The sequence below is a fragment of the Argentina silus genome (genome assembly GCF_951799395.1).
Source record: "Argentina silus genome assembly, chromosome: 18".
Taxonomy (NCBI): Eukaryota; Metazoa; Chordata; class Actinopteri; order Argentiniformes; family Argentinidae; genus Argentina; species Argentina silus.
Genome location: NC_139672.1, coordinates 11063271 through 11123270, shown reverse-complemented (window position 1 = coordinate 11123270; position 60000 = coordinate 11063271). Strand labels below are relative to the sequence as shown.

At 44.4% G+C, this 60000-nt stretch overlaps 2 protein-coding genes, 1 long non-coding RNA gene and 1 pseudogene across 4 annotated transcripts in view; 1 reads left to right on the top strand and 3 right to left on the bottom strand.

The window, feature by feature from the left end:
• The window catches only part of phlpp1 (PH domain and leucine rich repeat protein phosphatase 1), a 58292-nt gene extending 54561 nt beyond the window's left edge, over positions 1-3731 (bottom strand). Inside the window, exon 1 of the mRNA XM_083689535.1 lies at positions 1813-3731. Within this exon, the coding sequence (XP_083545661.1) occupies positions 1813-3469 (1657 nt within the window). The 5' untranslated portion in view covers positions 3470-3731. The remainder of the gene's footprint in view (positions 1-1812) is intronic.
• Positions 3732-9483: 5752 nt separating this feature from the next.
• On the bottom strand, positions 9484-39147 carry LOC310818580 (phosphatase and actin regulator 1-like; the record flags this gene model as incomplete). Its single annotated transcript, XM_083689570.1, has 11 exons — positions 9484-9560; positions 11244-11388; positions 12410-12471; positions 14656-14720; positions 19215-19371; positions 19639-19832; positions 21408-21801; positions 23274-23471; positions 26549-26629; positions 33776-33940; positions 38859-39147. 11 exons carry the CDS (start codon positions 39145-39147, stop codon positions 9484-9486), a joined length of 1827 nt encoding a protein of 608 aa, XP_083545696.1.
• A 4707-nt stretch (positions 39148-43854) lies between these two features.
• On the bottom strand, positions 43855-45404 carry LOC310819283 (putative nuclease HARBI1; annotated as a pseudogene). The gene is made up of 2 exons: positions 44371-45404; positions 43855-43890 (listed from the first exon to the last, which is right to left on the bottom strand). The product of its transcript is annotated as a putative nuclease HARBI1 (transcript).
• Positions 45405-46730: 1326 nt separating this feature from the next.
• LOC310819075 lies at positions 46731-47362 on the top strand. Its single transcript, XR_014554753.1, has 3 exons — positions 46731-46902; positions 47049-47150; positions 47281-47362. It is a non-coding gene; the product is annotated as an uncharacterized lncRNA (long non-coding RNA).
• The last annotated feature ends 12638 nt before the right edge of the window (positions 47363-60000 follow it).

Genomic DNA, 60000 nt, shown 5'->3' with positions numbered 1-60000 from the left:
TCTCACAGACAGCCAGACAGACAGACAGCCAGACAGACAGCCAGACACCCAGACACACAGACAGCCAGACAGACAGAGGCTAAGCTCTGATATCTACAGTAATGTACCATGCCATTTAGAAGGCATGGCCCAGGCCAACACATTCACATGGGTCCGCTCAACAAGTGTGTGTGTGTGTGTGTGTGTGTGTGTCTATTCATATTGACGCCGGTCGATTGAAACAGACCCAATTTGTGTTTTTGGCTCATCATCGTTTTTGGCCCCCCCCCGCCCCCCCCTGTGATAATAACACACCACCTCAGTTGTCAGCGGCAGAGGTGGCAGGCGATGATGATGGCGGCGGCGGTGAGGGGCCGAATGAATGAAATCTAAAAAGAGCTTCCTGGCGCTGTGACGGGGCAGGGCAGAACCAGGCTTGGCAGGCGGTCCGGGTCGCGTGACAGCCAGGTTGGCCAGTGCCAACCAACGAAGAGAGGAGGGGGCGGAGGGGGGGTGCTGCATCTCAATGACCAGAGTTGACTCACCCTCTACATAACTGGGGGGGTTTATACTCCCCGCCCCCTAAAACAACAACCAACAACACCCCCCCCCCCCGTCCTCCATGTCCCCCTCCCATCCTCTCAGCTCCCCCCCACTTCCATCCGCCCACACAAGCATTCGGGGGGGGGGGGGGGGGGGCTTTTCATTTGGATGATAATGAAGCCGGAACAAGGCCCGTGTGTGTGTGTGTGGGGGGGGGGGGGGCGCCATAAGTTGCGGCCATTGGCTTTGTGGCGATGTCATGCATGTCCATGGGAGCCCAGTGTGCTGCCACGGCTCGACAAAAGACGGTTGGAGGGAGGGAGGGAAGGAGGGAGGGAGGGAGAGGGGGTGGAGGGAGGAGACAAAAACAAACAACTATGCTCAAAATCTAAATTATGTCCCTTCTAGCAAGTTGCCCAAGTTAAAACCCCGCCCCCCCCCCTCCCTCCCTCCCCTCCGCCCCCTCCATCCAACCCCGCCCGTCCTTGTCCTACCCATGCTAGTACACACACAGTCAGAGAGCGAGGCCTGGTCTGCAAGCCTGTACACGACAGATAGGCTTTGTAACAGTTGGGTGAGCGTAAGTATTCCTGTCTTTCACAATTACCTTGCCAAAACTTGTCTATCCTTAGTCACATGCCTGGAGTCTGGTCTGCTACACTCACTCACCTCACCTACTGTACCTGTCAAAGGTCAACGTTGACAACTGGAAGAGGATGTGGGTGTGGGGCTGCTCTATTCCAACTTCAGGGCATTATTTGAACCTGCGGGTGTTAGACTTTGCTTTCATGCTGCAGAATAAGAAGATGTAGGGCTATTGTACACATCTGTTTTCAGATGTACACATCTGAAAACAAAACAAAACGACTGGTTAAGTGGCTTGACAAGTATGCAAATTAAAAGCGTTGGGTATGTTTTCTTGCATGAAACAGGAGCTGTCCTACTGCAGTGTTATTACAATGCAGTGTGAATGTGATGCCAGAGGCAAATAATAAAAAAAGATGAAGCAACAGTTACCAACACCAGTTTCCAAACATCATAGGAGGACATCTGTCAAATATACGTCGGCCTCTTATTCGAATCACGGAATACCAACGCACTTTCACGCACCACAAAGTTAATTGCGCAGAGGGATAAAGCACTCATACATGACTCATGCTTGAAAGGTCACGCTTGAGCAGAGGGCCCTTCAGCTTGCCCTGTGAAAGCATGTTAACCAAAGTCTGGTATTACAAACAATAAAAAATAAATCACCATCTCATGAAAGCAATTCAACTAGTGACGTTTTACCTGCGTAAAAACGTAGCAGGGAGCCAATTTCGGTGTTCATCCCTTCCTCTTGCACGCGCCAAGGGTCCTTAAATCCAAGTTTGAAGAGAAAGTCATTTTGTATCTGGAGAGGCCTCTCATCTTGCCCGAGCCTCCTGACTGCCTCGCCGTGCAGCTGAACGTAAAGTGTGGGACTGGAATCATACAGGTCTCCATCCTGGTCGCCCGCCGACCCTGCTCTCGAAGCACCTTGACAGTTGTCAGTGTCTTGAGTGTCGGGTGTATTACCTGTCGAACAGGCTCTGGACAATGAACTTCCACTGCTGCTGGGTGGCAGACTGCCCAGACTAAGAGGTTCGAGTCTGTTCGAGCCTGCCCCCGTATCGTCTGTCATGTCGTTTAAATGCCCACCGTTGCAAAGCTTGTAGTTGGCAGAGACAGTGGAGATGCCATTGGGAATATGTTTGGGAACGGGGTCAATGCTTGTGGTTGACGTGGGACAGTCGAGCTCCAGCTCGTCTGAGGAGCTGCCATAAGTGTCGTGGCCCTCCGTCGCGCTGTCAAATGTGGGGCTCAGGATGGACGCGTCTGTGCCCAGGATCATGTCATCGCTGAGGGAGTCCCGGTGCTCACTGAGCCGGGCCCCCGAGGAGCTGAGATCATCGAACGCGCTGCTTTCCACATCCGAACCTGAATTTAGCCCATAACTGTCCACTCCGTTCAGCCTGTTATGTTCTGAATCGTCATCATTCGCCGTATCCAGGTTTGAAATACAATTTAAATCCGACAGTGAGCGGGTTATATTGTCTTGTGACTCTGAGTCCGGAGTAAAAAGTTTTGCATCCAATTCCTGTTGCTTTTGCCTCTCATCGGCGTTCTCCATGAGCAGTAACCTCAACCTGTCACTCGGCTGGTCCGGTAGGCCGCCTCTGAATTCTGTAGGTCCCAGGGAGCTCATATGGTTGCATTTGATACTACCATTTTCATCCAGCTTGCACTGATTATCATTGTATGCATACTTCACATTACAGTTGCCGTTTTGATCCGTCTTTAGGTTATCTTTACAAAATATGCGCAACACAGAGCCAGACTTACTGCAGAGTTTGCTCAGACGGAGCGCCATCTCGCCGGCAGTGGTATCCATCGTGCACAGCACTGGCCTAGGATATGAATGCGTGAGTCTGTCGTGGACATGTACGGATCCCCTGTGCAGATCCCCTCGCACCCACTCTCGGTCTGAAGGCTGCAGTTGCATGTTCTGTCGATGCCTCAGCAATGTCTTCCTATCCAGACTCCGAGTATGCAAAGACGCAGAAGAGAGGGCCGAGTTCATTTTGGCGCTGCAGGCGGAGGTGACAGCTGAAGTGGCAGTGGTTGCAGCTGCGGTGGAGAGGTTTCTCTTCAGCCGCCTCCGTCTCAACAGGAGCGGGTTGGAGTTGCTGGATGCGCTCCGGCCATTGGTAACTGTGGTCCCAAGACTTTTCTTCGCAGCGCTCGATCCCACTGTAGCCTGAGTTAGGTTATTCCCATTTCGAACATCTACACGAGAGCCTGCCAAATGTCCACCGCCATCATCCAGTGCCGTCCCCTGGGCGACAGACAGTCCGCTAGGCTTCTTAAACTTAGTCGTACTTCCATCTGCCAGTCCGTCGTCAACGACAGCCCGCGCACTTTCCATCTTGGCAAATGAAAAGTACCCTAGATCACAGTGCGTACTCGGTTTAACATCTACCCCTCTACATTAAAAAAAAGCGCGATTATACGAACACAATACAGTAAATGTCCGCCGGTTGGGCGGTGTACTTGTGCCGCTACTCATCCACTTCTTTGCCTTCTTGTTCCAGTTGGAATCTCCTACGCCTTTCCCGAAACCATTTTAACCGAGGAAATCCGCTAAAAAAAGAGGTCGGACTCGAAGTGAGAGATCGGTACAAGGGCGGAGACGCGCCTGTGTGTCTCATTTAGACCAAAATACTATGGTAGAATAAGAAATGAACGTCGGCCGACCTCTTACGCAAATACAGAGCGATATATATTCATGAGGTGACACAAGATGGGGCGCTCACAACAACGTATAGCCTTGTGGGAAATGTAGTTGAATTACAAGGCCTTTTACATTGATATACGGAGGTAAAACAACTACATTTCCCGAAGAAGAGTGCTATTAACATCCGACAGAGGGGGCAAGGTTCAAAAATGTGTAAATAGATTTATAAAGTGTAGAAATTACAACTCCCTGTAATTTCGATGAGTTCTAGACAGTTTGCAACATTTCTATGTGCATGAAGCTGAAGGTTCCGCCCCTACTGAATATGCCATTTAGCAGGCGCTTTTATCCCAAGCGACAGGAGCCTAAGAGTGAATGCATATATTTTTATATATATATATATATATATATATGGTCCCACGCGGAATCGAACCCACACCCTAAGCATCCCCAACACCACGCTTTACCAACTGAATCACGCAGGGCCTCATGAGTTGTTTTGATATGTCGAATGGACAATTCATGTTTTTTTTTTTTTATTATCACAAGTTACGTGAAAATGATATTGTCAGGTGAAAGCATGAACATGAGCAGACATTCTGATGGGTACGCAGAGAGCACCATTGAAGACACACAGTTTGTATTGTTTCAAAATGCAAAATGATTGAATTACACATGTTTTTTGTAGCCTACTATTTATACTACTATACTATTTTTTGCCAATTTCTTTGTTCATTTATTGTTTTACAACTTGTATTTGCATAAGTTAGCTTCGGAATGTTACATGAGAGTCCCCTTGGACTAGTGGTGACGAGGCAAATAACTTGAGCACCATCTCATCAGGACGCCATTTCACAAGGCCACGCCGACTGACCGATTTTCTGTGCTGTTCTGTTGTATTGTTATCTGACGCCACCTAGTGGAGCTTCTCCTTAGATGATGATGCCCTCTTTAAGGTATGAGTGTGGACAAAACTTTAGGGTGAAACACCCCTAAACACATCAATTTCACTCTGAAGGCAGGTTATCAAGATATAGCTCAAATGAATAAATAAATACATTTTTCAGCAGGTCCCCCTTGTGAAAGAGGTATTTCAATGGGACTTGCTGTATAAATTAAGGTTCAATGAAATAAACCGTTTTTTTTTAGGCTTCACATGTCCAAAGGCACCAAAAAGCTGTTTAAACGGCCTTTCAACTGTTTCCATCTTCTCCTCCCTTCACGTCTTTTGTGGATATTGTGACAGTGTAAAAATGAAATTTGATTGGTATATAGTGACAAATAATTGACAACAATGACATGTAATTGCTGGAAAAATCCTTTTAATAAGATTTCTTTGACAAACAAATCAGTCTACCCGTTGCATGCAGTGTCCACCTGTGCAATTGAAAGCATGACAGAGGATAGGCTATTGGAAACTCAGTTATGTACATCATTGTTATAATACATTACTCTACTGGAGTAATGTTGGCAACAAGGGACCTTGAAGTAGACTTTACAGGTATTTCGGACTAATATGGAAGTATGAAAACGACAACATTGTCAATATTGTGTCCGGGGCCACCACCACATCCAGATGAAGGGGCTGTGTTATTGATGAAGAGTTTTAATTAGATGAAACATTACCATCCAAATGTAATCTATATGAAAATCCAAAACGTCACCAATCATGGATGAATGAGAGTCGGACTGATTTTGAAGTAGCACATTCCAGATTCTCAATTCTCTTTGATGGCATTGGATACAAGTGTGTGCCAACTTGAATCCATATGAAATCTGAAGGGGGTAACTATATGCCAAAAAGTACAGTCAAAGACGCATTGTAATGTATTCACAGAAAACACCTTGTCTTGGGACTTTCAATCAACGGCTCTGGAGATATGAAGTAGCACTATAGTGCTGTCCTATTGCTCATAAAAGGGGAAACTGACAGTAAAAAGCTGTACTTTGGGTTGCGGCCAATGTGATGCTCCAAACATTCATGAGATGGTTGTTATGAATTGTGGCACAGACAGTGTGTCAGAGCAACAATATTTGCACACACACACAAGCGCACACACACACACACACACACACACACACAGGATGGAGGGATGGGTGAAAAAGCCAAAGTAGTAAGGCAGCAGAAGTCTCCCTTTAAAGGGTTAACAATGTTAGCTACAATTCCTGGGCAACCATACAGTGGTATTATTGCCATGGTTTGAGAAAACATATTTTGTCTAATAAATGATAGTACACAGACTGCAAATATACAATGGAGTTTAATAGAGACAGAGATCCTTATACATGGTCATGGAAAGTAATCTATCATTTTCCAAAGTGGGAAAAAAAGCGTGCTTTCAAACTCATTGATTCTCTCCACGTACATGTGTAATAGCTTATTGCTGAATTCATATTCCTTGATTCCAACAAAATAACAACATCCTCATGTTGGACTGCGGCTTAAAGCATCAACCCCTAATTACAATTTGGTCGACCCACCATCACGGGGTAAACAATGTGGTAAAACATGTTGTTGAGCTTCAGTAAAAAGAAAGTTCAGCGAAGACTGCCTTCTGGAATGAAGTTTTACGGTAAAATGATCCAGGCTTCAGAACTTGTTGTTTATAAACTTCCTCTCTGATCTGGACAGAGAAATATGCATACCACAGGTAACCTCATGCTACCATTTCCCTATAATTTTCACCATAAAACGACACTTTTAAGGGCTGCTGTGTAATTAAACTTTCTCCCTGGTTTCTTACTAAAGCGCAACCCAATGTTTTCTGTGTCATGTACTGTAACATCACGGGTAGCCCAATTCGCAATGACAGATTGTGCCTTTAAGTGGTTTGTAAACAGAATCAAACAGACAGGGAATTGTCATTGGGATACTCAGTCTTGGATCAATGATTTAAAGAATCTGCACAATTCCCTAACCTTATACTGAAATGTATGCACTCACTGCAATGTAAGTCGCTTTGGATAAAAGCGTCAGCTAAATGGCACACATATATATATATATACACATATATATATATATATATATATATATATATACACACACACACATCTTAATTTTTTTTTATATAGATATCTTATATATATATATATATATAAAATGACGTGATTGGCATGATGCTGGAATCATAAGGAAGCTGGTTCAAGCATGAAACATTACCTCATTTCTGGAAGGCTCTACTTTGTATAGGCCTAAAGGTGCCCCATGGAAATTTGGAAATCAAACTGGGTCAAAATGAATTAGACCAACCTGTGCAATAATAAGCAATATGTGGCAAGAAAGTGCTAGTATCTAATATCATGTTCAACTGAAGCAAAAAGTGCATAATTCATAACTAATACGTTCCAGTTTTTCTCAAGTTTCATTGGGGGGCATCTAGTCCATGCTTCTAGAGACCTTCAAAAATAACTGATGCATTCATCTATGCAGACACATGTGTACCGCAAGTGGCCAGCGACCATTCACCATTTATAAATCTACATCATATGAAATACGATGGTTTCATATTGCAACTTCAAAAGATGAATGCAGTACCATTTAAAAAAAAAAAAAAAATAATCGTAAAACTCTAAACAGTGCCATTGTGATTCCAATCCCATATAGTAGGTCCAGTGATGAAATATCCAAACCCAGATTCAACAAACGCACTTAATGATTGGTACTTCACTTTTCATATCAATGGTGGTTGCATTCTCTTGTTTTCATTCCACGGGGAATGACGTCACCTTAAAGCTAATGATGATCGCTAACGTTGACTGAAAAGCATTTGAGCAAAAATTTTTTGAATTTTCCAGGATAGCTTGATAAAGAAAAATGAAGTATATGCCATCCCCACAATAGCCTTCCCTAAAGCAAAAAAAGAATTTATAAAAAAAAAAAAAAAAAAAAAAAAAAATAAACACTGAAAGAACCATTTACAAGCAGAGTAAAAAAAAGTAACAAAAACAGATTTATGTATCTACAGTAGGAAAAGAAAAAGTTCCATGGTTTTCATCAAAGTTTTCCTATTGACAGAAAGAATATTGCTTGTTCTAAAGTATAAAGTGGAAGAGAAAAAACAGTGACAGAAAGAAAGTGCATTGCACTTCTGTTAGCAGAGTGCATTAACCATAGGACCGCAAACAAGAGAAAAATGCTTAATTCAAAAATAAATAACAATATCAAGAAATAGGTATCCCTGGATAGCGAATCTAAACTCTTCATTGAAGGTTCTATCCAGAATGCTGCGACAGCCCCTAAGCCACATCACCAGCAGTTTAAAAACCAAAGTGCCACTTTTAAAAACAAAACAAAAAAAATGATATAAAAAGCTCTTTATCCCTACACATACACAGTGCATATCTGCCAGCTCAGCTGAGCTGCATTTTTTTTCTTAAAGTCCACCTTTCAAGACCCCTACATGAAATGGACAGTATTGAAGCGTTAAAATCTTACCCTCCTACCCTTGTATAAACACAATGTACAATTTGAGAGACCACAAACATTGTCTGTGCTCTTAAAATTCACAGTTAGCAATAGATATCAACATTGTCGGTATTATCTTCTGGGGGTTGGAAATCAAGTTGGGATTTTGCGGTAATGACATAGGGTGAACCCCAGAGGGCGCTATGACCTAAGAAGAAGAGAGCAGAGGGGGGGAAAAATATTGCACATGATTCTTGAGCGTTGAACCTCTCCCACACTCTTGTTCCTCTGAATCATTTTCACAGCCGTTGCTGTGACCACTGCATATGGAGCTCCAGTCCAAACAGCACCGAGCTCATCAGAACAAGCCCAGAACAGGGACTCTCTCTCTCCCCACACGGTGATGTCCATCTCCCCCCTAGGTCTGTGGGAAGGTTAGGATTTAGAGGGGATAAGCTGATCCCAGATCTGTGTGTGTGTGTGTGTGTGTGTGTGTGGGGGGGGGACGGGGGGGGTACAGGTGACATCATGGGCAGGGAGTCTCGGGGAGTAGGTGTCCAGCAGGTAAATTAAGCCCATCGGTGAAAAAAGCTCAGCAATGATGAGGGGGACGCAGGTATTGTGGCAGTCAATGGAGATGGCAGGTGTCCAGTCAAAACCAGCCCCAACCCACAGAACTCTGAGCGCCTACCTGAGAGCTCAGCGCAGGGGAGAGTGGGTAGACCTAGTTATAAATAGTGGTGAGAAGACTCTCTCTCTTTCTGTGTGTGTGTGTATGTATATGTGTGTGTGTGTGTGTGTGTGTGTGTGTGAGAGAGAGAGAGAGAGAGAGAGTTGTGCTACTAAAGCAGTGACTGTCTATATCTCTGGGGTAGGAGTACCGACTCAGTTGCAGGGGTGTTGAAAAGGCATTTCAGAAGACATGGCCTTGTTGTAGAATCGGGCACCGTTTACTGTCCAGCACTTATGGTTCTCAGTGAAGGAATGATGCCAGTCTGGCGTTCCTCTAGACAGTGATGGTCTACGGTCTGTGAAACCTACAGGACAAAATAAATAAATAAATAAATAATAATAATAATAATAAATATATAAATAAAATTAATAATAATTATATATAAGATCACAAAGGTCAGACCTTGCAATTAGCTGGAATTGAAGTTGAGTTTGACAGTGTTCTTGAATTATGTATGGTGCAAGTACTTACATGGTTGGTCAACCATTGATTTTACTTCGTCATTCAGGCATAGATTCATGCATGTTTACACACACCTTCATACAGTCAAAGCTTATGCAGATCTCTTTACCTGGTTAAATGGCGACTTGACTCATGCACTTCCATCTCGTTGCTCTTGAAGTCGTTGAGTTCCTTCCGTATGGCTGCCTGTGGGAGACAAACAGAGCGCCAGAGTGAGATGGGGGAAACAAAAGGGGTTAACTCCCAAACAAACTGCAATCACTCCGTCTCACTCCTTTAGAATGCTTCATGCATCATTTACACATCTTAAGGTCACAAATGATTCGGTCTGTTCTCTTCCTCAAACAGACTCCACTCACTCGCCCGCTCGTCCTTCCTCTCTCTCCCTCCCTCTGGTCTGTGAGACGGAGCAAAAAAACAAAACAAAAGAAAAACCCCGAAACGGCAGTTCTGCTAACGCAACTTGCTAAATAACCAAGATAAGGACTTAAGTGTATTGGCAAATAGAATGAAATGAAGGTATGTTGATGCTCACAGAACTTAGACTTTTAGTGTGAACCCATCCATTTCACAAAGCCATGAAATCTCAACTATTTACCACACCGTTTTTAAAAGACCAATAAGGAAAGCATATCTGTACTTATCTGCATGTGCTTTCCTCTTCTTCAAAATGGTGTTGACACCATACTTCTACTTTCCTTGAAATCAACTTGACACAAGCAGAACTGATGAGACCAAACCACTAAGCTCCACAATGATCTCTTTCGACAAGATGAGTCAAATTTCCAGGAACAGAATCTGTGGCTCAGGCCTTTTTTGATAGGCTATAAGCCCCAGCCGTGCACGACACAGACGGATGATGTCATAGGCATGTCTAATCGACATGACTCAGGGAGCCATCCCATCTATTCTCAGCTCCTGAGAAGGATCAAACGGTACTGGAACAGGAAAACAAAAAACCTGGACCCCTAAATAGCCTTATACGGCAGGAACAAATGTCGCCAGGGCACTGTTGAGGCTGTTGGGGTCCTGAGGCACAGTCTGTCCTCTCATTCTTTTATGCAATGTGGGGGGGGGGGGGGATGGGGGGGTGGGTATTGCATAACACCACGCGGTGCCTCGTGCTTTTCACATGATGAGGTCCTCAGGTGTTGACCCAGTACGATCAGAATCACACTTCTAACACCAACGTCACAGGGATGACGCAGATCCCCCCTCTTGTACCACCCCCCCCAAAAGATTGAGCTCATTAGAAGTCCAGAGCTGTGGCCCCATCGGCCGGCGAACAACAGGAGTGCTTGGGGGGTATTTACTCACCAAGCAGTAAACAAGGCACAGAAAGAAAAAAGAAGACAAAAAAAAAAAAACAACAGCTGAAGTTGAGCTGCCATTAGAGGAGAAAAGAACAAATGGCCTGCATTATTCTCCTGCATGATGTTCTTCTTGACATCACACTGAAGGGTGGAGGAGGTTTGATCCAGAGCAGTCAGCAGAGAGGGACTGGTGCCACGGCAGCAGTTGTTGTTGTTGTTCCGGTGTTGTTGTAGGTACCAAATACGACCCAAGGGGGCTGTGTGTGGATCCACTTCTGGCCGGTGAATGTACCATTTTTTATAATAATAGACAAAAGGAGTACATAATTTAAAAAAGGCCAAATCATTTGAGACCAACCCCAGGACAGCAAATGATTGTAGACTTATGAGGAAGAGGAAGACTTATGATCTTCTTGAAGCGTAGTCAGACTTGAAAGACATGCCATGTAGAGAGACCCTAATCTGCCATTTGACACTGAAATGAGACAGCTCAACTCAGAAGCTGCCAAAGCAAACAACACCCCCCCCACACACACACACTCCTGTCACTACTGGCCTTGTCAGCTGCTGTGAGCCGGGTCCAGGGCTTGTCTGCCCGCCGGTCATAGCCCTCGGCATCAGACACCTCCACATAGTCGCTGAAACGGATGAGGATCTTGGCCTGCCTCAGCTCCTCCACGGTGGGCCTCTGGCTCAGCTGGAACACAAGGAGCAGCGGATTGGAATGGGTATGGATGGACAGAGGAATGGCTGCTTTATTAAAACGGATCATCAAGAGAATCAGCGCTGGACTGAACTACTGGGCTGAGGGTCTCCTCTACATCCACACAGCTAACAAAGCAGACTCAAATATACTCCAATGACTGACCATGTTACTGCAGCTACAAGTAAAAACTATTGTTACTACAGTATCTCCAGCCAATAAGTTAACAACATAACCACAGGACAGGACGGGGAGGGGGCATTGGCGATTATCAACAGTACCAGTCAAAAGTTTGGACACACCTTCTCATTCAATGGTTTTGTAGATTAATATTGAAGACATCAAAACTATGAAGGAACACATATGGAATTATGTAGTAAACAAAAAAGTGTTAAACTAACCAGAATATGTTTTATAATTTTCAATTCTTCAAAGTAGCCACCTTTTGCTTTGATGACAGCTTTGCACACTCTTGGCAAGGTGTGTCCAAACTTTTGACTGGTACTGTATGGTAAGCTCATTTGGACCATGAGCGTAAAAGACAAACAGTGTGTGATGTTTGTGATGACAGGGCACTTACACTACAAAATCCCAAGGTGTTTTGTTTTTCAGCAAGCCAGCAGGTGAGTGGAAAGTGCTGCTATGCAATTTAAGGTGAGAAGAACACGCCCAACACCTCCCTGCCATGGGGTGTAGAGAATCTGGCTCAGGCAAACTCTGTGGGACCAAGGGCACTGAGGACATTACAGTCCCCTGGAGAGACCTGGGAAATGTAGTGCTGTGACTGTCACTGATTTCACTTCGCTCACCCCGGATGAGTCACAGGTTCGAGTGTTTGTTTTGCTGTGAGAATATTTTGTTCATACCAACCTCTTGAAAGATAACAGCGAGCCTTGGCTTACTCTGTGGCCTTGGGGAGTTATATGTTGCATTTTTGCTAGCTATTTTTGTAGTCAAAAAGGATAGAATCGACGGTCGGAAGTTTTTGGGGACCCCTCCTCTTCTCCAGTCTTACCTTTCGTGATAGTCTTCGTTTTATCTCCCTCTTCTCCTCCAACTCCTCTTGCTCGTTCCGTGCTGTGGGAAACACAAAGGGTCAAGGGTCAGCCGAGTGTCTCAGGGCACACATGGCGTGTGTGGGCTGCTTAGGAAATGTTTGAACGCTACTGGAAAGAGAATAAATCACATCATTTGCATAATACAGCTTGTTAACATGCAGCACACACTCCTTAATAATCCACGTTTTGTCATCGTTGCCTGTTTGTCGGGACTGCGTTGCCGAAACAGAGGGTGTGGCTGGCTTTCTCGATCTGTGTTCCCCCCCTGACTCGTGATTCCATGTTCATTCAAGTATCTGTTCATTTTGTATCATTTCATATTTTAAATAGAAGCTTTTTTGTGTGCATTGTTTTGTGTATTTTTCCTCTGGCCACTCATGCCAGGAAGCCAGGTGGCGTGGCCTTTTACAATAGCTGAAGTTGTTTACGTTAGCTAGCTAGCTAATTTAGAGAACCTAGCAAAGTAACCCTACATCTAAATGTATCATGCTAACTAACAAGCTACTTTACCAAGTAAATTTGGAGACGTCTTGAACAAATAAGACACGTTTTATCGAAACAAAGTGTGGAGGTGAGTCACCTTCACTTCAGGACACAGCAATGGGTTTCCAAACCACTCGTTTCAAGTTTGATGCTATATTTTTCGGTTAGCTATTTCTCATATTTATGCTATAGCAACAACTACAAGAAAGGAGCGAGTAAACATGTTTGAAGTATGATTTGTTGGAATATAAGCTCAGTGCACAGATACTCTAACATTGGATTCATTAAAGTTAGATTAAAAGACAAATCACACGCTTCTTAGGGGAAATTGGGTTCAGACCCCCCCCCCCCCATCTCACAATAGAAGTACTCTTATTTAGTCTCACGGATTAATTTCAAGCTAATTATCGCGCAAGAGGCCTCCAGCTTAGAGGAAGTTAAAAGCACAAGGAAGCGAAAGACTGGAAGCATAAAATAGATCAAAACACTACAGTCTGTGTTTAACATACATGCACTCTTTCTACTCTTAGTTTAGAGTTGCAGCCCAAACAGAATAATAAAAAAAAAACACCCAAACAAAACATGCCCATTGTTTATCTTACTTAGGCAGTATATTGTGGAGGTTGGGAGTTGAGATTGACATTCAAGTCCCCCCCCACCGCCCTTCACTCTGCCAATCACTCAGAAGCCTTAGGGAGACTATTGCACTGGTGGTAAATCAGTCTTTGAGGAAAGCAGGCAGAGCCCCAGGCTACCCTGCCTGCCTCTCTCTGATACAGAGTGTGTTTGAGCTACAGTAGGGAACTAGTCTCCCTAGGACAGGTTCCTCAGGGAGCCCCTGCTGCTTTGCTTTATGATGAAGGAGAGCCGAGAAGAAGAGCAAGAAGTATGTATATCAGGGGAGGCTGGTGAAGGCAGAAATCAAAGGATGGGCTCATTGTAATGTATGGAAAGGAATCAGGAATGGTAGGAAACGTGTGTTTGTGATACCATTCCTTATTCCATTCCATGCATTACAATGAGCCCATCCTCCAATTTCTGCCTCCACCAGCCTCCCCTGATGTATATGTATGTGTGCCATTGGCTTAGGGACAAACAGGCTTCTGAAGTAATCAGGTTACTTTTGAGTTTGCTTGCATAAAATACTGATACAAAAATGTAATAATTCTACAATATTATTCTGTATGTGCAATAGGTTTTAATAAAGCGATCAATGGGGTACATTTAATTTATAGTTTACAAGAAATACATTTATAAATCTATAGTCTAAAGTGGCTTCCTCCCCTTTTCTTGTCCTCTCCATCAAAACTGATGTGAAAACACACAGAATGGGCGAAAACAAAACTAGATAATTGCTTTGATGTTGGCAAATCTGATGAAAGAAAAGACAATAACAGGAAGCCATATCAGACTATGGAGTTGCACACCCCATCTGGGGAATTAATGCTGTCCCTTAAAAGGGGCAATCTGGGATTGGCACAAACAATTTTTTTGTAAACAAACACTGTATAGCTTCAAAACATGGTTAAAACTATAATTTTTATCTCATGGATGGTCAGTCATGGCATCCGTATGTATTTAAGAGTGGTAAGATTTCTCCAGCCCCATTCCTCAGCTGTTTACCAAAAAGGTGGCGGGGAGACCGCTTTGTTATTGTTTGAATCCCAGATTGCAGCTTTAAAGTGATGATGTGGTGTGATGCGTTTAGGCTTGTACTCACTGTACGTACGTTTAAGGATATTCCTCTGCTCCAACTCCTCCGCCGTGGGCCTCTGGCTCAACCGCCTGCAGACAAACACAGCCACGGTCAAGTCAACCTCATTGCAAAACACGGTCAAATTTCACAAGAGCAAACAAACGAGGTCAACCCAATAGAAACCAAAAAGCAAAAACAATTGAACTGCAACTAAACTTCATGACCAAACAACCGGACCAAAACGTGATCCTCTACTCAACTGACAGTGATGACCAAAATGTCCGCCGTAGAATTGCTCCAGAACAAAAATCAGTCTAATCAAAGACAAGCACACGTTTCAAGTCCACCCAAACTGTTGAAGGGCTCCAGAGGTAGTTTAACTTCCTCATTTGGCAGGAAAACAATGTTTTCGTGGCTGCTTAAAAAAAAAACTTGACGGGCCTTTAGCACGAAAAGCAAGAGGACGGTGGTCAGTCTCTCTTCCTCCATGTCTAACCAGTGAGTCACTGCTCCTGCTGTCACTTCTCCTTCACAGGGCTTCCGTCTGAGTGACAGCTCCCAAGTGCCAGCGCAAGTGACAGCTACAGCTGAGGCGGCACACGTTGGCACGGGTGGCATAATAAATGTAAAAATTGGCATCTATCAGCAGTCAGATGTGAGTAGAATCTGACTGAATATTTTATTTATATATATATATATATATATTTTTTTTTATTGGAGTTCCAAGTGCTACTCTTTCATATTTTGTGAATATATTTGGCCTTTCATTCAAATAATGGGAAAATGAGGGGGGAAACGATGGCGGGGCGGATTCGAACCCGTGCTGCAGTGTGTGTTTCAGGGGTGGTGTCAGCATGAGTGCCGTTCGGTGTGTGTCACGCTCCGGCACAGACATCATCTGTTCTCGCGCAGCGCGACAGTTGGCGTATTCTAACGCGACGCGAAAAAAACTATAGCGTGCCCGTGCCCCCCCCCCCCCCGCCCCCCCGCGCAATAGAGCTACTATTCAGTTCGGTCAACCGTGATCATCCCTCTTTCATTCAACCGTGATCATCCCTCTTTCTCTCTATCCATCGAGCGACTGACTGCGTCAGAGAGGAGTGAAGCGACAGAAGCGAGCCTGATATTCTCGAACCCTTTGGCTGACCCTGGATCAGGCCGCCGGGAACGCGAAGCCAGCACATGGCTTTCTGGGAACGCTCTGGGTGCCAATCACCCCAGGCAGACAGTCAAGCTAGAGCTGCTAAAATAAACCTCCCACCCAGTCTTCAACATACAGTGAGGAAGGGGGAGGGAGGGAGAGAGAGAGAGAAAGAAAGAGAGAGAGAGAGAGCGAGCGGTGTCAGCTATGAAAAGCTGAGACTGCACTCCTCCTTTCCGTCTCTCTCTATCCTCCGCTCTTTTCGATTGAGTATTATCATCCTTTCACATACAGTAGAGGGAGGGAGGGGAAGAGGAAGAGAGAGAGAGGGAGGGAGGGAGGGAGGGAGGGAGAGAGAAAATTTAAACAGAAACAAAGTGAGAGCAAGTGAGAGAAAGGAGAGTTACGAGACAAAAGAAAGAGAGACAAGGCTTTTCTTCTCCTAATTCACGCCTTTATCTTCCTTTATCGTTTCTCCAAAGCTCTGGAAAAAAATGTTGTATTGTCGCAAATCATCTTCTTTGACACCCTATAGTGCCTAAAGTGACTAGCCCAGTAGCCAAATACAATATGACACACAAAGGGCATGGAAAATGCGTTTTAATTGATTTGAGCTTTTCTTTGTCTTCATATCTAGAAACCCAGCGGGTTAAGTACCGGTACTATAGCATTAAATGACTAAAGGACTGTGTTGATCGTGTGTTCTAGACAGACGTCTAGCTAGCTACTGTACAGTGTCGCCGTCCCGCAGTGACTGAAGTTACAGTCGCTCTGATTCGCTCGTCTCCTCTGGTCTCGTTTTTCGATTGGGTGCACCCGTCCCTGAGAAAAATCTAGAAGGTGAGTTTGCCGGAGGTCGCGGCATCTCAGCAATTCTGTTACGACTCGTCAAACGTCGTCTCATCATTCTGCTGATCCGTGTACACACACACACACACACACACACACACACACACACACACACACACACACACACACCTGGCTGAAGCACGGACCTCAATAGCACCTCAGACAGTCTGACTGACCCCCTTCACTTTTCACAAACCTCATCATCCGGTCTTAGTCATTGTTATTGTCATCCTCCATGCTGCACTTCACGCCAGCCACAGCCATTCATCCCAATGATGGGACATGAGGAATTACACAAGGTCTTATGAAATAACCAATCTTATCCTTCCTTGGTCGTCCTTGGAACAAGAAGGAGAGCAGAGAGAGAGAGAGAGAGAGAGATGCCCCTCAAATTGGATCATCATCATCATCAGTTCTGATTGGCCTGCCATCAAGGCTACGTTACAGAGCACAACGCTCGCGGCAAATAGCATGAAATTGGGAATTACGCTTCGCGTGATGACATTGCGCGAAGGGCAGCGCGCAGGGAGGCGAGGGAGAGAGGGGCGTTTGGGGAACAGGACGCGCCGCGCCTTCTGGGAGAGCACCATGCCACGTGCCAACCACGACGACGGGGAATACCGCCGAGGTACTGAAGCCGCCGCCTTCTTCGGTTTGGGCTCCCTCGCGGCTTACACATCTGTGATACATCCACGCTTTCTTCTCCCCTTTCACTTACCCGTCCCCTTATCCTCCAGTACAGGACATGTTTCCAAAGGGCAGAAACTAACAACATATTTCACTAGCCCATGACGATTATAGGGTTAACGATCTGTTAGTAGAAGCTATGAAGAGTCTAATTATAATGGGTGTGTGTTTTGCTATGTGTACAGACAAGGTGAATGGGACCTGATTTGCTAGCCTCATACGGGTTGGTACTGTTTGTTACTGCTGGGTTAGTCTCACCAAGTCAGACTCTCCATTTAAATGGTGCATCCGACACACAGTGCCGATGGGAGGCTGGTGCATCCGGTGATTTTCACCAGCTACACCCAGATTCGACAGACAAATAGAGAGGAGTGCTTCAAATGGAGGCAGGGATTTCAGCCAGATTTTTCTTCTTTTTTTTTGTTTGAGAAATGTATGATTGAATACACACTGGTCACCTGTGAAATACTGGCATCGAAAATGTATTCGGCTAACTCCGTGTTTTTGTTTCCTGCAATCTGTGCACATGGGTTTGTAAACAATAGCATGGGCGGAGGAGGAGGGTCATGGTGTGGAGTCTACTGCAGAATGTTGGATGTGGACTTGCTTACAACTTCTGACAGCACTTTTTTTTTTTACATCAAGCGCCCCCAGAATCTCAACCGAGAGAAGAGATTCTGGGATGTGAGATTACTGCTGTGTGTGCATGTGATCTCTACAGTAAGTAGGGGCTGGCAAGTGTGTTACCGCAGTGTGTGTGTGTGTGTGTTTTCAGTTAGTATGGGCTGGCGCGAGTGTTACTGCTGTGTGTGTGTGTGTGTGTGTGTGTGTGTGTGTGTGTGTATGTATGTATGTGTGTGTATGTGTGTGTGTGTGTGTGAGAGACTGCTGTGTGGAGGAGTGGGGTGGTAATGCTTTGGCACATATCACCGTGGTGATTCAGAGAGCGAGGGAGGCAGGCATGCAGTGGGAAGAAAGGAGAGGGAAAGAGAGCGAGGGAGGGAGGGAGGGAGGGAGGGAGACGGAGAGAGATGATGCATTGCCGAAATTAGGTCAGCTCCGTTTTTCAGTAGCACTCTTAACGAGACGGAGGGCTAATCTTCAGCTGCCGCCCAAAAAATTAAAAACATAAAATAAATTGATGGAAATGTGTTTTGATGAAAAAGAAAAATTTGAAAAAAAAAAAAAAAGGTTTACGTGTTGCCTTTCAGAACCAGATGGAAAGGAGTTGCTTCGGTGTGAGTCATAGGCAGTTTGTTAGCTAGGATACAAGACCATTTCCAGCAGATAAAGTGCCATATTTGGGCATTGAGAACATTGCTTCCTACATCTGTCTTATACAGAAGCTTACAGTAAACAACCCATTCATAGCACATCATAGCCCGTCTATGGCACCATACAGACCTCTGACAATAGAAATGTAGCTCAAATACAGAGCAGGACACACCTGTCTAAATGACACAGGAATTGAGTTAAGTTTGATTCCCTGACCATCTAACAGCTTTGATAATGCATTGACCAGGAGTCTGGTGTCACTTTTAACCCCGTCAGTCCTGGATGTCAGGGTGGGGCTGTGTGCATCTCTCAGTCAGTCTGTATGAGGGGAGAGAGTGTGTGTGTGTGTGTGTGTGTGTGCATCTGGTGTGAGCATTCATTTGAGAGTGAGTGTGTGAGTGTGTGTCTGTATGCATGCATGCGAGTGTGCATCTGGTGTGAGCATTCATTTGAGAGTGAGTGAGTGAGTGAGTGAGTGAGTGTGTGTGTGTGTGTGTGTATGCATGCATGCATGCGAGCGTGCATCTGGTGTGAGCATTCATTTGAGTGTGAGTGTGAGAGCGTGTGTGAGTGTGAGAGTGTGTGTGTGTGTGTGTGTATGTACCTACAGTACGTATGACGCACATCTCACCTTGTGAGTTTGGTGCCTATCTGCTGCCTGGACTCCACCCTCTCCTCGTCACTCTGCATGGGCAGGATGTTCTTCTCCTCCAGCTCTCTCTTGGACGGACGGTTACTCAGCTTGATGGCCAGAGAGTCTTTCCTCAACACCTTCAGAGCCAGGGTACCTACAGTACAGAGATGCCATCTGTGGTTCAAATAACTGGAGTACTGCATGTGTTTCTGGGTTGACACAGATCTAGGGGGGGGGGGGGGAATGCAATACTGACCTCAGATCAGTGTCTACATGCAATTGTGTGTGTGTGTGTGTGTGTGTGTGTGTGTGAGAAGGTACTTCTCAACAATGACAAAATGACTAGGTGATCCTAGATCATGCAATTTCATGTGTGTGTGAGAAAAGGTACAAAATAGGACTTAAACCCCCCCTCCCTTACTTGTAAAGAGAGAGTCGTCATCATCGTCATCGTCTTCCTCATCCGTCTCCTCATCCTCGTCCTTGTACATGCTGGGCAGATCCTCGTAGTCCGACTCGTTGGGCATGTTCTCCTTGTCGTCCTCGCAGTCGATGATCAGAGACGGGACCTCCCTTCTGTCCAGCAGACTACACTGACCAGAATGCAATGCGGAGCTGAGAGAGAGAGATGGAGACAGAGAGAGAATAAAGTAGATAGTGATAGTGTGTGGGTAAGGACATAGTTCCTCAATAATAACCACCAACCAGGACCTCTCCTTTCAATGGTTGCCATATAATTACCATGGATACAAGTCATGGGATATTTGAACGCTTTTTCATGTTTTGTGACCTGATAAAGGGCAATCAGGGGTGAAGGGGAAAGCCTTGTAGATCAGCTATCTCCCCCTAGAGACTACAATCTTTGTGCGTTGAAGCACTAAGCACAGGGACCGAATTGACAGCCCTGGTTGACATTGTGTTGACTTTCTATTGATGGGACCGAGGTATTTCTAGATATCCTTAAGGCAGAAATGTCCGGTTTACAGCCACCGACACGGACACACGCCACAGGTCATCTTCGGAAGAATTCCATTAAGTCCCTTAAGTAAGATTGGTCCTTCTTACCATTTGATCCAAAGTAGTCAATTAGCTGGATCAAGGGGACTGGGGGTTGCATACTGCAGTGCGTACTGCAGTCGAGAGAGAGTGGGTTTCAAATCCACTCATCAGACCGCCACACGAAAACTCAAGCTGTGACAACCCACAAGCGCCCCCCTGCTGTGAGAGACTACGGGGGGTTGTCGTGCAGCTCACCGTGAGAAACACGCAAAGCTACTACTCTGAGGGACACAGAGTCGTTAGAGGGAATGTGTTAGTGTGTGTGTGTGTGTGTGTAATCGTGTAAGGAGATCACCTGTGGTGAGGCGCCATCACACTCATGCATACACTAGTACAGACTCTAAATAATCGACTCTGCTTTAACCCACTTGGAGCCCAATTTAAAATGTATATCTAAACAACATAATCATATTGGCTCTGTTCTGTTCCAGTTCCTGTCATTGGAATAAGACATACAAATCCTCCACACGAGTGCATTCCAATTCCTGTGCCAACTGACATTTTTGATGAAATTGAGCATGATTGGCTAATCCCTGATATGCCTTCATGGTCTCCATGGCTATGATTACATAACAACCGAACCCCGACATTCCTTGTGCCAGCGTCCATTAGAGGGCAGCTGTGGCATGTGTGCCAGGCTGGTGTCTGGAGGGCGGTCGGTCACAGACACACACAGACACAGAAGTAGGCCATGGTGCCCACTGGGGACGAGGCGAGCTAGGTCAGACCTCTACATCAGAACCACATGGCAGGAGTCTGACCTGACCCCAATAACATCAGGGGGCCAGGTCCTGCTCATCACAGCCTACTGTACGGCAACGGGGCTGTTCAGAGACAGGAGCTGGCATACAGGTGGAACAACAGGTGGTCCCACATATGTTAAAACCTCTGTTTGTTTAACCAACGCACCACAGCCTCATCTAAGGACAACTCCATTTCTATTATTTAGTCTACATCTTTTATACTTTAAAACTTGTATTTATTTTTATTTGTATGTCACACATCTTTGGTAGATGTCTTGAATTTCATTCTTCTATAAAACACCCACGACAAAAATATTGGCGATAGTTCTCCGCATAAACAAAACGAACCCATACAGCTTGCGGCCAAGATGCCAAAGTGGCGTCTCACCTCTCAAACCTCTGCATGCTGAGGGCCAGGGTTTTGTTGAGTTCCTCGATGATGCGGCTCGGGGTGTGCATGCCACCGTACTGCAGCTGGAGCGGGTGGCCGTGGCTCTGGTGGCCCGAATGCCCGTGGTGGCCCGAGTGACCCTGATGACCTTGGTGACCTTGGTGGAGCGCGTTGAGGGCGGCGAGCTGCGAGGGCAGCAGGTGGCCGTGGTGGGGGGGCGCGCCCTGAGGAGGGGGGCACTTCTGGGAGAAGCTGCCGAGAGGCTTGGGGCACTGAGAGGAGGAAGAGGAGTCCAGCCCTCCCTGAGGCACACAGATCATCACCTTCTTGGGAGGTAGAGGAGGAGAGAGCTTGCCTGGCATACATGGCAGCTTCATGGGCTGGCAAGAGTCTGGAGATGGAAGGAGGGAGGGAGGGAGGGAGGGAGGGAGGCAGGGAGGGGAGTGTAGAGATAAATAGAGACATTAAAACCTAAATCCTGACTGCATGTGGTCATTAAAAGATCCCGCGGCACTCATGGTAACAGTAGGGGTGGTAACCCCGGACACCTGGCTACATTCCCAATCTGGCCCTCATACCATCATGGCCACCTAATCATCCCCAGCTTTCAATTGGTTTATTCTTCCCCTCCCCTCTTCCCCTGAAACCCTGAACAAATAAATATGTTCTCTTTATATCTGGCAAATGTATGTGTAAATAAATAAACAAAAAAATTCCCATAAATGTACTGTTGGATTCATGACTTTAAAGCCTTAACAAAGAAATATTATAAGATTTTAGGCCAAATCTTTAGTTAATAAAAATAACGGATGTTCTCTTTTTTGTTCTTTTCATTTCAGGTCAATTAAGATGTGCCGTCATCCTTTTCTGTGATTATTTACATGCTTATGCCTGTCTATTTTGTAATTATGTGCACCCTTATTGTACCCACACCGTCACCTACAGCATAAATATGTCACTGAGATGCAGTGACTACGTCCTGACGAACGCAACTTAGTCGATAGATGTCTACAACAAATTGTTTGTCTAGTTCCGTTATTTTAAAAAATTAGCCCCTGAAGAAATAAACGTTTTTTTGGACATTTCCATCGTTTTTTGTTTACGACTATAAACCTGGGAAACCGAAGAGCACCTTAACCAAACTAACACTCATTAAAATCTGAGAGCGCACAAATGATTATGTTCTATTCCCCAAGCTGGATTGTAAACGAAGTGGACCAGCCGGAGACGTGGCCGAGTGGAGGGGCTCAAACCTGATTGGGTGGTGGGAATTAGAGCAGGGTAATGCCACTTCCCGCTGACTGACAAGAGAGATTGAGGGTGACAGACAGATAAGTCCATCTGACCTGGCCAGAGGGGGACTTAATGAGACTAATCTCTGAGACATCTGCAGGAGGTAGAATTTGACCACACACACCTATGCGCATGTTTGGATTATTCCACTGTAAACTGTCAAAACAAAACTCTTTCATTGTGTGAGTGTGTGTGGATGGATGTTTTGGAGGCCATTTCAGTCAATTCACTAATCAAACATGATTGTTTTATACAAATGTTCTCACTTGTTGACAGGTCTGTTGTATAGAATAAAACCTAGACATGTCCACTAACTGGCAGTGCCTTGATCTTAGCAATACACTTTTGCTTAGTTGAGGGGGGATCAGGATAGCTTTTTTAGGATTGAAAGGTCTTTGGCAAATTCACAATGCCCCTTCTCTAGGTCTAAGCTTAAGGGGACCATCAGCGGTACTAGGGCCTCTACTCATAGTGGTGTGCAAAACAAGTTTAAAAGGAGAATTTAAATTCTATATTATTAGTATATTTCTCATCAGTCTACCGTTGGAGGAGGAGGGGGGGGGGGTTCACCTGTGCTATGGTTGGGCATCCTGGAGAAAGGTTTCGGGGGGAGTGCGGGGGGCTGTTTGTGGTACAGCGGGGGCTTGGCGGGGGTGTCCTGAATGTCGCCGGGGAAGGCGACGGATTTCTTGGAAGGCAGGACCATGGACGACTTCATGTCCTGAGTGCAGACGCCACCATCCATCGAGGACCGGAACTCGACAGTAGCTAAAGAAGAGATATACAAAACACCATTGGACAAAATGTTGGGAGAATATTAGGTTGAACCCCGGATCTGAGAAGTGAAGAGAAATCAGATGCTGCATCATTAGCCATGAGTCCCTCTCTCACACACACACACACACACACACACAGGATGATGACAAAAGGTCTAACTTGACCCAGTGACGCAATTTGTGAAAATTAAATCTAAATCTTGGATAGAAGAGAACAAACCAACCAAACCCCAAACTCAAGAACCTTCGAGTCAGCCGAGCAGGGCGATTAAACTCGGCTTCTGCTTCATTCACTGCAGAGAAAACGCTCTCAAATTGGCCTGCATCAACTGCTACATTCCAAACATGGATTGGAATCATTCGTTGCTTGATCACACAAAACAAATGGAGAGCACAACAAAGACAGTTGTTTTATACACACAAACATTTTAATTTGCCCAATCTGGATGACTGCATGCCTAACCATGCAGTCCATGTTAAACATCCTGTGGCGTTGACTAGGGGGAAGTAATAAACACTGCATCACTACGGCCATGAAGCATATGATTCACACAAACACACACATGCACACTTCCAGGTGTGTTTTGTTCCATCATATTCTGCTGTGCCAACCTTCAACTGAGTTCCTTGTTCAAGACAACAGTGAGACAAGAATGACTCCTTAACCCAAAGGGATGTTCAAAGAAGCCTGGTGCCTGACAGCTGGCTTCCTATTGACCTCTTTCTCACAGAGCATCCAAAATGTGACAAAAAAGGTTGCATAATGATGCCTGTGGGAGCATGGCATCCCTGGAGGTGTAGCTGGAAGACCCTGTGGGAGACCAGACTGATGTCTGTCCTCTCTCTATCTTCTGCTACCATCTGATGTAGGGAAAAGTCCCAATTCATGGCTGCGAGTTGTGAGTCTACCCAAGCTGTACTTTCAATAAGTCTACGTGAAGTTTTTCTTCATGCACACTTTAGTCAAAAAGATTGTCCGATGGACTGCAGTTAGACTATATTAAAACAAATTTAAAAAAAACACTTCTGGAAGGAGATCAGTCAAAAAATATCTTCTCATGGAGTCTGACAAAGACTTGTCTTTGAAGACCCAAGAGTCAGCTAGAGTGGGTCTGAGCTGAGGGCTCCCACTGCTCCAAGGATAGGGTTTGAGAGGGATCAGACAAATCATCCATCTTAGTTTTTCCAAATGCCATCAATGCCAAGGGAGAAACGCAAAAACTATGGTGTGCGGTCCGCTTGTGTACCCCTCACACACAACCCGACATGTGCACTAGTTCACTCCCACTGGATGGATTTAAAAGCACTGGATCGGTGTGAGCATGAGCCTGAGAGAGCTTCCAAAATATACTGTCGGCCTGCCTTACACAACCCTTTTTACACTATTTTACATAATCACTTGTTACGTCCACGGAGATCGAGGGAACGAGTGAACACTTTGGGAAAAAATTGCAGGGAGAACTGCAGCCTGCTCAAGTTTTCTATTTCCATAAACCTACTGTACACAACTACTGTATGTTAGTGACAGCATTTGGAGTGTGGGCACCGCATCAAATCCGGGCACATGCAGCGCCACTCAAGAGTGTCAGCCAGTTAAAGCCGATTACACCCCGGCAGCCAATCAGATGAGAGATTATCACATTTTTTGGGGCCGATGGGATTAATCAATTTTGCATTTTTTTTTCTCTCTCCCCTTCCTAATCTGCTTTTCCTTTCAGATGTCAGCGGAGAATGACTGAGTGACTTTGAACCAGACACAGAGCAGCTAATGACAAGTCTCGTAGGACCTTGTGTGTAAGCAGCAACACAAAGAAGCCCTTCGTTCACTGTTCGACACCTAATCAAGTCATGCATCTCGTATCACCTCAGCTTGTGATCGAGGGTCCGTTCCCTTCTCTTCCTGTCCTACCATACAGGCCACTCGGTGTGTAGCGGAGGTGATTTGGAATCAATGCACTCTTGATGAGGTAGCCCTGCCTGAGACATGTAAACTCAAGTGTCGCCCCTCGGACCTTGAGGATGTCCTCTTGGCCTAATGGTAGACGCTTGTGTCTCTGTGAAAGACCTGGGTTGGAAACCCGCACGTCACACTAGCACCGGCTCTCTGCGTTTGGGGTTTCAGAGAATCACACAACATAATGGAGCGTCAGACGAGGATTTCACTGTTCTCTACCATCACGTCGAGCACCAGTGACACAGACACAACTTAGCTAGTGGAACAAATCACCTCGATGGAGGTTCACCTCGACCCCCTTACCAGCAAGTCATAACAAATCATCCAAGGCAGCATTTATATCACTGACGAGAATGAAACACAGTAATGTCACCCCTGCAAATGAAACTGGAGCATGCAACTCTCCAGAGAACACTGGAGCGGTGATATAAAACAACAGATCCAGCATATGACTTTGAGTCCTTAAAAACAGGCCAATCCTGAGACAGCAGATGTATTGGATATACTGGTAAGTGACAGCACTGTACGTACCCATTAAGGGAACTGGCTGTTCCTCTAAAGCAGTCTGTCCTCAGAGAGGAAGCAGGACATTTTAGATCGCCCATCAGCTCTCCTCTAAATACAGCCCTAAATGCAGCTTCTCTCCAAAACCCTGACAGGAGCCAGCTGACTTGCTCCTTCCTCCACTATGTTGACCGACAAGGGAAGAGCCCCACTGTCTGTCAGCTCCAAGCACGGTTTAGATAAAACACTTGTGTAGCTCTGGATACGTTGTCAGCCAAATGAATAGAAGAATAACCCTAACGAAAACAAATAATCACAATCTGCGAATCTTATATTTTGAGTCCTACCGCTTTCGACTGGATGATATCGATCCACTCAAGATGATTGAGAAGGGGGAGTACATGGATATGTTATCAGGGTGGAATGCATCATGAATGGAAGTCAAATTAGTAATGGGCATTGGGGTTTGAGATGAGCAAAACATCATGACATTCAGATACATCCGTTCATACGTGAAGTCAGTGTACACTTGTACTATTGCATCCAATAAACTGCGTTTAGGAGGATTCTCACTGAAGGCAGCTCCCCATCATTTTTTCTTCTGAACTCACCTTTCTCAAAGATCTCTTTCAGCACGCCTCTCTTGATCAGCTCCTCCCTGCTCTGTCTCACAGACATCTTCCTCTCCAAAGCTGAGGGGAAAACAATTATTTCAATAAACGTTGAGTATTGCCATCACAATCTTTTAACAGTGTTGGTTGTTTGTAGAGCCAATGGGGCGATTAGGAAAACCTGGACAAGGATTATGTGAGGATCATCATCACCCACATAATCAATTAGTTATTATTGGCAGTTTTCCCTCGACTTTGACTGCTATATCTAGTGCTCACTTGGCTCTATACACTACAGTGATTAGCAGGCATTGGGCCAAATACTATAACAATTGGTGCTCTCAGTCATGGGTCCATAGTTAAATATGATTAAGGGCTAGCACTTTCTTCAGTAAAGTGTCCACAAACACCACGCCACCCAGATTTTTCAGCCACAGCCTCCATCAGGGTCCTTGGTATTAAACTGTATTATATCTATTTTTAAACTATACTCAGTGAGTGCTGGCTCTTTTTCCATATGTTACTGTCAGCCTATAATCACAAGAGGCCATGCATCTAGCCAAAACAAATAATGAAGGCCTTGAATGAAAAACTTCATTCCTATATTCTTCTTCAATTCAGTTAAATAAAGGCATTATTGACATTTGTCTGTCCTTTTTGGTATTTGTGCTCATTGTGATGTAATTACTCATTACATCACATAATTGTTGTGCAATTATTTCTTTATAAAAAAATATATATGTTTTTTTTTTTTTTTTTTTTTTAAATGGCATCATTCGCAAAATTCACATCAGAATGAACACATATCTATCAAAAAGGGACCCAACAATAAGGACAATAAAGCGTTTTGAATTAAATCCTGTAGAAGAATTTAGGAATGGGTCAAATGCGCATTGAAATGGCAGAACACTTCAAGGCATCCGGTCATTGTGAAACACCATGATTGACGGAGCATGATCATCATATGTCAAACCAAGGTTGCTCTTCCACACCTGAAGGCAAATGGTTTAAGCATCATCTTTAAGAAGAATCAAAAAGAATAAAGGCAGTGGTAGTGCAATAACACCTCCCAGTGAAATGCATTATGTACGAGCAAGCATGTCCCAGAGCTTCTGCTTCTATTTTTAGAATTCAGCAGTTGAGGGACTTAACATTTTCAATCGCTGGGGCTGAACTGAGGCAGTTTAACGTCACGTTAGTAATTTAAAAATCTACCCCTGCAAAGGAACCAATTAAGAATGTGAAATGAGGATCAGCAAGAACACTTGAACACTCTGCGCAAGAGTCTCCCTGCAGGCCCTAGAGCTCTTGTTAAAAGTGAGATTGTGTGTGTGTGTGTGAGAATGTATGCTCAAGTGAGTGAGCATGTATGTGCATGTGTGTACAAGAGAGGCTGAGTTAGTCCAAGCTCGAACCAAAGGAGGTGGGGTGAGGCAAATGCTAAAACACCTTCACTGGAAATTAAATCAGACTTGAATGCTCTCTCCCCTCCACTCAGTCATAACAGTGGATTAAAAAAAAAAAAAAAAAAAAAAAAACACAGCTTAGACTCCAAAGGCAAAGCACATGAGAGAATTGCTCAAATGTCAGAAACAGTGCACCTCTAGGGGAAGGTATTACAAGTGACTCTGTTTCAGTGTTCCAAAATGTCACAGGAGAAAGTTATGATCAAACATTATGCTCCATTATCAGCTCCACAAGGACATCCATTTATTTATATATATATATATATATATATATATATATATATATATATATATATATATATATATATATATATATATATATATATATATATATATATATATATATATATATATATATATATATATATATATATATATATATATATATTTAGGAACACCTGTACGTCTTCTCATGGCGGAGGTGGTGTAATGGTGTGGCGAATGTTCTCTTGGCACACTTTGGGCCCGTTAATACCAATCAGTCATCGCTGGAATGCCACAGCCTATTTGAGTATTGTTGCTGACCATGTGCATCCCTTCATGGCCACAACTGACCCATCTTCTAAGCTCTTCTAGGCTGTTTTGAGAGCAAAGGAAGGCCTTACCCAGTATTAGTATAGTGTTCCTAATAAAGTGCACTCGTGCTCGTACGAGTGTGTGTGTGTGTCTAATATATATATATATATATATATATATATATCCCCATAACTTCAAAGGCTGCCCCCGAGAAGCTAGTTTCATATGGCCTGGGAGCCATGTGATGGCCGCTGTGGAGTGGAGCTGGTTTGGGGAGTAATCGTCAGCAAAGTAGCCCCGTCCCAACAGAGCCACCTACTGTATGCTGGAGCCAGAGAAGCCAAATTTAGGATGGCGTGCAAAAAATCTAAACCATGCAATTTGCAGAAGCCGCCTGGGCATCTGCACCATCTGAAAATAATATGGGGCTAGGAGCTTGGAAACAGCCTAAAGTATATTGCAAGTAACTTCATACAAGCCCGGAAGTGGAGTAGTGAATTAATTATAAAAGCCTCCCACCTTTGTGCATATACCGGGTGGCCAAGAGCAAGTTCGCGGAGAGACATGGGAAGTGGCCCAGTTTCATGGATGAGAGATCGAGTGGAGGAGTGTGTAGTCGTGTGTGTGTGTGTGTGTACAGTACGTGGAGTAGATCAATAGTTCCTCTCTCTCTCTCTTGGTGTGAAGATGGCCAGGGCTTTGGCAGTGTGTGTCCAAATGGCCTCATTTAATAATGCACCAATCGTGTCCTCTAATTCAGGATGTGTGTCCACTGGTACAGATTAAATGACTGAGACAATGAGAGGGAATGAGGGAGGGAGGGCTACAATGGAGATAATAGGCAGAGGTATTGTTTTATTCTTTCTAATATTCTTTGTACTCTTGGTTTTGTCTTCTAAAATCTCAATTTGTCACCGCAAATTTGCTTTAGGCTTTCCATCTTACTTACTTCAAATCAACAGATACAAATGTTCTCTGATTGATAACAGTGTGCAATATTCCTCCCCCAATATGCCTCCCTAATAATGCCCTTTCTTGGCTTGAAGAACATGGAGGGAAAATCGGGCCAAAGGTTGTTGTGTGTCTGGGAATGTCGTAACATGTTCCGAGATTACATTTAAATTTGACCAAAATGAAAAAAGTAATTACCAAAAGGTTTATGACATAACCCTGCCTGCTACAGCATGGGATATGTACGGTTACGCAATAATGCCACTGGTGAGCGTTAGCCAGCTATGTCTTCAGGTTTGACACAAACAAGCTGTTCAAGAAAACAGGCAGAAAATTGGTATTAGACTTGCAAATTAAGACATGCATTGCCACTTCATTTGTTATGAATTGTTTACTGTCAAAATTGAGGTTTTGGATTGTTGTCGGGAAACAAATGTTTGTTTCAAAGTGATCCATGTAGCCACTGAAAAAAAATATGAATAAAGGAATAGAGATATTTGTTTATATACAAAAGATCATGCAGAGGGCACCACACCAAAACAGTCTGCATGCAAGTCCAAATTAGACTGGGGCTCAGACCAAACACGGTCCTTTGTAGATAACAGCAGACTAGCCTGGTCAGCCGACCAGCCTCGTTTAGCTCCACACTCTCATTAGCAGCCAGTTTCTAACAAGGTCACAGATTCCTGGTGAAGTGAGTGTGTGTGAGTGAGTGATGGGTCAATCAATGTTGCCATCCAGGCCATCAAACAGCCAATCTCTTTGTTAAGAGAGACACACATTTTGAGACCAATAGAATCACGGCACCCCTAGATCTCATTATCCAGTATCCAAAACACTTGGACTTACTATACCTCTTTCTGTCTGAGACACAGGCATGTCTTACAGTCATGCAAGACATAAGCTGACAATTTGGGCCACAACAGGATAGGATTTTGGGTTCTGGTTGGCTTACAGCCAACATCGCCATCATGTTGTAGCCTTAATTCTAGGCTCACATAAATCTGTTATGGCTCGCATAAGGGCTTTACACACTACAGGGCTGACTCGAACCATATTGTGCCTGGATAAATTCCCTTCACATTGTCCTTTACAGCACTGCTTCTGCAACTATAGTGGATGAGTAACCAGGCCAGCCCAGTACAGCCCAGCTCGGCTCTGTCGTGTACTTAGGGTAATACAGCATCAAAGCATTTTTGGTCAGGAGACTGGTGTTTGAACTCAGAAGGCGAATAGATCTATATTACATTCCCACGGTGAGTCTAGATCAGGTCCCTCAAACAATAAGTGACAATACAATATCTGTTTCCCCTGCACTGACCGCTCAAGAGTAAACCCAGCAAATCATGGCCCAGCTATAGTCATGATCTGAACCAAGATGAGAGGATTATAAAATCATCCGAGAGCCTCTTCTCAGAGCATATTAAATGAAACTGGCATCGTCGAATACAGACTGCCTCGACTTGAAAACGCTACGCTTAGTTCTAGAGAAATCTATTCCGCTGTGAAGTGACCCAGATAGAGGGAACGTTCTCTACCAACCCTGAGGCATGGTATCTGCAAAGCGAGGCTTTTAGTGAGGCAATTCGCTCTCCTTTACCCACTCAAAGCCGCGTTAAAACTTAAAAAAAACATTGAGTGGCGCACTACCAATGATACCCAAGGTGACTATGGCTGTGGTGGAATCTCTGGCATCACTAGTTTGAGAACATGCCTTCAAAATAGCCATTCTGATTCAGATGTACAGGCCTTCAAAATAGCCGCTAGATTGTGATATAACTGTTAATCTGATCATCTACCCCAAAAAGCACTTGTGTTTTGTATATTCCATATAAAAAAACAAAGGCTATCCCAGAAGTGGTCAGATTAGCACTAAATACTACAGGCAGAAAGGCTTGATCCATGGATCTTCCACCCATAAGCACCTTGCCAACGGAGGGAGGGTGGTTAGGTAGGCCAGCTGTCAGACGCTCACTCTTGGAACAGAGAGTACGGCATAAGCTCGCCTCCCCCAGAGCTGGCCTTCATCTGCTCGACGACTCCGTCCCATTCTAATCCTCATGTGCTCACATTCTCCAATTACCTGCAACATCTGCATGCCCGGCAGCTGGTCCGCTTCCTGCAGTCGCAGGAAGGAATGGCCACGGTGATAATAATGAACATGAAAAAACAACTACCGCATAGGCAACAAACAAACCAGGCCCAGCCTGGGCTGTGCAAACGGAAGAAATATCACTAACAGAGATGACATGATCTGTACCGATATGTACAGTATCATCTATTTCAATCTGAACGTTCCACAATGTTGTTTCGCCCTACTGAGCGCAGCTACCGGTCTGGACTCCCAACTGTCAGTGATGGCCTTGGCCATCTTTGACCAGTGAAACAAATCGGTGCAATGCTTCAGTTTGACATGAGCTTAATCAATGTTCGGGGCAACAGAGGCCACTGCTATACTATAACTCAGAGGAACCCTTTACCTTGCACAGCTCCAACCCAAAATAATGCAGAACTGTCAACAAATACATAAAAAGTAACCAAATAGCAGCATGTCCTCAGTGTTCTGAACAAATGCATCCCTAGAGCAAAGAGGCAATAATGAGGAGCTCTTACCAGTAACAAAGCCCTTACTGAGGCCAGTCCAAAGGGAAAAGCTTGTAGGTCACTATTGCCATTATGCTGCTATTTGGTTTGTGATGAAACCAATAGCTGAGGAATAATGAGGAAGCCTCTACATTAAACAGACAAAACAAAAATTCGACAAAGTGTTTGTCCATTGGGATTCTCTGTTGATTTACCACCGGTGGCGCAAAACCAAGCTCTCCTTTTGTTCAAATCTGTTTCGTGTCTTTCAAAGGCACAGGAGACGGGGGATGATATTATCAGAGGGGTAAAAAATATAAAGCAGCTTGCGGAGGAGGAGGGAACAGAAATATTAGCTCATAAACATCCAGCTCGACACCATGCATACAAAGTACGAGGAAAAGGAAAGAAATAGTGTAGTTCTAAAGTCGAGGTGTCAGCACTCAGTCAGCGAGCTACTGAAATATCACTTTACTCCACAGGGATAGAAGGCAAGGGACTAGAGTGCATTTCAGGGCAGCAATACAAACTTTCATCGAAAGGGAACTGAGGGGGACGCTACTGCCAATGGAAGTGAAACCTCAACTCAAAAACCACATACATGACCAACTCGATGGAAAGGATAATTCAATGATCAGCCCGAAAAATGTAAACTTGACCCCCAAAGAAAGCACACTTGTATCTAGCATAGCCCAGTGCAAATGCTCAGTAGGGTACTCACTCTGGCTGCGTCCCAATAGTCTTTCCTCTATTCCTCGCATCCTCTCAACTCGCTTCCTTCTCAAGAAGCACTGGAGGAGAATATCAAAGACGAGTCATGGAGGACAGAACACTGGGACGCACGGTCCCTCATCCTCTCAGATGTAATTAGTCATAATTTCTCCTCATTGAAACTGGACCGTGTTGCGTATAGGAGAACCCCCGCCACATACGAACGCACACACATACACACACTTCAGTGAAAAAGCTCTTCAGTAGGGAACATGGGTAACATCTAAATCATTGAGCAGAGCCTGGAAAATAAGCACCATCAGACCAAAAATAACCACAGGTTCGATTCTGAACTTGATTCAATACAGAACAAAGCATCTTTTCATGTCCAGTACTGTAGGTCGTCAGGGTTGAGTTCACTAGATTCAATAGATTGTCTGGGGAGTTCAAACTAAACACACGAGCAAATAAATGCCATACAACTAAATAAGAGTGTGTGCGTTTTTGTGTATGTGTGTGTGTGTGTGTGTGTGCGCGCTTGTGGAATTCTAAGGGATGGTAATGTCCTTGACCTGCCCCTGACCGTTATGGACCGCATGGATCAAAGGAACTGTAAAGATAGCCTCCACCATGAAACCACTGAACTTTGCAGTTTCACTCAATCAATTTGGCCACTACTTCAAACACCCTTGCAGAGCAAATACACCACCTTTCCCCTTGGACAGGGCAGTGGAACTGGAAATTACATTTTTCTACATGCATTTCAGAAACTAATAATAATATCAAATCATTGCAGGGCAGCACATATTTCATGTATACTGTAGCCCTATAAACTGTAGACTGTATTTGGCTGTTTGAGAGGGTATGGAAGTAAAAACTTGAGATACTGTATGCCCAGTAACTGCTCAGGATGTTGAGTGGCACTTTGAAAAAATTCCAGTTTCAAAGTTTTACTGTTGTGTGTGTGTGTGTGTGTGTGTATATATGTCTTGGCACTTACCAGCGGAAGTCTGTTTGAACTTCTCGCTCTTCTTCTTCCTCCACTTCCAGGGCTTGAGGAGGCGGCCCAGGGTGGCAAACTTGCTCCGGCGGCGGATGGGCGGGGTGTGGGTGCCAGGGACTAGGGACTCAGAGCGCATGGCGGCCAGTCTCTCGACCTCCTCTGCTGTGGATAGACAGATAAAAGGGGGGCAGATAAAAGATAGTGGATAAAGAGGTCATATGCTGGGAATTAGCCAAACATGTGACCACAGATCAACAGTGAGCGTCCACGCTTTGACGACATAATAGGGCTAGGCTAGCTGAGGATTAGCATAACAATAGCATTTCAAAGCGGTATTATAGACATTGATGAGTCTTTCCGATATAAGGTATTAGGAACTAGGACAGGTGCCAATGAGCCTCCCAAGTCCCACATTGGATGAGATTTGGAGTGAGTAAACACACCAGTGCATCAACGACCATAATACAGGATATGTTCAGATTCAGAACAGCAGGAAGCTGCATCATGCTGATTAGTTTGCACTCGCTTGGCAAGAAACACTAAACAGAGTGAAACGCTCCTGTTTGCTAGCTTCTCTAGAGCTTATTTCTCCTTTGATGCAGTTTTTGATAAACAAAACACTGGTGAAACACTAAGAAATGTATATTTTTTGACAAACCATCATCACTGGTAATATACATACATAATAACATACACACATAATCAATGGTAATGAATTCACATGGTATATTTTTCATATATAGACTTCTGAACCTCTGCAATATTCTTGTGGGGTATGGACAGTGCTCCCTTCTTCAAACACGTGCACCTTTAAATATTGAGAAGCACTCAGACTTGGCCTTAATAAAACTTATTTGTAATCCTGATACGATTATCATTGTATTGAAAATGGATGTACTGTAAGTGACACTTGCTATGTTAAAAAAAAAAAAAAAAAAGAAAGCTACATAACAGCACAAACTACATAAAGAAAAGAAAAAAATCACCAAAAAACCCCAAAAAAACTGAAAAACCTTCAGAAGTGGGCCATGTTCCCTCCTGCCTCTCAATCTGCCCACTTTAAAAATGGATGACCACAGTCTTTTCAAGTGTCATGCAAAAATTATGTCAGACAACAACAGTGCGGGACCGTGTTTAAACGTGTCCCGGTCTTCACTGTACTGGGCTGCGTTCAGTAAGGCAAAGCGATGTAGAACATCCTACGTAGAAGACATGATGGTTCTCTGACGTATCGGAGAGAGTAAGGTAGGACTCCTGCCGGTTCTTTAAAAGGAATTTATAGCTGCAACGCTACCCTACATGCTACAAAACAGAAAAAAAAAAAAAAAAAAAAAATGTAATCAAGTCTACAAAACACCAAGAGATAGATAAAGGCTTCAACAGCAACAACAAAATTGCAGTATAGACCACCATACTGGGGGCCTGCATTGACGACAGCCGTGAAAACCAGGGGAGGCTGGTGGAGGTATGATTTCTGCCTCCGCCAGCCTCCCCGGGTGCAATCTGCCACCTCTGCTCTCACCACACTCCCACAGACCAACTCGAAAATAGCTTCCTCTTCATTAACCCACAACAGAACAAATCAAACAAAGGAGACAAGGAGAGAGGAGACCACTTCAGACTATCGAGATGTGCCAAGAGTGAGTGACTACTTCTATGTGGCTCAGCGGTGACCTCTGGCACAGGCGGTTGTGACAGTGTGTCGGCTGTCACCCACAGACTGTCAGAACACCTCCGTACCATGCGTGGACCGACAACCACAACAGCATTCCTAATTAAATGACATCACCACATTGACAGTCATGATGGCCGACAACATGGACACGTCACTCAGCGAGGCAGGCGCTACACCAGGGGGAGGTATAGTATCGTATGACAAATGATGTGAACAATGGTGGACATAAATACAGTAAAACCAGTGACACAGACCATTACTCAAATGCACTGCTGCCTCACAGCCATGCCAACCATCTTAAGAATCCTGTCACAGCTCTATAAATAGCGGCAGAGTCGATGCTAATTGAATCCAGTGGTGTTTCAAATGACTTCATCAAATGAAGGCAGAAAAGAGAAAAAAAAAAAAAAGAAAAATGAGCAGAGAAATAAAAAAAATTAAAAAAACCCTGAGCTGAAAAATGTTCAACGAATCTTTGGACTTAAATCTATTGCCAACCGCACATGTGAGGCAACACACTTCCCCCTTAGCAACGTAAAAGTTTCATTGACAAGGATGCAAATGGAAAGTGACATGGTTTATTCTCCCTTTGTCTGGTGAGAAATACTCTCCCCCCCCCCCCCCCCCCTCTCAACTCAACATGTCAGTTAAACAGCTAAATAAATAAAAAGTGCTTTGTAGGTAGCAAAGTCACTCCTCCTCCAAACTTAACCAAACCCCTCAAGGGAGAGCTTCAAAAGGCTATGTAGGCTATATATAAATACATGGCCGTGTTGTATCACTCATACTATAGGCTAAGGATCTGATTCCCATATGGGTCAAACAAAAGTGCTTGCTAGCTGTATAGTGACTTGAATTAAAACATCTTCTCAGTGACTATTGACTGCATTTTCAGGGGTGAGAGTAATGTAGTATTAGAGTGTGGGGCTATGGAGGGGCTCAGACCAATGATCTATATAGGAGATCAAGACTGTACTACTGAAGTGGTTTTAAGACAGGTGTGTTTCTGTGTAAACCAGAACAGTGTGCATTCCCATGACTGACACACACACACACACGTAGAAAAGCACAGCATGTCGCCCGAGAATGACTACTAAGGTACACAGCGGGAGAAGGCTTTGGGATTTTGGGTAGTAGAGTGCAGGGATGGAAGAGACTAGCCTATCAGAAACATTCCTGAGGGTATTATTGGAGCCATGCACATATTTGATGGTATGACCAAAGGTAAAACATCCAGCAAATTTCCATCCATTGAGGAGGATGGATGGGAGAATTGAGCCCCCCTTTCAGGGGTCGGGTTAACCGTGACAGCACATGGGCCTAGAACCAATTCTTAAACACATCAAGAACTCACTCTACAATAATAACATACTGCAAAAATAATAGCTAATAGGCATACTGTACCACGCAAAGTCTACAATTCATTATATACAGTGCTGCTTGAAAGTTTGTGAAACCTACAGGGATGGTCATTATTTTTGTATAAAATCTTAAAATTAACTTATGAAATCTTTATCTGAAGCCCAATTCGTAATAAAGGCATTACAAATAAAGGACAAACTAAAATATGATGCATCTTCATTGTTTATTTAACGATTTAAAAACTCTGATTTCATGTGTGCAGAAATATGTGAACCTCTTCAGTCAATAGCTTGTGGCACCTCCATTAGCAGCGATAACTTGGAATAAACACTCCTCTTTACAGAACTCAGCCAATTGAGTGAGGTTTGAGGGGTGTCTGGTATGAAGTCTCTGCTTCAGGTCCTGCCACAGCATCTCGATTGGATTTAGGTCAGAACTTTGACTTGGCCAATCCAAAACACAAATCTTCTTTCTCCTGAGCCATTCTTTGGTAGATTTGCTTGAATGCTTTGGGTCGTTGTCTTGTTGGAAGACCCGTTTTCAGCCCAGCTTTCGCTCCTCGACTGATGGCTTGATGTTCTGTTCAAGAATCTCCTGGAATTCATGGTTCCCTTAATGATGTGGAATTGTCCAGGTCCAGAGGAGGAAAAGCAGCCCCAGATCTTGACATTCCCACCACCACGCTTGACTGTTGGGATAAGATTAGTTTGGTGGTAGGCAGTTGGGTGGTTTTGATTGTGATCAAAAAGGTCAATTTTGGACTCATCTGTCCAGAGAACGGATTTCCAGAAACCTTCGGGCTTGTCCAGGTGGTCTCTATCAAAGTTAAAAGGGGCAGTTTGGTTCTTTTTTGACAGCAGAGGCTTCTTCCTAGCAACCCTCCCATAAATGCCATTTCGATTCAGTGTTCTTCTTATTGTTGAAGCATGCACAGTTACCTGAGATGCAGCAAGGGAGGTCTGCAAATTTCTAGATGTTATGTTTGGGTTGGCTTTTACCTGATTTATTATTTTTCTAGTGGCTCTTGGGGATATTTTGGAAGGGTGTCCACTTCTAAGCCGAGTTGCTGTCATGTTAAATGCTCTCCATTTGTAAATTATATGCCTCACAGTGGACTGATGGAGCTCAAATCTTGTTGAGATGATTTTATAGCCTTCCCCAGACTGATGTGGTCTCACTACCATCTTCCTGATGTCCTCTGAGATCTCCTTTCCTCTCGGCATGCTGTGTTTTGCATTCACCTGTACGGGTAACACAAAACTGACCAGGTTTCTTACCTCTGTTTATCAGAGTCCCACCCAAATTGTTTCCTAAAGATCTCTCCTTTGATTGGTTCATTTGGTACCCAATTATTTCCCCACCTGATTCTACTTACCTGCTTGAGTTAACCAATGCAACGTGGGGTTCACTTATTTTTGCACCTGCACTAATTTCTTTATAATTTAGGTTTTCTACTACACACATGATTTCCTCTAAACCAACATATGGAATTGGTAAATATAAACCTGTTATGTCAGATAAAAAAAAGGGGTTCTGATTAAATAAAGATTTCATGGTAAAAACAAAAAAAATCCATAATTGCACAAGGGGTTCACATACTTTCAAGCAGCACTGTAATTTAGCTACCATTCCACACCAGAAATGTTACAATTTAAAGCTGATGTCTTGATAATGTCCACACCGTTTCAAAATCTAACAATGGAAGTGACTGGCGTTTTGTTACATTCCTTAATTGCTTCAAGCTTGTACATTGTGCATCCTATTACTCAATTGAAATACCAATGGAGTCAAGCCCCTGCATTGCAATTTGATGATGCTATTGAATACACGCCTAAGCTTGTTGACAAGAATAAGCAATTCAAAGCAATATATCTGAGTTTACATATCCTTATCGGTTGAGAAGAATGCAGAACATGCGGCAAGTCTCTTTTTTTCTTTCTTATTATTGATTGAGCGTGTTCATTCAAGCGAGCGTTTGATGGCCAACCAGCAGCCAAACGGTGAAACATACATTCAGGTCCATAGGCTACGTTCCTCACTCACCTTCCTGTGTATCGTTCCCGCGGCTGCAATTGCTGCAAATGTGCTTGATCTCTTTCCCAATGTGACAGTGGATCATGAAGGGCATATTGTTGTTGTGGTGATGGTTGGCTTGTTCTTTTTTATTATTGTTGATGGACATCATTCTGGCCAGGTTAAATGCCTTCTTCTTCTTCGGTTTCTTCACCGCCACGGGCGTGTTGTTCTCCCTGTATCCCGTGGTAAACCAACCCCCATGCTGCATGATGGTGGGCGCGGGATCCGCCATGGGATAGTTGGCAGTCTTGAACATCGAGACGCGAAAAAAAAAATGGGTCTGCGTCTAAATGCACGGCATACGGGAAGGGGGATTTAAACCCAAACCAACGGGTCTTCGGTTGACTCCTACCTGACCTATAGCCGCTTCAACCAATCCCGTTCGGCTTTCACTCCGGTCTCGCCGAGCCCCTCTATCAACGACGTCAAGATCAGATGGCTTGTCAATTCCACACCTACACCTGAGATTCCGATCGGAATCTCACACTCGACTGCCTCTGCAATGCCAGGGGCAGGAGTCAGATCCCAGATCCACTGACTGCTATGCGGGAGCAACGCTACTTCCCAGTCGGTCCCAGAATAAGGACTGATGGTGAAATAGAGTGGGTGAAATGCATTGCCTCTCTCTCGGTCCCCATCCTCGTCTGCACAACTAATCCGCGATTAGTGCTCTCAGCAAAGTGAGCATATGATTGGCTATCCTGTGCGCACTCGCGCGATTGTAGCCTACAGACGAAAGAAAGTAACTGTTTATATTCCCAAAGCTTGCTTATTAGGCTACATTCATTTATTTTATATATATATGGTGGGTTTGGCTTTGACTTTTGAAAACACATAAACACATCACAATTATGAATGTATGCACTATGAAATGTAGTCGAATATTATACATTCTAAAGTATAGTTACTGTGTGTTGACTCAATAGTTGAATTCACATTACAGGAGAGAGCAATTGACTGCCCGTTAACTTCATTTGATGAGCCTAATGTTTTTAACAATTTGCTGCCAAGCACTTCCATCTTGGAAATGGCCTACAGTCTTAAAAAGACACAGCTCCTCCAAAGATCCTGTTTATTATGTGACCATATGAATACCACAAATGTACAATATGTCCTTTTCATATAACGGGGTTAGTATGATAATCGTGTGCGTAATCATAGCCTCGAGATAAAACCGTATCTGAATCTATCAATGTGCGCAATTTGCGCAGTCATGTAATACGCGTACTGTAGTGCGTCATATCATGTTGAGTTTTGCAGCGACAGCGCAGCGTCTACAATATTTTGATTTGGAGAGATGGCTGCAATTTGATTAAGCATGGGCATGGCGGATTGAATTACAGCGTTCTCGATCCCGCTGCCGGCGCTTCAAATCATAATGTACGGCTTGATATAACGCAGGCCGTGTTGGGCATCATGCGTAAAAAGTCCAACCCACCAATTCTATTGCCAGTCCCCTCACACTCGAACCCGACAAAAGTTAGAGCGAAGAAAGTAAATGAAGCCATTAATGAGATATTAAAACAGGCAAGATATCTGGGGCCCCTACGGAATTTTCAAGTTACAGGCAGAGCATTTTTTTTGAGGAGGCGGAGTGGGGGAGGTTTCCTTTGATGTTCCTCTCAATGAGCTGCAGCTTATTCCAGTGACATCAAAGCCCTCTCCGACATGAGGGACAGAAGCGCCTGTTATCCCAACTCCCACCACAGTGCAATACAGACAATATACTGTAGCTACCCTTGGTACTTCTTACAGAATGTCACTGTCAACCAATTGCTGCACCAACCAAGTGTTGGGCACTCACAGGGTAGAAGGTTCTCCCTGGCGTGACTACAGTATTTCTACTGAATCTGAATGGACAGGTCAAGTCATGACGGAGTTGATGGAGTTTGTGCTATACAGTGTGTGGCTGTTGCTTGTTTGCTCCTTGACAAATAACTTGACTGGAAAATGTCACCACAAAACACCTCACACACTGTGTGTGTGCGTGTGTGTGTGTGTGTGTGTGGAGAGATGACTTGAGATCCATAGGCTCACAAGGCTAACTTTGGATGCAAGGGTTTCATCTTTATCTCCAGAGAATGCTGTATACTGTATTATTATGCACCGCAGAAGGCCTACTGCAATAGTGTATTTGAGTCTCTGTCTGAGGGTTGGCCTCTCTTCAATTCAATGACCCCTCCAAGCAGCACATGTTCAAAGCTGCATGCCAGACCGTATCAGTGTGTCTCTGCAGCTCGGTAGCATTGGCTCACGTGATGCATGACAGCATGGTTATATGTTATATAACAGGAGGCTGCGGATAGGGCCGCTCAGCGCCAAAGCACATTACTTGGACTCATTCATGAGGAAAAGAGGATGTTTTTTCTTTATTTTTCGCCTCTCCCCTGAGTCAGGTAGTTTGTTTTTAGCTTTTCTTGAAGAAAGAAAAAAGAGAGACTTTGCTAAGAGTTCACTTTATACTTATATATACTTTATACTTTATACTTATATATGACAGGCTAGAGATCAGTGCCACACCACTGTTTCACTGCATTGAACTGCATGAGGTCACTTATTTTCTCTACACAGTAGAGGCAAACCCTATGACAGCTTCCAAAACCTTGTATCAGCATTCACAGGACATACAGTATGTTGGTTGTACAGTATTCATGTTTGTTTAATGTACACTACAGAATGATGTTACTGCCTGACCTATAGGATATAAATTGTCCATAGACATAATATGCTACATTGTGTTGTTGTTGTTGACAACACGTCCAATTATTTTACTGTTGATTTAGCCTGTGTTCGCTTGTTCCATCCAGTTTTAATTCGAATTTGATCCCTGTCTCGTGCATGTCTGCTCTAATTTCAGACAGTGCCTTACATGAATTTGGGAGAACTTTTCTTTGATGGCGCAATGCCAGCGATGCCTACACAAATTCTGTCCCTGCAGATTTCAGGAGAATCCGGATTTCCGAAAAAATATTCCATTGTGCCGGTATCCTTCGACACCCCTGTATTAAGAAAATCGAAGTGTACAGTCAGTGTTTCGCACTGGATTTCCAAGTCACTCACATCCAGCCAGAAAACAGCAGGAACCAATCAAGATGAAGAGAGCAGCTACCTCTCTAAGAGGACAGAGTAGTTCCTCCTCCTGGAAGTAAAATGCTAATACCTTGGGCGAGTCGGTCCACTGGGCATGCTCAGATAAGACTTGAGTTCTGCTGCCTTTTGAGAGAAGGCATGGTGAGGACATGGCTGGTGCACGGTGAGGACATGGCTGGTGCACGGTGAGGACATGGCTGGTGCACGGTGAGGACATGGCTGGTGCACGGTGAGGACATGGCTGGTGCATGGTGAGGACATGGCTAGTGCACGGTGAGGACATGGCTAGTGCACGGTGAGGACATGGCTGGTGCACGGTGAGGACATGGCTAGTGCACGGTGAGGACATGGCTGGTGCATGGTGAGGACATGGCTAGTGCATGGTGAGGACATGGCTGGTGCATGGTGAGGACATGGCTGGTGCATGGTGAGGACATGGCTGGTGCACGGTGAGGACATGGCTGGTGCACGGTGAGGACATGGCTGGTGCACGGTGAGGACATGGCTAGTGCACGGTGAGGACATGGCTGGTGCATGGTGAGGACATGGCTGGTGCACGGTGAGGACATGGCTAGTGCACGGTGAGGACATGGCTGGTGCATGGTGAGGACATGGCTAGTGCATGGTGAGGACATGGCTGGTGCATGGTTATGGTTATGGTGCATGGTTATGGTTATGGTTATGGGCTGACACAACCAACACTCACGTCTGAATCCTCCCGAGCAGCTCTCCTCTATGTATCCTGTTCCATTTCTTTATCGTCTCTCTCTCGCACGCGCGCACGCACGCGCACACACACACACACACTTTTGATGTAAACATGAAAGGAAATTAATTGTACAGATGATGATTAAGGCGTGATTGCTTTTCTTTATTCCTCCAGTGTCCCCTAGGCGGTATTGAATAGTTATGTAATTATAATCTGGGAGGAACCTAATTTTCCTCTATTTAGTTACACCGTCCTTGGCTCCACCCTGAAAACTAAGCTCAATCTTCTCCCTGACAAAACACAGAATGCAATGTAATCGCTTATGTAAAGTCAGTGTTGCACTATGAAAGAGGAGGCAAATGAGGCCCTAGAGTCTTTTTCTCCAGCTCCCTGATTCTTATGCATGTATGGGTGGGTGGGTGTGTGTGTGTGTGTGTGTGTGTGTGTGTGTGTGTGTGTATGTGTATGTGTATGTGTATGTGTGTGTGTGTGTGCCTGTGCCTGTCTGTCTGTCTGTCTGTCTGTCTCTGTCTTTTCAGGTACAATGAGGTACCCAGAGTCTTTTCAGGCATGTAGGAATTTCACCTTTGTGAAATAAGATGTCTTGCAGTTCCAAAAGCATTTAATCAAGTAACAAGTTTATTGTCCAAGCAAAATAGTATTGTACACTACAGCGAGTATACTAGACTAGACAGACCTGTTTGTGCACTGTGTGTTCTGATTTGTGGAATCCAGGGTGAGGGTACTGAACTCAATTAGCACAGAATCTGGGTACTGGGGAGAAATGAGCTCACATCACCACAGAGGTAGTAGGCCTAACAATCACTGTCACATTCCAGGAGAGATCTGGGACTGTGGCTCTATGAAAACAAACTATGCATCCTAGGCTACCCTGGGGGACAATTTTGACTGCATCGCTATGGAAACAAACCATCCCGTCGGGTGCTGTATGTAAAGGTGTAATGTTCCATGGGGGAACACTAGCGCTACAGACAAAAATAACATATATTATCTCAAATATATGTTAACCATATCATTCATTTGTGTTGAACGTTAACGTCGAGAATGAAAAAAAAAGAAAAGGCAAACCATGTGGCTATACCATATGGCTAGTTGCAACAGTGGAAAGGCTTACCATTTGAAAGGGCTTTACAATGCTGCCATCTAGCGGTCAGACCTTTTCTTACACAGGGAATTGTGCTTCAGAGCAACAGTTTAACAGTGAGACTAGAGTTCAGAAGACAAATGAGAGCATATTAAAAGACTATGGGCCGGTTTCACAGACAGAGCTTAGATTAAGCCAGGAGTAGGCCTTAATGGGCCGGTTTCACAGACAAGGCTGAAGCCTAGTCCTGTGCAGTAGTTAAACTAGGACATTTAAGTAGCTTTCATGAACGTGGTTTAAATTTGGCTTAGTTAGTCGGAGACTATGGAGTCCTGGAGTAAGGTAAATAAGCCTAAATGAGAACACCTGGGTTAAGCCTCCTTAGGTTAAATGAATCTTGAGACAAACACTGAATCTTGGGACAAAACAATGGCAGAGGCAAAAATAATTTCTTCAAAAAACTTTAGTGAGTATGAAAAAACGCTACTAAAACAAATTGTGTCAAACCATCCAGTTATTATGAGTTTATTTGTGCTTCTAATGGTGTTCTTTTTCCAGAGGAAACAAATCTGAACAGATTGGTGAAATGTGAAAGCAACTCTGTGTTTAAGTCCTCGTTGGTCATAGCCTGCCTCATTCACAGGCACATCTGCTTGATCCTGATCTTCCATTGGAGGATCAGGACAGCAATGCTGCTTCAGGTAGTTGTGCAGCACAGCTATAGAAATGATCACCTTGCAGCATCTTCTTGGCTTGAAACGAAGTGTATTGCGTAAACACTGGAATCGATTTTGCCATACTCCAAACATACGCTCGACCATCCCTCTAGAGCAAATATGAGCTCTGTTGTATATCTTTGCTGCTCAGCTGTTGTGGGACCTATGTATGGAGTGAATAAAAAATTCCTCTGACCATATCCACTGTCACCAAGTAGTCGTCCACTAAGTTGTCCTCTCTGAAACTGAGCACACAATGAAGAGTTGAGGAAAAATCCTTAAATCGTGAGTTGCACCTTTCCAACGGGCAACAATGGTTGAAAACTCTAAATTAGGAGTGCGTACACCCTGAACATTGATGGAAAACCAGTTCTTACGGTTCCTGTACTCCTCAGCATCAGGAGTTGAAGGACACTTGATGGGAATGTGACATCCATCTATACAACCAATCACTCCTGGGAAGTGCCCATATTCATAGAATTGCACTTTATAGTTGGCTTGCATCAGCAGCATCAGGAAACTTGATGTAAAGACTCCTCGGTTCACAAACGGCCCTGCAGACTTTGTGAACTACTCTGCACACAGTTGCTTCACTGGCACCACACAAACCCCCAGTTTCACGATGAAAGATTCCAGATGCCAGATGCCAAAAACATCAAAGTGATCAGATCTTGGAGAGAACTGGGTAAAGGCCTTCCTCTTTGAGACAGAGAGGAAAGTCAAGGCTCAAGCAAAGATATTATCTCCAAAGCATTTTCTTTGTACATACGAAAGCGGTCTCGAAACGTTATTTCATCAAAGTCATTTAATGGATTACTCCTATCCACAAGTACTCGTCTGGCTGGCCTCTGTAGTGCATGTTGGTCTTCATTTAGATATTCCAAATAGTCCATGCTAACTTAATTTTGTTCAGTCACCGATGGGATGGTTTGTTTCCATATCGATGCGGTCAAAATTGTCCCCCAGGGTAGCCTAGGATGCATAGCTTGTTTTCATAGAGACACAGTCCCAGATCCCTCCTGGAATGTGACAGTGACTCCCTCTGTGGTGATGTGAGCTTATTTCTCCCCAGTACCTTGATTCTGTGCTCATTGAGTGAGCACCTCATACTGGGCCCTCTCCCTCGATTCCACAACTCAGAACACATGTGGGCCTACTTTACACACATAGTTAGCTACTAGCCTATTTTCTAAATGCAATTTGCAGCTGCAAAGATGGGTACGAATACTCTTTCAAAGTGAACAGGAATTCCAGCCCAAGAGGGACTTTTACTTTGGAAAAACAGGGAACATCAAACTCCACGTTCATTGGCTATGCGCAATCCGTGTACAGGAGGAGATTGGTCGTGGTGGAAGATGCAGTTTGTTTTAGTCACTCCACCAACCTCTGTTTATTTACCCTATAACCAGTTATTTATTTTGAAATCAAGAAATGCAACCATTTTCGACGAAAGAGGGTAAATGACAAAAATGTTGTGAGCTAGGCCCTATAGCTACCATTAGCACTGACTGCTGCTGCTGCACTGTTTTGGCTGAGCCGTAGGCAAAGCTAAATGCTATCATCAGAACGAGACTTTAATTCATTGAGTTAGATTTTCTAATGACAAGTCTTGCTACCCGAGCTAACAAGCATTAATAACGTTTATGATTTTGTCAGAGCACCAACTTTATTTAGTCTAAGTGAAAATGTTATTTCAGCTGCCTGCATCGATTTACTGGTGTAATGAAGTGCGGTTTCCAACGCGTTTTCCAATCGTCTTTTAACTGTGATGCAGGTGATTGATGGTGAGGACAACTAACTATTTTGATCATGACCATCAAACTCATTAAAAAGTTTATTGAAACATAACAATAACAATAACAGCGAATGTCGAAAGTGATAACGGTAAGCTGTTTGTAGTGAGGGTCAATAGGGAAACTTGACTGCCGTACCCCAGTCAGCATTGTGACTGCCAATAGCCCCTGGTCTGAGCATTGATTACTTTTTCTTATGATGACTGACCGATAGATGATTCACTTACTTAAACAAATGTATTTGTATTTAGTTTGGATAAAGGAGTCTGCTAAATGCCATAAATGTAAATGTACCCCAGTAGACGGGCGTGGCATCAAATATCCGGGATTTTAATGCTTCTGGCGCGAGTACCTATACACAGTATGTCTCTCTCTCTCTTCCTTCTCAGGTCCCCCTCTTCCTCTTCCTCTACCGTCACTGCAGATTTTTATCCCCCCTCTGCAGTTAGTGTCTGCAGGTCTGTGGCAAATTGTGAAGTGGGGACATGTTATGGACTATGGGTTAGTGGAGGAGTTTGTCACGATGGTGTTGGAGATAGTTCCTGAGCTGATGACTTACAGAGAGAGAGTCCAACTTACTATGGGTCTGCGAGCACGGGTAAGACGAGGAGGGATTTGGAATAATAATAACTTCATGCAGCTTAATCTGTGGTGGGAGCACAGACTAGCTTCTTGTCTTATCACCCATAGGGTGGGTCGCCCCCCTCCAATATTTTTGTTTTTTGTTTCACTGTATGTCAACAGCTGGTCCTCGAGTTGTGTCGCGGTGGTGATTTAGCCAACCCTCAAAGCATCCAGCCACACCTGACCAGAATAAGGACGTGCATCATCAAGAGGGAAAAGGAGGTGAGGGATACTCTGTGAGGAATAACAAATGATTGTACGTCAGGTGATTTCATTTGCTGACTATGTTGGTGTTAAATACTGGATGATTAGCCCCGCACACATTACTGACTGTAATGCACACTTGCTGTAGATTTCAGATTCAGACGCAGAGGCATCGGAAAAGAACTTCTCAAGGCTGGTACAAACTCTTCTAGAAGACTCAAATGAGAGTGAATACTTCTTCCAGGTTGGTGTGTGTTATCATCTAAGAAGAGACACACACATACTGTAGCTGATATTTCATCGAACATAAGGTGAAGGGACCTAACATTATAATGAAGTCACTAGTTGATCCTATCTCATCTCTGTAGTATCTTCTCAAATGTGACTTCTTTGTAATGGCTCAAAATAGCTGACTGGATGTCTCACTAAAGGTCACTGGATTCATGCCTTGTTCTGCCAGCTATTTACAGAATATTGAGTGGCCTAGTTTATGTAACTATCAAACCTCGGCATGAATTACATTTTTTAAAGATGATAATACTCAATCGAAAATTTATACTTTTTTTCTCTCTCTCTTTTTCTCTCTCAATATCTTCATCGACGACACGTCAATGTGATTCAATGTCCTTGTTCCTTAGAAAGTCTTTCCAAAGGAATATGGCCCCAAATATGACTCAGCATTGCAGATACTGATGTGGGAGTTCCTATGCAGACTACATAAGCTGCTTCCTGCTCCAAACCTTGAACAGGTACTGTGCTTCATCATTTAATAACTAAATCAGCTCAGCTCAATGTGAACTATCCCTTTTCTACAACACCTAGCTTCCCCTTCAGTGTTCTCAGAGCGAGGCTTGGGAAAGGGGATGTTTCTGGACAGAGCTTGAGCCTATTTGATATAATGCACATTTAAAACAATGTTTCACCTAATTTCTCAGACTTCACTCTGGCTCGGTCTTACCCCCTCTGTCCTGGAGGAATGTGTGCAGTCTGTGTCTCATCCTCAGCCTTTGGTGACTCTTCTTCAGTACCACAAAGATCATGGACATATGGTCGTTCACGGTGAGCGTTTTGTGGAGTATACACAGTTTCTAGCTAGCTAAGAGCCTGGCTAATCCATTATTTGTGTCAAATATTAAGTATTCCTTTTTTGTCCTCCCTTGCAGCACTGTCATCCTCTGTCGGCAAATGTATCATCTCTGCTCTGTCTTACTCCCACTTGGAGATTGTGGATATTGACACTGACAAAGCAGACTCAGATCACCAAGCTGTATCCATTCCATCAGCTGGAGGAGTGCCAAGCCATGCCTCATGGAGCAGTGAGTCTGAATGGGACACTTCTACAGCGCAAGATGGCGTCGTGACCGAGAGAGAGCAACCTGATGTGGCTCATGTTGAGTTAGTTGTTGAGCCTTCAGATGGAGAAAATGTGTCCTTTAACGACAATGTAGGACCTTCTGTAGTGGTAGAGCTTTTACATGAGGAAATGACCTTAAGAAATGATCCACCTGAAAACGAACCTTTTTGTTCTCCTCAAACTGACAGAAGGAGGAAAAGCATAGAAAGATTGCATGGTCGCATACAGGCAGTTTACCCAGAGCACAGTGAAGTAAGTGGTGAGCCCTCTGACATCCTATGCCAGCATTCATTACCTCCCGACCCATTACATACATTGGGGCAGTCCCCTAAAAGAAGCAAGCGTGCCAAAACATGCTCTGTATGCGGAAAGATTTTCATTGAAGCAAAGGACTTGACAAGACACATGCGATCTCACACTGAACCGACCCTGTACCGGTGCCCTGAATGTGGGCAAGACTTTGAACAATATGAGGACTTTGAGAAGCATCAACAGAATGTATGTGAGGAGACTAACCAACCATGGACTGGTCATCCAGAGAAGAACAGCTCTGTGGGAAATCAGGAGATTCCCTTGACCTCAAGCGCTGCACCCCAAAACACACCACCTGGAAAGGATATTTTTTGGATAAAACAAAGAAGGAAAAAGAGATCCAAGAGGCTTTTGCCTACTGATGCAAGTAATGCAAATAATGAAGACTCATCCGCCATAGAGGAAGGTCCTCTATTCCTTTGCTCACTCTGTGGGAAGAGTTTTGAGTCCCATCAGGACTTGCAGAAACACCTGAAAAACAAGTGTGAAGAGAGAACCTTAGATATTCAAGACCATATCAGTCCACAACGGCCTCTAATGACTGTTTGCAGCAAGGAAGGCACCAAGTCAGAGGAAAATGTTTCTGAGATTTCCCAGACTCTCAGCTCTTTCACCCAGATCCCACCAACCCCATATGCTCTTGCCATCCCAGGAACATCTTCTCATGCAACTCTTGATTCCCTCACATGCCATTTATGCCATAAGACTTGTCGAAGTAAATTGGGCATAAAAGCACATTTAATAACTCACACAGGGGAAAGCCCCTATAAGTGTCCTATCTGTTTGAAGGCTTTTGTCTCCACCTATGATTTGAAGAGACACCAGGGAAGGAAAAAGGGTTGTCTGAGAAATAGATTACACAGAAAAAAGGGGGATACAGCACACATTCCCCTAACTTGTGATAAATGTGGGTTGACTTTCAGCTTTGCATTCCAACTTGAGAAACACAAGAAAATGAACAAAGGAAGAGTTCAGTGTGACACTTTGAAGTGTCCTGATTGTGATCTTCTGTTTGGCTCACAGCGAACACTAACAAAACACTATGAGGTCAGTCATATGCCAAAGACCCAATATAATAACCCACTTGAGAACCCAAATGGCCCAATAGGGTGTTTCCAAAGCCGCCCAGAAGTATTTAAGTGCACAATTTGTGAAAATAACTTTTCACGGATGATGGACTTGAAAACGCACTACTCTCATAATTTTACGGGACCATACCCCTGCCCCTCCTGTCAGAAAACATTTGTTAGGGTATGTGAATTGGCCAGACACCAAAGAAATGTTCCTAGTCCTTACCATTGCTCCACTTGCCAGCAAAGGTTCGGGTCACAATTTCAACTGACTCAACATGAGCGTGTTCACACAGGAGAGAAACCCTTCCTCTGCAGTGAGTGTGGAAAGGGTTTCATGACTCTGACAAATCTGAAACAGCATCAGAAGGTTCATAAAAAGGCTGAACCGTGCATATGCTCCCATTGTGGAAAACAGTTCCAGAGAAAAGACTTGCTGAAAGCACACATGGTACGTCACACAGACAATTGTTTCTCCTGCTCTTCTTGTGGGAAGAAGTTTTATCAGATAACATGTCTGAAGAGGCATGTTTTATCACATACTGGACAGAAACCATTCCTCTGTGATGTGTGCGGGAAAGGTTTCCCAACTCGGTTTCAATTAAAAGCACATGAGCGGAAGCACTCAGAAGAACAACCATACAAATGCACACAATGTGGTCGAGCTTTCAAGAGGTCGGATGCTCTGCTTCAGCATTCCCGCCGCCACACAGGAGAGCGGGAATATGTATGTACCGTTTGTGAGAAACGCTTTACTACGAGCAGTCAAAGAAGCAAACACATGGCAGTTCATACTGGGGAAAAGCCATTTAAATGCTTGAGTTGTGATAAGGCTTTCAACCGTAAAGACTATTTGAAGGCACATCAGAGAACAAAGGGATGTTTGTTACAGCATGATTAACTACAACTGATTCATGGATCTCTGCAAATTGGCTTGATGTACCAATTAACAATTGGCATTAACAACACACTAAAGATGAGGTATTCATGTTTGCTTTCAAGTCCAACTGGAAGCAGTATCCTGCTGTTTACAGTTTGAGTCAATAACGTTTTCTGGAATGTGCTTGAATGTACTAGGTGTTGTAATGTTTTAAGAGGGTTGTGCTGTATTAAATACATATTGTTCATGTTCCAAAACATCTCAGGCTCTGTTCCTCACACATAGACATTTAGGCACGTTGAATAAGAAAATGCGATGCCATAAATCATCTACAATGTTTTGCCTTTATACCTCTGACTACACTGTAGCATGCGTTCAAAAGGGGAACAGGATTGGTCTCTGACCAAGAGTTTTTAATATAACAATGGCATGTTAGGTGAAGTAGGTTGGACCTCTCAAAAATATTTGGATTTATCAATTCAATGTTGCAACAGCGTATGTTCTCCACCAGAGAGCAGTAGTGCTACACCATGTCCTGTTTGGCAGGACCAGGGGCCTGTTCAGGAGGGTGGAACATGAATGTTCAGATATGTGCTGGGTAGAACATGCATGACTGTCTGGCATGTCGAATAGGGTGTAGTGTCAGCTCTGTATATTACATTTCTATTTACAACATTATGAACATTTCACCCCAATGAAGACCTTTTTGATGAACTGAAACTGTTTCCATGATGGGAGTGAACAGCTCCCTGTCTCTCAAGATCTGCAGGTTGGCAGATTTTCATCCCCCCAGTCTCTAAGGCCTTCTATAACCAGAGTCTAAGCATTGTAAACTAATTCAGCCTCCCGTATTCTCAGATAATGACGGCCATGAGATTTCAGTGGGGATGTGAAGAGCACAATTATTTCACAAAGGCAGCCACTCAATCACTAAAAAGGTACAGTGCTAGGATGATAAATAACTCACAATGAAAACATTGAGGGGAGGACAATTGGTGAGGAGACAAAATCACTCTTTTTTTGTTTTTATATTTCAACTACATAGTCCACTACTCCATTGTAGGGGACGGACAAAAGATGATCTTGGTGCTACAAAGCTTTCAGGAAAGTCACCTCTGATTTACTTTTTTCCATGACATCCCAAAACCAAGGTCACAAGGAACGCAGAGTCCCTTTTTCCAAAACACGGGACACACTCATCTCCCTTACTTGACCTTGAAGTCTGTCCTCATGACAGCGTTGAAGACACATTGAGAATGATGCACTCAAATGAGAATGATGAAGTAAAGATTGCCAGGACCAGCAGACACAAGTCTATCATAACCAAAGCCATTGAATGTTCTTTTAAAGTGCACACAGAGATGAAACACTGTCCTACCCTTTAAATCTTTATGAAGCTTCTCTATAAAAACCTCCCTCCGGTGGTTGTTAAGTATCTGTGGAAAGGACGGCAGCCCCATACTCCCCTGTGGAAACATTAGCCAAGCTGTCCTGCATGGAAACATTATAATATTTATAATGTGTCCCTATGTCGCAAAGAGAAAGGCTCACAGGGATGGGGGGGGGGGGGCTCTTTGAAATGCAGACATGATACTGTGTGTACTATTAGATAGGTTTCAGTAGGTCCATCCCTTGCCAGACTACTAGATTTCCCCCTCTTGGCCAGGTTGGTATTGTAGAAGAGAATGTATTCTCAATAACCTACCAGGATAAATAAAGGTCATACGATTGTGTAGACACCCACGGCTGGTTCAACATGACTACAGTACTCTACACAACACACATTACAGACCTCAAATACTCTATGATACTGTATATCAGCTGAATGTTGTCTGAAAAGCAAAATGTGGAAAAACTCAAGGGGTCTGAATACTTTCCGAAGGCACTGTATGTGAACCTACCTGGAGTTCAAACCCGGGTCTGCTGCTTGGAAGATATGTACGTTAGCCCTCCAAGCTAAAACCTCAGGGAGCTAGCGCATCTTTACAGGGTCTTCGGGCAAGATTACTGATTGCGGGAAGAGTGGTTCTGAACCATCTCAACAACAGCATGTCAGCTTCATGACCTGAGTGGTGCAGTGGGGGGAATGCTTGAGTCGAGCAGCAGTGTGGGAGTTTGGATGTGTGAGACTGCTCTGACTCCCTGATGTAGCATCGGCAGGCTGTGGAGCCAGTGCAGTGGTCCGAGGAGGGGAGACGAACGGTATCAACCTGGAAAATTAACATTCACCAACCGCCTCGCCATGTAGGAGAGTCGATAAGGTAGGAGAGAGGGAAAAAAGAAATGGAGAGATATGCTAAGTGGAGAAAGGTGGAGAGAGAAATGACAGGAGACGGTGGTCCCTCCTATCAATAGTTTTCTTTCCTAGTTACGCAGTCCAGAATGTTCTATTCAACATAAGTGTTATGTCGTAAGATTAAAGCCATTTATTAATACAGTATGTATACCCCAAAACCGAAACGCTTAACACAGGCATTGACAAGATCCCATGATGACAAACATGGAACATATCTCTTGCAAAAATAATATCACATCACAGACAAACAGGTAATGTCATAAAACCAGGCACAAACTATACACACACACACACTCTAAACAAAGCACACAATAACATGTAAAAACACCACTCAGATCACAGACAATGGCACATAGATATGCAGTACAGTAGTAGCCTAAGCCAGCCCCTCCCTATCCCTCCATTCGCCTGCCTATGGAGTGAGGCTGCCTCTGCAGAGTAAGAGATGGATTCCTCTGTTTGGGATTTTTCCATTAGTGTGCTAATGAAGAAACAGTGCTGCAGGCGGGGTGATAGAGGGTGACAGACAGCATCTTTTGGGGGGAAAACTAACACCTCTTTAATAACTGAAAAATCCAGAATGTGTGTGCGTGTGTGTATGTGTGTATGACAAAAACAAAAGAGATGGGTGTAACTCTAAATTAAAATATCTATTTATATCATAGCAGCGTGTGTGTGCATGTGCGGTAGTGTGTGTGTGTATGTGCGGTTGTGTGTGTGAACACAGCACAAACTCTACATGGTGTAGAGTGGTGAAGCATGGTTATACAGGGAAGATGTAAATGTTTCTGTTCCGATTCACATTCGGTGAAGGTGTTGCCCACTTGGGCATGGGCAAGAGCAATCTGATGAAAAGCATCAGGCAGCCTCCAAATGTGATAAAGGATGGCTTCAAGTCCAAGTGAATGCAAGCTATGTGACAGTTACTGAAGTGAAAACATAGAATCATCACACTATCTGTCAGAAAACAGCAATGTAGGCCTAACACTCCAGTTTTTAGCATTTGGCAAAAATCTTGCTTTCTGAGTTCGAAACTCTTGGCATGATCAGCTTGTGCTTCCTGCATCTGTTGCCAGAGCTGTTGCTATGTGGGCTGGGCACACACACACTGGGCACACACACACACACATGCACACACGCACACACACACACACACACACACACACACACACTGACGAGAGCAAACACCACTGAGTACAACAACATCACTCACAGGTGAACTGGCACATGATGGCCCTCTGGGATGGGAAAAGCACGCACAGCTACAGTAGTCTCTCTCTCTCTCTCCCTTCTCTCAATTTCTCTCTCTCTCTCTCTCTCTCTCTTGGATGGATGGATAGAGAGGCACAGCCAGTCAAGAGAGCTCAGCTCCCCTCTCCCCACTTGCCTGAGATGAAAGGGGAGGGGGGTGGTGGTGGTGTGTGTGTGTGTGTGTGTGTGTGTGTGGGGGGGGGGGGGGGGGGGGTGTCACAGCTTTATGCAAGTGCTTGCTTACACCCAGAAATTTTCATTCACGGGCGACAGGACACACCGCTGCCAAGTCGCCGCCAACCAAGCAACCACGATAATGCTAATGACACAGGACTCTCCAGGGCCAACTGGACTCAGGGGGAGGAAGGGGTATGGGGGGGGGGGCGGCTGGGGAGGGGGGTGCGGCTGCAATAACTCCCAAACGCTGACACAGCTCCACCAACAACAATGTAAGGCGCAATTTCAACCTTTCGTGGTTTGAAGACGGCGTACGTGCGGCGAATGCATATGCAGTGTGATCCACTCAGCCCGGGCCCCTCCGCCTCGCATTGATTCATAAGTTGCTCCAGATATGCCGGGACATCTGCTATAAATGAATAGAATGTGAATTAAGCCACTCGATCCAACCACACAATTTCATCGAATCACTCTATCCTCTTTCTGCGTATATACTGGAGCGACCCGTGTCTCCCATAGTAGCCAAGCTTAATGACGACTTACATAACTGACTGAAGGGTTGACACACACACACACACACACACACACACACACACACACACACACACACACACACACACACACACACACACACATACACACACACATACACACACACACACACACACACACACATCATTCCCCATAATGAGCTGTCTGGATGAGTGAGCCATCACACAAACCACTACATCACAAACGAGGCATTCTCATTGGCTAGATCTAGTCATGCCACACTGAAAGCATATATGGAAACCACCCCTTGGCATAAATCTTCAGAAGCCTACGGACTATCTGAGTAATCACTCTGTCATGACTCACAACATTAATGACCACATTGTATGAACATGTTCCAAAATACATTTGTTGTTTTGTCCATCGCTTGAAATGTAACGGTTTGTAATACCACGCGAGTGGAATAAGGAGTCTGACAAGACAAGTATTTGAAAGTATTTGACACGGTGACCCTGGCGTCCTATACCACGCACCTGTGTACCTGCCCATAACCCTGCTGAATATCTTTGAAGAAATGATGACATAGGATACAGCATTTCGTACAAAAAAATACTGCAATGCGGGTTGGGTTGAATTGAGCCTGAGGGATTCTGTGTGTGTGTGTGTGTGTGTGTGTGTGTGTGTGTGTGTGTGTGCCAGTGTTGTAGAGAGTTTCCATCTATGAGATCTGCCAGTCAGCAGAAATGTCACCACGAGCCGGTGTACTGTGGAAGCTGTAGTGCTATACTACCAACAAGCAGTTATGCCTTCCCTCCATTGTTTCACAACAATGCTCCCTGTCTGTCACCGTATCCGGCAGATATAAATACATTCCGCTCCACTGGGCTTTCTCCAGATTGAATTAAACAGGCTGTGTTGCTGAAGAAAAAACACACACACTGTTAGGAGTACAGTAGGAACTTCCCCCTCCTCTAGCATATTGGCTTCTGGCTTTGGTGGAGCTGTCATTTGGATTCTGTGCCCCATCCTTGTGCACACATGCACGCACACACACTGACACACACACACACACACACACACACACACAGACATAGCCGTGCACACACACACACACACACACACACACACACAGACACAGCCGCGCACACACAAACACACAGCCGTGCACACACAGACACAGCCGTGCACACACACACACACACACACACACACACACACACCCCGTCCCTACATTCTGCCACATCGACTATAAATATGATCAATAGCTGCATCGTCACACAGCTTTTCCCAGCTTGGGAGGCTTTTGCAGAAGGCATTGTTTCTCAGCGGGGTGCGTGGAAAGCACATTACAGCTGTCTGAGCCTCTCCCACATTCTCAGAAGTGAGAGAGGAAGAGAGAGAGAGAGAGAGAGAGAGATAGAAGGAAAGAGTGGAGAGTACTGGAGGATAGAGAGAGAGAAGGGAGGAGTGCAGTCTCTCTCTGCCTTTCATGGCTGACGCCTGCCTCTCTTTCTTTCTCTCTCTCTCTCTCTCTCTCTCTCTCTCTCTCTCTCTCTCTCTTTCTCTGAGAGGACTCATAGCAGCACTAGAGTGCCTGGTGCAACACAGCTATTTTCAATCTGATATTCCCATTCATGTTTTATTCAGAGTGGGATGGTGGAGAACAACCTGTACTGTTGAGGGTCTATGTGTGATGCTGTGTGACAAAGTGGCGTACTCTGGGTCTCTGGGAAATTCAATACAGTAGACCCGTGTGACGTGCTAAAAGGTCAATGTGCCACGAAATCTTTTGTGTGTGTGTGTGTGTGTGTGTGTGTGTGTGTGTGTGTGTGTGCTTGTTTTGCTTGCAAATGCGTTAGCAACTGTTCTTATTATTGTGATAGTGTGTGTGTGTGGTGTAGTGTGGTGTGGTGTGGTGTGTATGTGTGGTGTGGTGTGGTGTGGTGTGGTGTGGTGTGGTGTGGTGTGTGTGTGTGTGTGTGTGTGTGTAAGCCTGAGTGTGTGCGTGCAAGCCTGTGTTTGTGAGTGTGTGTGTGTGTGTGTGTGTGTGTGTGCGTGTGTGTGTGTGCGTGCGTGCGTGTGTGTGTGTAATTGCTATTTTGTCGAACATGCTTGCTAACAGCCTTCTGCACTGCTGCCAAACAGCCAATAACACACTCCAAGTTCAGCAGAGTCACCCTGGCACCAGGCCCATAAGTCAATCTCAGATGCACTGCACCTTAACTGGAACAGAATCGACTGCTTAGGACTGACGACTGCAAATGCAACCTGACATCTTGACCTTGCAAACACCTCCAGCTGTATGATTGAATTTCTCCTGAGCTAGAAACAGAGGATAATCTCATCAAACCGCAGTAAGAGTCTAAACTCAAGTCTTTAAAACAGATTTAAAGAGTAATCAAATTCCTTAATCCTTACAGTGGTGATAAAGTAAAACGGCCATCTCCTCAGAGGGCCACATCGCAGTGACAGCCATGTGTGGCTACAGACCTGACTGGGTCAATACACTTCTTTGAAACGCGCTTGATTTCTTCGTGCCCGGCGGAACTGGGTTGTCATGGAACCAATGACATCATCTCTGAAAAGTGCCCACCCCGCGCACCGAGCAAACTAAATCAACTGCACCTCAAAGTATTTGAACATATTTCAAATACTATTTTCGAACCAGGTCTAAATGTGGGATGGATGCAAAGACTGAGACGAACCAACCACACAGCAAAGAAAACAAATCAACTTTATAAATACTATGAGTATTGATATGACTATCCTTAATGATATGCATATAAGTATTTATATGGTGTACTGTAGGCTAGATACCATATTTAAGAACAAAAACTACCATATTTAAGTGAACAAGGTTGCACTAACAAGGTGTTCCAGCACACAGCTAATTGTATAGAGAGCTGCAATATTGTTGTCGCTATCTTGGTCTACTGTACAAACAACATGTACTCACCACTGGGCAGGTTGATTAGAATACAAAGCTTCTCTCGAAAAGCCTAATTTTCTCATTCTCATTTCCTGTTTTCTCCCAAGATAATGATTTATATATTCTGCATGAACAACATAATTGTATCGCCACACAACCTAGGTTGGTGGAGTTTGTTTTCTCCCTGAGTGAGCTCTGGATTCTCTGCCATACACAGCTATGAAGACAAGACAAACAAGACGATACCGTACTGAAAAGGAGGACTTGCGGAGGAGCGTTTGGAAAGCACCGTAACAGAGTCCGGTTCTAGGCTAGGGTCTAGCAGGCCCTGGGACAACGAAACGTAACGTAGGTTCTGGGAAGACACAAAAGGGTCAACAACACCTCACATGACATGACAGAATGCAACATAAGACATGCCTGCCTTACAAGGCCATGAAACAGAGGTAGGATATACTGGACCGGTAACACAAAAAACTAGCCAAACAAAGAAAGCAATGACCAGGCTAGATTTAACATAAATTCATATACAGATTAGCGTTACACACAACATTACATAATGGAAAAACGATCATATTGCCCTGTGTGCACAGCAGCTCACCGCCTGACAGAGGACGGGAGGGAGAACAGACTGATTTAACGGAATTTTAAGCTAATAAGGGAAATGAGGGCAGGTGTGTTGAGTTGTCAGGAGAAGGTGTGGCCACAGGTGTGTTGAGTCAGGAGGGGGTGTGGCCACATGTGTGTGTGAGTCGGGGGGGGGGGGTGGCCACATGTGTGTGTGAGTCGGGGGTGTGTGGCCACAGGTGTGTTGAGTCAGGAGGGGGTGTGGCCACAGGTGATGGGGACATGCAGGAGTGGAATCGTGAGTCCTTCACAACAGCTGCCCCTTGAATTTCCATAGGAAATACCGTGGCTAGCAAGCTAGATTCCTGGCTTATAGGGCATAAATGGTTATCCTACAGTAGAAAAGGCACCTTCTTTCAGCAATGTCACCCCTTTAGGCTACTTAGCTATTCGTAGGCAAAACTTAGCTCGCTAGCTAGCTGTGATAACGTGTCCTATAGCTGTGCTATATCTACTGAACTGAAATAGATTTAGTCAAACCTTAACTACATAGTGTTTACTATATATTTGCGTTCATTGAATTGACCTCAGTGAATATTGTGGCCAACTGTGATCCATCCATCCATTCACACCAGGTGCTAACTTGTGCCGTGTGGCGTGGGAGAAGGCAGCTCATCTTTCAACAGCTAATTAGAATGTTTGCCTTCGTTAGCATTCATCAAAACAGTTAACATTGTGTTCTTCACCACTCATTATCTATGGGCACATGAACGCGACATTTTATACATTTAATAGAAACCATATTATCGACAAACTTTTAACTTTGCCTCAAAGCTGAGACATTACCCATTGACATTATACACTGACCGAAAGCTACATCAACGTAATCAGTATTGTAGAAATTGGACTAGCAGTGGCAAAAACCCCCAAAATGTAATTTGTATGCAAATTGTTTTGGGTACCTGTTAAATAAAAACAGCTGAACTAATGTTTACAAGATTCTGGGGATGTGTAGACATTGGCATGGTGAGCAGGCATGCAAAATGTCATCAAAATCGGTGCTCGAAACGGCTGATCCATTAGCCAAGGCGATTTGGTATTATGCAAGTTCAGGTTTAATCCACCTTCGGATCGCCTCATGTAATACTATCACAGAGTGCAGGGTGGGCTAAATACCCCCTCAGGGCAGATATGAGACCACCAGCTCACACACACACACACACACACACACACACACACACACACACACACACACACACACACACACACACACACACACACACACACCAGATGTTTAATACTCCCTGCCCTACTCTGCCCTGAGCTTCAGAGAGGATGTGACTGACCATTGGCTGTGTGAGCTGTTTCCATCTGACAATTTATTTTTATTTTATTCTGGCCATCCCTCCTCAATAATGAACTACTTCACGACTTTATTATTAGTATGAATAATTATATTTCAAAATGTTATTGTGTGTATATACTGTCTATATATGTTTGTATGTGGTTCTATATGTATTTTTATTTTTTAGCTCGACAA